The following is a 60,948-nucleotide window of genomic DNA, read 5'->3' as shown; positions in this document are numbered from 1 at the left end:
CCAATCTGCACAATAGGATGTGCAGTATCATCACCAGTCTCCACAAATCCTGGTTTTTCCATTTTCCTTGCATCCTGCATCCACTCTACATGACCTGTCATGTGGTTTGATGCACCTGAGTCAACATGCCACACATCATTTCGTTCTTCTGCACTTGTCACAAAATTGGTCATGTGCTACACCATAAATAGATGCTCATTTCTGTCATCACCCTGTCTACTAGAAGATGCATAATTGCCTTGCTACAATTTTCCATTCAATGTCATTCTGCTTTTTGTAGCAGTCCTTAGCCATATGACCCATTTTACCACAGTGGTAGCATTCAACATTGTTGTTTGCATTTTGGCCTCTCTGCCATCCACCACGGCCTCTTTGGCTCCCCCTGCCTCTAGAATTACCACGTCCTCCTGCATAGGACTGGTTTTCTTGAGTTTGCTGCATATTTTGATTTCTACCATGGCCTGTAGATCGGCCTCCTCTACCTCTGCCTCTACCTCTTCCAGCATTTGAGTAGAAAACAGTTTCTTTTAAAGTTTCTCCTGAAGAAGATGCACCCCCATTTCTCTCCTCTTCGGAAATTAGAAGAGCAAACAACTCTTCAAAATTAGGAAATTTTTCACAGACGGCGATGGATGTCCAGAACTGTGCATAATCCTTTCCTAGATCATTCAAGGTCACAGAAACTAGATCATCATCTTCCACGGGTGACCCAATGGAAGCAAGTGCATCTGCAATTTTCTTCACCTTCATGTGGTAGTCATTGATGCTCAAATTTTCTCTTTGCACATTGTGTAACTCCTGTTTGAGCTGCATTTTCCTGGCTTGCGTATTTGTGCTGTACATTTTTGCCAAAGTATCCCATGCCTCCTTTGGCGTACTTGCATCCTGAATATGCACAATCATAGAGTTCGAAATACTGATAGACAGCCAGTACATAACTTTTCTGGCTCTCTCATGCCATCCTTTAAATGCCTGCATTTCTTGTTGATTGGGAACATTAGGAAGAACTGGTTCTTCTTCATTTCCTATTATGAACTCCCAATAACCTTTTCCCATAAGGAAATTTATCATTCTAAACTTCCATGCCTGGAAGTTGTTCTTGTCAAGCTTTTCAGTGACAATCTATAAAAGAGAATCAAACGCCATTACAGAACACTGCAAAATATTCTATCACTACAAAAAAACACAGCTTTTGCCTCACACGGGCAGATCTGCAAAACTGACAAAAGTGGTATTTGACCACACAGTCACTTCCTAGTGACGATTTTGCATCAATAGGCAACAAGCATGATTCTGCAACTCCCAATATCTCTGCACACAGGCATATGATGCAATTTCTACGGCAACTTTTCACCGACTAACAGAGTAGTGGTCGCACAGCAAAAACAGGGCCTTTTTCTGAGTGCTTGCGAAGAACTTCTGCCTTCAAAATGGGCCTCGAAATGTCCTTGAATCAGAAAAATAAACTCACCAAGGGCTTTGCCCTTGCCCGCAGCATATACTGCGCTCTCGCCACACTGCGAAGGGCATCTCAATATGAGACAGTGCACTCTTGCACTTTTGGCTATCCTACCTATAGAGATTTGCTCCCAAACTTGAAATAGGAAAGCAACACTGGTCCTCTTACCAAGACACCGCGAACTTGGTTTGCTTTCTTGAGCTCCTTACCAGAACAAGGCTCTGATACCATGTGAGGATAGTGGGAGAGAGGGAAGGAGTCTCACTTGCGGCTTTCTCACATACACAATGGGCGAATACACACAGGTGGAGGCTGAAAATAGTTTTCCTCTTCTTAGTTGTGAAAGCCAAAAGAACTCTAGTACAAAGAAATAGAAGAACCCTATATGTGGGTCTCAAACCAAACTCAACTAACTAAGGTGGCATACTAACTGAGCCACGAACTAGAGTAGATAAGGATAGCTGTCATCTAGCTATTATTCATGGGCACTGTATCAACCGCATCTGTAGCTAATAAGTCAGTGACATAAATGCACAACGGTCACCCTGGCATATGACGAGTGGAGCTCGATATCTAAACAGAGACCTTCTTGTAACCCTCCTAAATTGTGGTGCCACGAAGGCCTAGTTGAAGGTTGAACTCGTGCATGCGTGCTCTCTCTCTCTCTCTCTCTCTCCCCCTCTCTCTCTTTCTACATCCATCCGCATCATCCCCCCCCTCTCAAAAGAAAACGCTAAATAAATGTTTCTCTTATTTTTTTTTAAATTGTGGTGCTGCAAAGGCCTAGTTAAGGGTTGAACTCATGCATGCATGCATGCTCTCTCTCTCTCTCTCTCTCTCTCTCTCTCTCTCTCTCTCTCTCTCTCTCTCTCTCTCTCTCTCTCACTCACACACACACATGCATGCACGCACGTGCACACACACACACACAAACACTTTTGTAATTAGTCTTTGAGGTGGAAAAATATATGTATGCACAAAGGTATCCAATGGAGTATGTCTTCTTATACTACTAAAAAATAATAGCTCGATTAAGTGTGCAAAGTGTGTGTGTGTGTGTGAGAGAGAGAGAGAGAGAGAGTGTGTGTGTGTGTGGGTGGGTGGGTGTCTCTCTCTCTCTCTCTCTCTCTCTCTCTCTCTCTCTCCCCCCTAAATTGTGGTGCTACAAAGGCCTAGTTGATGCTTGAATTCACACATGCATGCTCTCTCTCTCTCTCTCTCTCTCTCTCTCTCTCTCTCACACACACACACACACACACACACACATGCACACACACACAAACACCTATGCGTGCACGTGCGCGAGTACACACGCACTTTCTTACCACCAGGCAACATCGCAAACTATTTCTACAAATAGAGAGATTTTAAATAATGGCCACATGGTGACCACTCAACTGGGCCAGCTGCCTCGTTTGTCGCATGTCGTCGCCACATTCTCTGCTCGATGGCGTGTCGCCGCCATGTTCTCTGTCTTTGCTTGATGTGGCTAGCCGGCAGCATTTACTTCCCCCTCTCTTTCTTGTCCATGTGTCCTAGCTGCCACCCACCTCATGATGACTGGGCCTGCGCACCATGTGCGTCGTCCTTGTTGAATGGCCACACTATCTATCTCCCTAACTCGAGCTACTCTTTGCAACAACTGTGCCCATGCCACATCACAATCATGCCACGTCAACTGCAACTGTGCCCGTGCCACGTTGAGCCTGCCCATCCAGGCCAGTGTCCTCCATCTCTTGTTGCACTATTTGTGCTAGAGTCCCCATCGTCATCGATGGTTGCCATGTGGCATATCTGGTGGCTCTGCCGTGTTATAGGCTTATAGCCTAGCTTGCATGCTATAGCCCCAGCTTTCAATGCCTTCGCACGCCATAGGTATGTTGCCATCTAGGCAGAGCGCCCCTCTACCCCGTCACCACAGTGGGCCAGGTCATCTACCCAGTCAGGTTCTTCCACACTGCTAGTGCCACATGGCACAACTATTAGGTTGTCTCACCATGACAGTCTATCCCCACCTCCACAGTCACCATGTATTTCTGCCTCCATGTCCGTCTGGCACAATGTCCAATATGCCCCCTCTAGTTTGTCTCCAGTGTGTTGACAGCTACTGCCATGTGTCGATGGCCCTTTGCATCCATGCTAGGTGGCACTCCCTTGACCTACTCCTCTTCCTCCATCTCTCCGAGCCTCCCTCCTCCTCCCCCAAACCTGCCTCCTCCTCCCCCGAACCTCTAGAATGCATCACTAAGACTCCAAATTCATGCCACGTGGTAGGTCTGGGATTAGTTCCCGTAAGGAATATAAGAGATGTCAACCCCAACCGCTTTGATTGTAGCACGTGTTCACATCCTCGAGTTCTAGTTGTGTTTGCTAGTTTTTTTGGTCGTCTTTCTTGGTTTTGTCCGTCTCTTTATCAACCACAAGCATCTCCAATATCGACTTGCCTAACAAAGAACTCCAACCACATAAGAACAAAAAAACTTGTAGGAGAAGAAATAAGGCTTGCAAGTTTGGATTCCTAGGAACGTGCACCCACATAGAAAACATAGATAGTTCATGCCCTAGAAAGAGCATCAATCACCTCCTTCTTGAAGAAGAATTTGAAATGCATTGAACCTCTCCTTTAGGATCAAGCAACACTATAATTAGTCTTTGGTGCATTCTTGACAAAATTGATGCTCACAAAGGAAGAATACATTTGGGCTTTGCATGTTCTTCACAAGTAACCTTGCTCCTTTGTAGGCATCCTAAAGACATCTACACAAAAAATTTAAAACCAACCATGACAAAACTATGGGGAGCCAACACAGAATCCGATATGTCATGAACCCACATGGTGCAGTAGCATATTGCACATCGTATATGACAAAAAAGACATTTTCATAGGCAATCACCCAAGAAGTTGCATCTTGCATGGGGACTGGTGTAGTAGCAAACAAGCCGCGCTACGCCCCAAAGTAGGCAACACAATTTTTAAGACACATGTAAGCACACAACAAGCTATTTACTTGGCTTTGTTACTGCTTCTTACAAGCAGCTCAAGACACTTCACTTACATTAACACAAGCACTCTTGAGGAATGCACTTTGCTACTTAGAAGACATAACCAACTTGAAAGGATGGATCTGAATAGTGTGGACATTTTTTTCTTCGACAAAGTTAGCAACTACTATAAATGCAGCATGGATCTGCAACATCTAATCTTGACAACCTACATTTTTTATTATAGGATACTTAAGAATGGAGCAAAGAAAAGAAAGTGGGACAAGATAATCCGATTCACAATTACAATAGAGCAAGAGACACAAAAAACCATTATAGAGAGCTATGTTTGCTTCATTTGCCTTTCATTGGGAAAGAACATTGCTTGAGTGATGAGTTCCAAGCATGGCAAAACATGTACAATGATACAAAGGAAACAATCAAATGCAATAGGCAATAAACGAATCTCCTATGATCCACCATCGAACCAAGGAGATGCCACAAAACATCCACTTCTAGTGAGTCTAGTTAGCGCTGTGCAAACAACGGATATGACCTAGGCAAAGATCTTGATCTTGCTCTAAGCTATCACACCAAACAACTCAAAGTAATGCCTCACATGCAATTTTATTTTGCATTTGAGAAAATGAAACTCTCAACAACACATACTCCTGGAAGACATACTTCTACAAAAATGCACACACTCACAATTGAATGTCCTCAAGGGTAGATGAAATGCAGAGTGAATAGTTGTGCTACCCACAACATAGCCGGCACAACTATTCACTCTGCACTGCATCTACCCTTTGTGACATTCAATTTCACTTGCCTTGTAGTGGACAAGCTACAATAGCTATCATCTCTTTACAAAATCTTGCCAAACCCAACGAAAGGTTAAGTAGGAGGTACACCCTCTCTTTTGCTCTAAATTTGTGGAAATATTTACATGCTGTACGTTATGATTTCAATATCCTGTTCACAGAGCTATTTACACACTATCGTTTGAAATGTCTTTGCACCATGTTTTTGCCTCTTGCACTTTGCAGCCTCCCATCATTTCCAATATTAATTTAAAAACTTTCACAGTGTCTCCGATTTGCAACAAATAGGCATTCAAATTTTCTTGAAGGGTGTGACTACGTGCACATGAGCGATATATGTAGGTAAGTTGTGTGCATGTATGTATCTACATGCATGACATATGCTAATATCATAATTAAATATGTACTCAAAAAGAGAGCACATTAAATAAATGCATCTGAAGGACCTAGGATTAGGTTACTCACTTATATTCATATATTTCACTCATCGAACTTTCTTCCTTACCTTCCATGACATAAGCAATTGCATAAGTAAGGCCTCTACTCATAGAGTATTATGTTACAAAGATTTGGGTTACGGCCTTGTAAATGGAGCATCCTCCAAAAGATAACCAGAGAAAACATACTATACATCAAATTGCATACATTGCATGCTCCTTCTACATTAATTGAGAAGATTGTGAGCACACAAAATGGACTTAGATGCACCTAAAGAGGATGGTGACACCTTCTTGTAACATATATGCAAGTAAAATACAAATATTGGGAAGTGTGTGTGTGTGTGTGTGTGTTTAAGAGAGAGAGAGAGAGAGAGAGAGAGAGAGAGAGAGAGAGAGAGACTCTAACACACTTTAAATAAGTATCTCACTCACATATAAGAAATGATGCGTGCTAAATGGAGTCAACTAATACAAATATTCATGCATGCTAAATGGGATGCTTGACAATGAAAAAGGCAAAAAGAACCTATAACTTCCTATTGTAATTTCATAGAATGAATCTTTCACCTTTTTGCTTAAGATTTGCATCCATGGCTTGTTTCATCCATGAAACATATGTAGGTGTAAATGCTTTGTGGGGGTGAGTGAAGGAACATGGTGGAGAGAGAGAGAGAGAGAGTAGACTAGGGAGAGAGAAAGTGATACTCAAAGAGAGACATAATGAAATGGAAATGAAATGACTATAGCGATGAACCAAAATGAAAGTACTCGCATGTAGACCAAAGAGCTTGTAGCTTGATACTTGATTGATTTGACACTAGAAAAGTACAGCTTTTATATAAGAGCACACACATATATGAACACCTATGCCTATGGGATAGCTCCCAATATGACCCGTGGCATCCATAGGACACACTAGACTAGAACTCACACTAGGACACATTAGAACACACATTTTTGACTCACTTTGGCTTCATATTCAAACACCCCCCCATGAAGGCAAGGTGAGAGACTACTGGAATGGAACCAAGAACAAAACATGACAATGACAATCTAAGGTGAGGGACTATTGGAATGGAACCAAGAACAGAACATGACAATGACAGTCATCAAACTGTGCACCCTATGTAACTTAGAGGCTAAAGTCTGAGTGTGTTCAGAGGTTGATCCAAGCACTCTCATGGCTTGAGACTCAACATGCTCAAAGGCTCACATTATAGCATGGCTACATGACCAGCTTATAAGTCTAGGAATACATCAACATCCTGGAACTCGGCCAGGCCTAATAACGAGACCTATTAAAGCCAATACATGGCTCCCATGATACATCCCCTCTAAACCTATCAAAGCCAATACAGGGCTCCCACAGTACATCCTCTCCTGGCTTCAGGGGCTAAGAGAGACATGGAGCCACACACCAAAACAAAATAGGAAAATACATCTTTTTAGGAGGACTATCCAAGGCAGAGAACCTTTGACTCAACACACATGATTTATTTGCATTCATTTTGGGGGACAACCTAGGGTAGAGTACCCTTGACTCAAACAAGCAAGTAGTAAAGATGTATTTCATTCATTTTATGCATAGCAAGGCTAGAGAACCCATGTGCCCGAAGTAGCTACTGCACAAGAGTGTGCACATCCTGCTCGTCGATGATGTGTCAAAGATGCTCATGTTGAGGATGCCTCAAAAGATGTGTCGATGAAGACCATAGGAGCAGCTACCAAGGGAGATCACGTCATGACTCTCAATGTGACGATCAGCGAATGCGCAGAAGAGGCTCAAAAAAATGAGCGAAAATATTATGTAGGAGATGACGAGGAGTGAAAAGAGTATTCCCCACTATCAGAAGCCTCAAGTCAATGTACTGGAGTGTCAGTACAATCGCAATGACTTATGGGTAAGATCGAGAAGCTCAAATCATTGGTGGAGGTCTCTCCAGTCCAAATCTGAGCAAAAAATGCCAAAAAGTAGCGTAAAACTGCTCAGAATCGCCTTTTGACAAGTTGTATGGACTTTTGGCATTGTCGCGCATCTACTTGCAAAGGTTCGTACAAATGTATGGACAAAAAATCATGGAAAAATTTCCCCCCTCGAAATGGTGCGGGACAAGGTCGTTTATGTTTGGGCAATGCCAAAATGTCTAAAAACATCAAAATCGGACCTCAAAAGGTCAAAAAACAGTCGCTAGACTGCTTTAAAACAAGTTTTTGAGGGCGAGGAATGTCTGCCAATGCTGAGGGAGAGCCACGAACTGATGCAAGAGTGAGTTGATTTCACAAACGAGGACTAGGAGCAATCACTAGGACACCGGAGTACTTGATGGCGAGGAACCATGGCGAGGCTAAGGGAAGGGAGGCTCTACCTTAGAGGAGAGGGGAGCTTCTATTTGCGGGCTTCTCTCATCATCTAGATAGAGTAAGAAGAAGGGGAAGGTAGGAAGGGAGGCTTTGATACCATATGAAGGAACATGGTGGGGAGAGAGAGAGAGAGAGAGAGAGAGAGAGAGAGAGAGAGAGAGAGAGAGCATGGTCAGATTCTCTTTCTCTCTTTTCTATTATTCAATATTAAAGGCATACCCTTGTTCAAATTCCAAGCACCTTTGTCTAGGAGTGAGGGTACTTTGAGATAAGAAATACCTCAATGACCTATGGTCTGTCCTTACCTTAAAGTGGCTACCATACAAGTAGTGATGCCATTTCTTGATAGCATGTATGAGAGCAAGCATCTCCTTATCATGGGTTGGGAATATATACTCCTTATCACACCCTACCCAAGTACCTAAATATGGGACCAATCAAATGCATGAATGCAAAGTGACCCAGCAAATATGTAAAGAGAACGTTTGCAGTAGCCTTGGGTGTGGGCCTGTTAACATGAAAGAGTCTAAGAGATACAAGACAAGCCAACAAACTATAGGCCTAGTAGGTTATGTGAGAAGACCAACCAAACTCAAACTAACCCTAGACTAGCCCTTTGAATAGAGTTAACTGCCAGAAGCGTAAGGGTGAAAACAGAAGTCAAATCGGAGTAGTATTTGCCACCTAAACTGAAATTTTGACTTTTTCTTTTTGTTCTTTTAACGAAATTTTTAGTTAGACAAATAAAGAGTGGTTGACATACAATTTCACCATGTTGACATGGCATGCTGAGGTGGCAGCCCTAACATTTGGCATCTACACATGGCAGCCTATGGGGACATGTGGGCACCAATTGTCACTACAGGAACTCCAGCCCCCATTGGCCTACCGCTTGTCGCTACTGGAACACCAGCCCCTTAATCATGTGTTGATCTTTTCTTAATAATATTGTACATTTCAGTTTTTGTCTTGCAAATCCATGAGTAAAGCAATATTCTGCAATCTTATGCAAAGCAAGCTTTCCCTTCCCCTTAAGAGACTGAGAGGTTTCATTTGTATCAGAGCTTGGGATGGTGATCCCCAAATCTCTGTGCTCCCTTATTGAGATCAGCCCTCTTTCTCTTCTCATTGAGTCAACCAGCCATTGTGGCTAGTCGTGGTCCCCATCCGCCTCCCAGTGTCAATGAGTTGAGTAGTATAGCCCAACAGGTTCATGTTCATGAAGGTAACCATATTAATTTCCCATGAACCAGGGCCTCCACCCGAAGGAAGATGCTATGCAAACCTTCAAGATTCTGTAAGTTACAGTAAGTCACCTAGTGTCTCTCCATCAACAGGAAGAAAACGACATCGCAGCCCATCCCCTTTGCGGCATAAGAGGAAGAGACGACCAGCTGAGTCAAGAATCAAGCTTGGAGACAAGCTGTTCAAGCTCAACAAATACAAAGGCAAAGATCAGCTCGAAGTTTTGTTAAACATAGCTTCTACTAAGGCTGCTAACAGTGAGTAGTTTTAGGGAAACTATGAAACCGTATAGCAGAAATGGCAGCATAGGGAAGTCAAGGGAAAAGGATAGGTCACTCTTAGTGAAAGAGGGCATGGAATTTAGCAGCTCCCACATGGCCGGCTAGCTTGGAAGTTGGAGCCCTTCTTGAAGTTCTTGCATGTGTAGCCAATAGGTTGATGCTTAGAAAGTACCAACTTTCATAGAATGAATTAGTGTTGAATGCCCTAAAAGTACAGCTGAGGCCCCTTATATAGTTTTAGAAAAGTCAGCCAGCACCTAATTGCTTATGGGATATTACAACAAGGGTGTCACGTGGCAAGCCCTCATGAAAGACCTAATGTTACTACTAAATGTACAGAAAATTACTAAAGTAGCTACAATTAGTGGAACCCTTTATTGGCTAACATGGCCCATTATCTAGATGACTACTATCCTACTATTACAATCCCCTCCTACTTTTAAAAGATTTTGTCTGATACAAGTAATACATTGGCCATGTCGAGCCGTCCTCTGTAACCCTTTCCCCTTGATGTAGCAGTCGACCAAACCCTTATTTCTGAGAATTTTGTCTCTATAGCCCAATATCTTTTCTTGTATGTACTCTATTTACCCAGATTCATCCATAGGAGACAATTCTGCTGCAATCGGAATATCTGCTCCCACATGCTTTTTAAGCAAGGATGCATGGAATACATCATGAATCTGGGTGGAAGGAGGCCAGTCCAACTGATGGGCTAAATCACCAATCTTTTTTAGAGTTTCGTAAGGGCCGTAAAATATGTGAGCCATCTTGGTATTGGTGTTCCCTTTCAGTGAGGCATACCTATACGTGTGCAATCTGAGATATAACCACTTTCCCTCCTTAAATTCACCATGCCTTCTTTTCTGGTCAGCATACTCCTTCATTTGAGATAGTGCCCTGACAAGATTATCTTTGGCAAACTGTAAAATGGCTTTGATTCTGTCCACTTCATCTCATGCATGTTGATTAAGAAGGATTTTGTCTCGAATTGTAGAAGGTAACTGAACCTGACATCCTTACGAAGCCTCAAATGTAGAGTTATAACAGAATTCTGCCAGGCACAACCATGTATCTCAGGACTTCTGTGTTTCAAAGCAAAAGTGTTTCAAATACTCTTCCACCCACTTACTAACCCTTTCAGTTTGGCCATCTGATTGAGGATGGTATGCTGTGCTAGGTGCCAATTTTGTACCTATTGTGAGAAAGCTTCTTCCACGAATCACTCTTAACCACTCTTTAACTTTGCATCCCACTATCTCCTGCGGGAGACCAAGCTACCTGTGAATATGTTCTCCATGAATTGGTTGGCCACTTGTGAGGAGTTATAATTGGTTCAGGTAGGAATAAAGTGGCCTGTCTTGGTCATCCTATCCACAACCTCAAAAATGCTGTCCAGTAATGAAATTCATGTTGATGTGTGTCCAATTACCCTCAGGAATAGGTGAGGGGTGTAAGAGACCTGCGGGATGAATGTGTTCAGTTCTGTTTTGCTGACAATGCTCACAGCTCTTGACATAATTCACTACATCCTTCTTCAACCCTTTCCAATAAAGTCTTTTTCACCTTCTCATAAGTCTTTCCCAGCCCCTGCCATTTCTTAAAGGAGGAATGAGGAACCAAATAAACTCTGTCCAACTACCATATGAGTCTATTCTTCAAGACACACTATGGGTAATATGTGGGTCCTGAAGGGCCATAAAAATAGCAGCAGACTCAGGATGTTCCCAATACTCTTCTTGGACATCATGAATCCAATCCTTATAGATAGTGGAGACTGCATGGCATTGACATGACTACAAGCTAGATAGAGCATCAGCTACCAGATTCTCTTTCTCTCTTTTCTATTATTCAATATTAAAGTCATTCCCTTGTTCAAATTCCAAGCACCTTTGTCTAGGAGTGAGGGTACTCTGAGATAAGAAATACCTCAATGACCTATGGTCTGTCCTTACCTTAAAGTGGCTACCATACAAGTAGTGATGCCATTTCTTGATAGCATGTATGAGAGCAAGCATCTCCTTATCATGGGTTGGGAATATATACTCCTTATCACTCAATCTCCTGCTCTCATAAGCAATTACTCCATGGCCTGTCTCTATTAGAAACAGTCTTGAAAATTTTGGACATGCCAAGATTGGGGCTGTCTTAAGGGCTTTCTTGAGATCATTGAAGGCTGATTGAGCAAAAGGGTCCCATACAAAAGCTCCTTTCTTGAGCAAATCAGTAAGTGGAGCTGCTCTTTTGGCATAACGCTTGATGAGTCTTCTGTAAAATGATGTCAAACCAAGAAATACTCTTAACGGAGTGAGTGTTGAAGGGATTGGCCACTTGAATCACTTGTATTTTGGAAGGATCCAGTGAAATACCTTCAGGAGTGATAACGTGGCCTAGGTACACCACCTTTTGCACCATAAAAGAACACTTGTAGGGCTTGGCATAAAGTTAAGAACCTCCAATACTTTGGCTACATGCTGCAGATGCTCCTCTGTACTGCTGTCATCACCATCACCCTCCTTAATTGTTATTTGGTGGTGCCCTGGCTTGAGGTCTATCTTAGAGTAGTATTTAGATCCCTTCAGTTCATCCAACATCCACCCTAGGGATTGAGCTACCTATAGTGAATGCATAATCTGAAAGTAACATCTTTCTTTTTCTCTAACAAAACAAAGAGGCAAATGGAGATTGACTGTGGGTGATGAAGCCCTTATCCAACAACTCCTGAACCTGATTAGCAACCTCTTCTTTTTCTGCTTTTGATACTATAAGGAGCCTTCTTGATAGGTCTAGTTCCTTCCAACAAATAAATGGCATGATCTACTTCTGTCTTATGGGGAAGACCAGGAGGAGTTTCTCTGAATATGTCCCGATATTGCCGTAACAGTCCCAGCATGTCAACGTCTTCTACTTTGAAGTCCTTACCAAATTTCTGATTGCTTCCAGCCTCAAGATTTAAACCAAATATACTAACCTTTCTCTTGAGAAGCCTCGTGAATTGTTTGGCTGTTACCAACTGCAATTTCTGAGATTGAACACCAGATAAGTAAACTTCCTTGCCCATGTCTTCGAAACTCATTGTCATGTCCTGTGAATTCATAGTAAACTTACCTAGTCTTTTGAGCCAGTCGCAGCCAAGATGATATCAATAGGAACCAAGATCCAAAGAAAATAGATCCATGGTACAGGAATACTTCGAGGAAAGGTTAATGACAGCATCATTACAGTTTCTCTGGCTGATGGTGAAACTAGCATTAGCCACTTCAAACGTCAAGCTGCGAGGAAGATCATCCACTGCTAGCTTCAATGCATGGATAGACTTAGAATTTACAAAGCTGTGGGTGCTTCCACTATCCACCAAAACATGGGCATCTTTGCCCATTACTCGCCTTTTGATTCGGAAAGTGGTGGGACTACTTAACCCTTTAAAGCATTGGTAGATATTGTGTACAACTCTCGCCTGGTATCCCAGAAATCTCTTCATCACTCACAGCCCCATTACCCTTATCTTCCTTGCAGGGTTCACAATGCTCAAAGGAATTCTCAAGATGGTAGGAGCTTTGCCTACAAAGGAATTCTCAAGATGGTAGGAGCTTTGCCTACCCACTTCTGTGAATGGACTGTTTATGGAGAGCAAGGTAATAAATTCCAGGTCCTAGACCCATTCATAGCTATCAGCTCACATGGGTTGTAGGCTCTTGGATTGAACACATAATTCTCATCATCCACCTCATCATCCCGTAGAACCTCATGCCACAGTTATGAAACTCTTCTGCATTTTCTGTGGTGGACAATTTATCCTCAGATTCAAAGATCTCTATAATCATACTTAGTTTGCCTTGATTGATTTAGCTTTGCATGCCTTGTTTTGATCCACGCTCCATTTCTCTCCACATCTAAAACAGAGACCTTTCTTTCTCCTCTCATCCATTAGGGATTGAGATACGTGTCTGTGTGCCTCCTCCTTTTCCTTGTGAGGACGTGACAATTACCCTCCTGATGCCCTCCTTCCATTCCTCAGTTTGCATCTCAGTAAAATCTTCGTTAATGAAGATTGGGGTTCCTTTCGGGTTTGCTCCCTTCATGAGCATGTCTTGTCTTGTTTTGGCATGTTTAAACTAGATGATCAGTGGCTTGTCATATGTCTCATCCCTTCCCACTCTCCATGCATTCTCAATGTGAGTTTGATCCACCCCAACCTTGTCATGCATGGATCTCCTAGGGCTGACTGCATGCTCTCTTGCACTCACCATCTTGAGGTTGAGGGATTATTTTCACTGCCTGCTTTTCTCGTCAACAGTCTCTTGGATGACTCTCATTGATAGTCAGAGTGTTATGGCTGTAGCAAGGAGATCCGTTTTTTCATGCCCGTATGTGCCTGCCTCCGTTCAACTCAACATCACAGGGGCTTGGATGTCCCCCACTCATATTTATTCATTCCCTCACACAATAGTGGCTCATGTCTTTTGTAAAAGAGGAAGTTGCTAGTAAAGCTCCTTAAGAGATTGGGATTCTTCTTACTTGGTGTGCAGGTCATCATATTAGAGGAATCAAAATGCATTGTTTGTTTCAAAGTAGATTCAAGGATGCTGAGATGGAGTCTGATTATATCAATAATGGCCATCATATTATTTTGTCAAAAGATGTGCCTACCCTTTTTATTAGCCATTTTATCCTTGATAATCCGTCATAAGATGCGCTACTGCAAAATTATATGTCAATCATGCATGAAGGAAAAAGCTCATCATTTAGTCAAAGCATTAATATATTTAGTGTGGCAGTTAGATGAAGGATAGCTTTGAGGGGCTTTGGGGACAAGATCCAAGAACCCATAGGGTTGCCTATATACATATAGACGTTTTGGTTGTTTCAAAATAAACTAATATGATGTTTTGGTTAGTTTTAAAATAATCTAATTGTCGTGATAAGTAGCATCTCTTCCACCTTGTTCTCATCAACTTTTAAGATTTACTAATTCTTCTGGAAGCTCTTGTAACCTATTTGCATATAAAAGGGGTTTTTTAATTGACAAAATTGTAAATTTGAATTTTCCATAAAGGGAAAGTAATGTACTATCCATATCTAATTTGGGATCTAGCTATTACCCCTTGAACGCACACTGTATGCAGGCTTTTCTAGTGGTGCACCCCTTAGGGGCCCTTTGAGTGCATGCACGTTTTTGTATAGGCTCTTCTAGGGCCATATCAGCCCGTTGTAGGGTGGCATAGGTCTTTATAGAGTCATATAGTCCCATATAGGACCTTATGTTGATGGAAAGGAGGACAGTGTGGGGAGAGAGGTGAGTGCATGAGATTGTGGGAGAGTGAACGTCAACAATTTCTGACTATACGTTGCCTTGATAATGAGAAAAAGGGTGAATGTATACAAAACCCCTCGGGATTCCATATAGGGTTAGGCTCAAATCCTTGCTTGGAACACACACCGCACCACCACCACGCGCTTGCGCACACATACGTTTTCTTTACCAACCATAAGAGACAGTCAATCCATATATGTTGTAAAGCTGTATCACAGTCTTTTGTTGTCTCTGGGCTGCAGTAGACCCTTTTATTGCCTATTGCATATGTTTTTGTCTCTTTAGAAATGGTGCTCTCTTTTGTTTCCATGCCTCTGTATTGTTTGATAGAGTTTTGTAGGTGTGGTTACCGAATAAGCACCAGGTGTGCCAAAAGATGTTTGTGTCCTTACAGCCTAGACAGTGGTTGGACATTCATCAAACATTAGTGCTTTGCATTTTAGATTTTTATTTGACCTGTTCATCTCAGAATGAGCTTTGGCACAGCTTTTATCGCTGTATGTACATGGTAGGTTTCCTCCAGTTCCATACTCACAATCTCATTTTAGAAAAACTCTTCCTTATTAATGTAAGTGCACAAGCTGAATAGGAGTACTCTTCAATATGTGGATGTAAATTTCCTTCAGGATTTCCGACAGTTTGCTGAGCTGCGTAAAAAGCGAAAGCTTTTGGCAATATCAGCTTATGCTGCTGGAGGCATTCGTGGTTTTTCAAAAGAGGATTTTCAATGGGCTGCTTCTCAGGTAACCTTGTGTGACAGCTGAAGATATTGGATAACGCATAAAAGTTTTGTTATGTTATGAATGTCTCTTATCAATGTATATACTGCAATCTAACATGTAGTGCATGCTCAGGTCTGTCAAGTTTCTCTGTCAAATGCAGCAGTGGATGTTATCATTCATGTATTTGACAGTGATGGCGATGGAAAACTCAGTCTGAGTGAATTTTTAGGGGTGCAAGATTTGCGTGAAATAGGCCTTGAAGATCCTCTGCAGCCAGGCATAGTCCGTACAGTAAGATGTATATGGAACTGTGCGAAGAACAATTGCAACTCTGGATTATCATGGTGGATCTTCCATGATAAACCTTCATGTGATCTCTTCTGCAATGCATTCTTTCTATCTGGCCTAATCAAGTTCCATCAGGCTGTTCTCACAGAAAATGGTGGCCGTATGGCTGCACATGCTCTTGCAAGTTTCAAAGGGCAGTGTGTGTTGGAATGTGCAGCAATGGCCAAGTCATCGTGCAATCAAAGCATGAGCTCTGTTATGTAAGGTTTAGAAACACTAAAGTTTGATAAGGAGGAGATAGGGTTTCTTTTTATTTCGGTGCTTTGAAAATACTAATCTTGAGGTTTTAAAACTGTTCTACATATGCACGTTTGTGACTAACGTCTTTTAGATCACATCTAGGACATAGGGATTTTAGTCATGTAGAATTTTTACTTCGTCTACGAAGTCCTTTTATTAGTTCCCGAGTGTGCATGTGTGCATCTGGGTTATTGTGCAAGCACGTGTGCATGCATTGCAAGCTGTGTGTGTGTGTGTGTATGAGAGAGAGAGAGAGAGACAGAGACAGAGATAGAGACAGAGAGAGAGAGACAGAGAGAGAGAGAGAGAGAGAGAGAGAGAGAGAGAGAGAGAGAGATTACGATCTTCCAAAGGCCTCATGGTCCTATGACGTATAGGGACATCCAAAATTGATCCAAATACAAGCCATCGTGGGCTGGGGCAAGTGCAAGGGTGCATTAAGACCGTTGCCATATGTTGAGTGCTAACAAGAAAATCAAAATCAAAACCATAGCTGAAATTGCTGCAATGCGGTATGCTATGGTCTTGAAATCGAGCACCAAGTGTCTAGGGGAGATACAGAAGATCCTCCATTGGTGTGTCTCGTATTTGCGTACTCTCGTTGTGACGGGGGGCTTGGTCTTCGTGATCTTTGTCTCTGGAGGATCATATCAAGAGTGACTCCTCGGCTCGGGCAGTCTTCTTAGAATAGAGGCAGTGATGGGTTGGACCTTTTATCATGTGTGCTTTGGTCAGCCTTTGCATCACGCGTGGTGCCTCCACCCACCCACATTGTCTCTTCTCGTTGATCCATGGTGCCCTCATGTCAGCTATCTCCTGCTCTACCCCATTGTGTCCTCCAGTTGACTCGAAGGCATAGAAGCTTGTGATGTGTTGATGTGCTCGATCTATCTCCCGTGGCACTGTCACCTCCTACTATTTGATTTGTTGTAATAAGGTCTCTCGTGTCACATCATCTCCATCAAATAGAGGCCAACGCAGACTTGGTCATGGAAGTGGGTTAGTTGGGAGAGTGGTTAGAACCCGTGTCCCTCTTGAAAGAGACAGTGGCATCATCCTAGGAGGGACACGGGTTGTTAGTAAGCGAGGCAAGCACGTGCACACATGTACCCATGAACAGATATATATATATATATGGGGAGAGAGAGAGAGAGAGAGAGATTCCATCTACACACACACACACACACTCACACACACACACACACATATATATATATAGAGAGAGAGAGATGATATGATTCTATTAAAGTCCTCTTGAGGTCCTTCAAGATCTATGGAACTTATGATTAGTATCAACAAGTATTGATCTTTTACATCTGGGGAAATAGAATACTATAGATTGCTATAAAGTGGATACTTGTTGGACTAGTTTGTGTGCTAGTCCAAGTACTTTGTTTCGTGTTTCAAAACATCTTTTAGATAGATTCCTAGCTTTGTAGCTAGCTATTCCAATAGAGTTTTTAGGTTGTCTCGTTTGTCATCATATCTTTCTCTGAAGTGTACATAGACTCCACATCTTAGGAGTACATGGTGGTCATTTTTCACCTGTCCTAGTCTATCTTTGCTCTGCACTCTTATCATATGACCAACAAACTATGTTGCCAGGATGTGAGGATTTGCTTCTCTCATGATTATGATTTTGTAGTTGATATCTTTGCATCGGACATGGGTCCAATCGATATTGTCTTCGGTTGTGATTGGATGAAATCCTTGGGGGAGACTAGCATGGACTTGGATGCCTTGACACTCTTCTTTACACATAGGGGTAGATATGTGGTATTGCATGGCATGACAACCCTCTGGCTCTGTCTCTCCACGTCTCCTCTTCTTGATAATCCCTATGCCCTTATCATCTTATCCTCCATGTCTAGGGTCTGACGAGCGAGTAGGAGAGAGAGAGAGAGAGAGAGAGAAAGAGAGAGAGAGAAAGAATGAAAATTTATTAAAATCTTTGGAAGACCGATGGGTCTATGAGACTGTGAAAAGCTTGGTACAAATGAGTTGAGAGGGTGGAGCTACTAAACGAGCATCCACGCCAATGCAGAATGCAAAAAATGCAAATTGATAGTACTAAGTACATTATAGTTATGTCAATGGTCGGCTACATCAATCTCATCATCAGGACATCGGGGTGGATGAGGGAATGGAGGCATGAAATCGGCAATACAGTGTTGTCGGACAGGTGTGCACCTGTGACGTCTCCTGGTCATAGCTTTGTGCCTAACAAGGGCTATGATAACCCCAGTTAGTTGGGCTTCGACTCTGAACAAAGAGGGGATATCCTCAAGTGTAATTTGTGTGTCAACCCTCTGAGGTGTTGAGTCACTAGCTTTGGGTCATGATCATGTTGCGGCCTTGTATCGTGGGGATCCGTGCGATCTGGCTGGAAGAACTCCGTGATAGAGCTCTGAGAGGGATCTGCCAAGAAAGAAGTCTGCTCTTGTCTCCCTGGATTGAAGTAGCCTCTCGCAGTGCCTGGCTGCCTCATGAATGAAAGCCGCCAAGCATCTATGGTCTGGATAGGAGAGGAATCGAGACAAAACCCTAGAGCTATCTCTGAAGAGGCAATAGAAATGCTCTCGGATCTCATAGTAAACAACACACTTGAAGATAAGTGCTCCTCCATCTCAACCTCCTGTACACATAATGTGCATATGCGCCTCTCCCTGGGTAGGCCCTCTGCTCTGCTACTCTCGATATGAAGTCTATGCAAAGAGAATCGAAACTATCCAATAGAGATCCTCATTGAGTGGGGTAGGTGGATCTGTATGTATCCCAGTGGGTCAATGAAACCCTCCTTTGTGATATACAAGCAGTTATCCTTGTAGAAGCTGAGCTTCATTGGAAGCTTGCTTGGTTCGAGCCAGGTCCGGAATATGTGTAGTTGTAAGAGATCCTCACGAATGACCTGGTTGACCTCGTGTGACAAGAGGGGAGAAAATAAAGCGTCCATACTGTACTGGAGGGGAGGAATTCTATCCATGTGGAGCCCCAGTTTGTTCAAACCATCTCTGTGTGTGTGTGCATACTAGCATCTCTGGTCACCCCTTGCTAATAGTGCCATAGAGGAGGACAATGCTAGCGATGGTAGTTTGTTGCACCCAAAAGTGCAATCCCCGTACTCCCTGACTCGATATAGATATGTGATGACTTGAAATGCCCCATCTAGCTATAATGGGAATGGCCCAAACCGAGCCTGAATGATCTGGTGAGGAACGGATGGCTCACCATGAATCATCTGCAATAGCATGAGAACCTATAGCCACTCTATATCCGACAAATCTGGCCCCCATCAAGGGCTGCCATACATCCCCGCTAGGCAGACGAAGGAGTTAAAAAGCAGCCCCTTGGTACATGCATTCTAAAAGTGCGAGCGGAAGCACCGCCTCTCTAGTCTGGCCAATGAAGCGTATCCCTTGCCCAAGCAGGCTTGCGTCGTGGGTCTCATAATGAAGATGGGTCCGGAGAAGAAAACCCCAAGATTATGAAAACCCCATCAAACGTGAACTGCTCCTGTTGCATGACGGCTCGAGATGTATTGAAGATCATAACCTTTGTTTTACCAAGGTTGACCTTCAAATCATGAGACTCACAAAAAAATTGTAGTGTGTCGAGGTGTCTTTGGAGCCCCCCTCTGCTGAGGAAGACAAAAGTGCCTCATGATCTGCATACAACAATATCTGGATCAGCGTGCCAGCAAGAGAGCATCCATCCCCCCTGTATACGCATCACTATCTCGAGCTTGTCAATGTAGAGGCCAAACAGGGTAGGTAATAAAGGATACCCTTGTTTGAACCCAATAGTGCTCATGATCTTGTTTATCCAACCTGACCCTACCCGGACTCTGCATGAGACTCTCTCGTAAAGTGCCATGACAGCCCAAATGATCTCTTGGTCATAATCCAATCCTGTAGCCGTCACAGGAGGCGGGCTCTCAGAATAGTGTTAAATGCTTTGCGAAAATCCACAAAGCAACAGTAAACCCCCTCTACTTCCGTGCCCTCGCCTCCTCGTCGATGATACACCTAAGCATGACAATGTGATCCATGGTACCATGATCATGTCAGAAACTAGCCTGTCTTGTTGCTCTAAGTCCTCAACACTCTGCAAATTGACTGACCTCAGAATCAAGCACTGATGTATAAATCTTGGACATGACATGTCCAATCATAATGGTCCTATAATTCTCCGGGCTCATGGGATCCCTTGCCTTGTGGATGGGTGAAATAGTGTTAATGGTTCAAGTGCTTTTAAACCCCAAACAAACAGCTTGATTAAAGAGCTTTGCTAAGATTGGGGCTAGGAGGTAATCCCATATGCAATGAATTTAGTGCATACCCCCTCATGATCCTTTGCTCGTCGACCATTATGAAGTTTCATTGCGGCATCCTTCACTCCTCCCCTAGTGAAGAGTGTGCACGATGTGGGGCATGGCATATGTGAGAGGTTAGGAACTAGCTGATTTGGGATATCATATAGCGTGCATGCATAGTTATACCTAACCTGAGTGTCAGTGAGTGGTGAGGGGGACCGTCCCTTAGAGTTGTTACTAAACAAAATGTTCAGTATTTCCTCCTCGTTCTAATGAACGAATTCTAGTTTCTTTCTATGTACAATTGATGATACTTGCGTAGCGTCTCTAGTTCGTTCAGAAGATTGTTTATGGTTTTGAATCTGAGCTGACTGTGTAAAGCCTTACACTCATTATCGTACCAACTATTATAAGGTACGATCCTAGGTGGTGGTGATCAGGTGGAGCGAATGGTGTGAGGGAAGTCATGAAGGGCAGCCTCGTGTAGTGAGGTGATCAAGTGGTGGTGACCGAGTGGAGCGAGTGGTGTGAGGGAAGTCATGAAGGGCAGCCTCGTGTAGTGAGTGAGCGATCAGCACAGCCGGTCCTCTAATAGGGGTATGAAGTCAATATAAGTGAGAAGTATGTACAGACGGCCTGAGTATATAGGTGAGAGATCGTGGTCAAAGCATATGTCATGATAGGTGGAGTAAGGAATCTATGGGGTGGAAGGTGCTGTGCAACGGGGAGTGGAAATACTAAAGAATAGGTAGGTATGATTAGTTCCTGGAGGAAGAGGTGCTACAGTAAAATCAGTGATATGAGATGTGAAGGCAGGGGATCTCATGATGTAATCAACAACGCTAGAGCCCCCCCACGTGGAAAGCATGTGAGACCACCTGAGGCGGGGCCATCTATCAAGACCATTATAAATAATGAGTAGCCTGACTCGTCTACGACAAGTTGGAGTCCCGCTTTGCTGGGTCTCAAGGTGGGATCTTTAATTTCAAAAGATAAATTTTGAAGTTTGATGACCCCTTCCAACACTAGAACCGCTTGGCTTTCCTCACTCAGTGTAGGATTACTCCTTAGGGTATTGTTGTAATGCCTTCTTAGCTTTCCTAAAACCCCCTCTTTGCTTTCATACAAGGAATTTTGCAAGATTACATGTGTAATGCATTATATGCCAATGTAGTGCTAGATTGCAACACAATCAATCTTGGTTCATGGGATACATTAGTTTGAGTATAAATAAATAAGATTCATGAATTTGTTTGAATTAAACATGTTTGTATGCATATTCCCTCTCTGCTTTCATACATGGAATTTTGCAAGATTACGTGCATAATGCATTGTATACCAATGTAGTGCTAGATTGCAACACAATCAATCTTGGTTTATGGGATACATTAGTTTGAGTATAAAAAAATAAAATTCATTGAATTTGTTTGAATTAAACATGTTTATATGCATATCCCCTCTCTGCTTTCATACATAGAATTTTGCAAGATTACGTGCGTAATACATTGTATGCCAATGTAGTGCTAGATTGCAACACAATCAATCTTGGTTTCTTAGATACATTAGTTTGAGTATAAATAAATAGAATTCATGAATTTTTTTGAATTAAATGTGTTTGAGTATAAATAAATAGAATTCATGAATTTGTTTGAGTATAAATGTATATGTGCATGCTTCAATAAACACAACAAAAGAAGATTTACTTAAAAATAGCATACCTAACAAAATATATGCTCTAGAAAAGAGTACTACAAAATCTTACAAATTCATATATCTAGATATAGAGTGTCTATATCAGCTCCCCTAAGCAAACAGCCTACGTCTATGTCCTACCCCATGCACCACCACACGCGTGTGGCATCATCAATGGACGCCACCAACAAGTCTTCGTCTAGGTCTTTGTGCTTCTTTCTAAAATATCTTTTCTTGCACATTAGTTGTACTAGTTCATAAATCTTCAAAGAATTAATGTGAGTCATTCTTTATACCTAGTAGTGCTTCCACAAGGATTCGTTCATATGATATATAGAATAACTATGTGTTGTGGAGAAAAAATGTATGCTTTCTGCATTGTTTTTTTTCAGTATAGTTGGTGTACCTTAACAATACACTATAAAGAGTTTGCAAACTACTTTAAGAGAAACAACCATTACAACTAGCATTCCATTCTTGTTATGGGTTTCTCTTTGTTGCAATTTGCATCTTACATACTAATTTGTGGTTTCTTGTGCCAGCTATGGAGACAATAAACCCAAAGTACCATTGTCACTTAGGAAGTGGTTCTATAGATGATACCTTGCAAAGAGTTTTCTTACTTTCCATACAAAGAGAGTGGTTTGGAAGACACCAGCTTGGTGTCACCTTTTTAAGAAACCAACAACACATTTGGGAGAGTGCCAGTGTAACACTGTAGTGCCATTTGCTAGATGTTTACACATGTTGCAACCAAGGTGTAGACAATCCATTGGTGTGTCTCATAATCTAGTACTCTATATTTATTAGTGGCAAAAGTTTGATATCTGCACTATTCACCTAGTACAAGGACATTACTATTTTGAGGTGATGAGGAGCCACGTGTTCTCCAATGGGACCATATATTAATGCCATAATGATTATGTACATATTTGTACTATTAAATGGATAGACGTTCATTATACATACATATATAGGTTGGGGCACACCTTTCTTGGTAAATTGCTAGAATCTCCTGACATATTTCTCGCCTAGTTAAAAACTATGATTTTTCAATGGTGTGGCATTGATACTAGTTGTCTCCTTTTTTAGATTCAATGCAATATAGCAATGTTTATGGCTTTGCATTTTACTATCATGATGTGTATAATTTAATATTTTGTATGTTTATGCTTTCATACTATGTTCAAGGAATTATGACGGCCTGGTTCTTGTATTGAACAAGCCTTATGTTATGAATTAAATGCTAAAAATAGTAAAATGAATGCAAGAAGATGTTACTTTTGAATTTGATAACAAATTACATGTGCAAAAAGGGTCTCAAATAGTGAAGCTTCTATCTGCTTGACCCTTGTGGAGCATGGGCCAATGGCTCTTTCCTTGCTAGTATCTTCTTCTTAGTCCAAATCATTTAAAAGGAATCCTCATCAAGAATACCTTGACAACCATGTATTAGCATCACTCTTAGTAGCCCCACTTCATTTGTATAAGTGCTAGGGTTAATAGTGGTAGATTAGGGGCATTGTGAAAGCAATAAGTAGATGTGGGTAAGTTGATGTGCTAAGAGCATTGGATGGTTGGTGGGTCGATGCCTTGGTCATGGCTATTACTATTATTTTTTGATGTTAAACTCTGGACCAATGAAAGTGATACTTTTGTTCTTCTCTTGAACAATGTGAGCAGGTAGGTACCAATGGATTAAGCTTATGCCTTAGTGTTCAAAAATTTGTAACATGTTCATACTTAAGTATAAATTAATATAATTAATGGATTTTTCATCTTGAATAGAGGTAGTTTGTCACCTAGTTTGTCATCTGATCATTTTGATCCAAGGTGGTGGTAATGTGGTCCAAGTTGCTCCTTGAAGTAAACCAACTTTTGAAGATAGGGATGTGAATACAAAGATGCCGATGGATCTAGTTGATGTTGATGGATCTAGGAAGGAATATCTAGATCACGATATGGGAGAAGAAGGTGGAGATAATGACACCAGAATAGAAGAAGGTGGAGATCACGACATGTGGAAAAGAGGCACGGATCATGAATCATCTTATTGAAGAGAATGAGGAGGATCAAGTCTTAGGTAGTATAGACCCTTATGATATAGGTGAGTTGGGAATAGAACTAGAGATAGATTTATTTGGCGGTGCAAATGCTACTAATTGATTTGTCTGCTATGGAGAGGGATTCGTATCCTTGGCACTTTCACTTCTATATTACTTACATTATGTCAATTCATATATTAAGTTCATTTTGAATGTATGAGTATTTTGATCCTGCCTTAGTGGAGATGTTCTTAAATTTTAAATGGTCAAAATGATAAAACTTGCATGGCAACAAGATTTTGGGTCATATTGCAAAATAGTTTCTATAATTTTGTCTAGAATGCCAACGTAGGGTATGTAGGTCAAGATAGACGTTGGTATATATGCCAATACACCCATTGATTGCAACCGATGCCTATAAAAACCTACATACCAATGCCTATACTAACACATTTTGTGCCTGAAAGATATATCAACAATGTGCTAGTTGTAATACAAAAATTATTCTAAGGTACACAAAGCATCTGGGAATAAGCATCAAAAATTGACCCTGTAGAGTACTATTCCCTTGGCGATGACAAGGGAGAGTTATAGAGAGGGCCTTCATTTTGAACTATAAGGCTAGAGACCTTCATTTTGGAATACAAGACTAGAGACTATGTACTTGCAAAAGAATTAGAAATTTCAGATGCTTTTAATTGTGCATGTTCCTTGGCATTTACCCTTTACCCTTTAGGAGTGTAGTTAAAATGAGGTGCCAAGATCATAAGTAGAAAGAAATGGGGGAGCATCAAATTGAGCTTCTTATATATTGTAATGAGTTGCAGCCATGAAAAACATAAGAATACTTTATTTCCTACTCATGAGGATGAATATAAATTGCTATGGTTAGACTATTTATATGGATGAAACTGCTAAGATTAGGAATGAAAAGAAGGTAGGGAAAGGTCCACATAGTGAATGTGTGTTCGAGGGGTTTCAAGGGGGTTTTAAGTGAGAAATAGAGAGGTAACACTACGTTTTAGTCTCCACTCAAATCCTTAGAAAATAACCACTCTTTCCAATGGGGTATACATGTAGCTAATTGCTAGATAGATTGATCAATCGAGCATTACCGGCCCACCAAGTGAAACTTGTGGTTTCTTGATCGCGGTCACCTAGAGATAGAGTTTTCTTAAAGAGCACTTCCATGGGGAGGGCCTCCTTGGGGAATACAAGGACAAATTAAAGACCCATCCCACTAGGGTTATGAGAAACCGCAAAAAGCGATGGCTGATTCCAAAGAAGAAGGAGCTTATACAAGGAACAATTTTGTGACATAATTACCCGAGTGGTTCATGTGATGTTATGGTTACCCTTGATGGGCAATCCACGTGATGATTCAGGTAGTTTGCAAGGATATTCCTACTAAATAATATGTGGCCACATCGTAATACATCGGAATGGATAATAAGCTCTAATATAAAACACACCCCGACTACAGTCATCATCCAAAGCAAGTTCAATCAAGCCTAGAGCATACATCTAGCATGGAGGTTTAATCAACTTAGGGGGTTTTAATTAAATGTACATATTAATTTAGATTAGGGGGTTTAGCTTAGATTAATGTTTTAATTAAATCACCAATCAAATTTTTCGGTGAAAGATCTAAATTCCCTAACTTTTGCTGACCGAATTTCTGAATCTCAAGATGAATGAAACACAAAATTACAAACCTAGTGCAACAAATCCCGTGCAAATCCGATGTTTAGATTAGGAGATATAAAATTTAAGAATTTAGTAGAGCATAAGTTATAAATTTTAGATTTAGGATTAGGAGCTATATAATGCTAGATTAATTAATTAATTGAATAGATGCAAGGTTAGGAACACTCTAGTAATAAACGTCGGTGGTTCAAGCCCACATAGGAGCAGATAGTACAATGCCAAGTGGCCGTTTGTCATAGGTCGTAGAACTTGCTTTTCCTTTCAAGACCTTTTGCCTTTCCTTTGGGCAAGCATAATGATTCATTTTAAAATAAAAAATCAAAAAATAAAAGTATCCGTATCATATTAAAAGGTGGGGGGGGGGGAGGCCCTGAAAGAAACCCCTACAAAAGGTGGCCAAACAAATGGGCAAGGCCCTAGGCCTACACTCATGGAGTAGAGGGAGAGCTATATGCAGATCTACTTCCAGTGCCAAGCTAAGTCACCCAAGCATTGGCTTTCTAGAGGAACCAAGTAACCTTGTATAACCTGGCATAATGATTCATATTGTTAGCACTGGCTCTCCTAGAGACAGTGCTTAAGGATTGAAGTTGGCCCAAGTTTTGTGATTATTCAAAATTTTGAGGGAATTTTTAAAATACCTAAGCTCTACTTTTGGATGGGTAAGTTAAGCTAAACTCCACTTTTGGGTGAGGGAACTCCCGTTTTAGCACTTTACTGTTTCTATTGCATACAGTTCGTGCTTTCTCGTTACTGTGGTGTAATTGGAAGTCTTTTATTCTGTTCTTGTGCTCCCATCTATGGCATCGCCTGTGCTTTACCAAAAATGAAAGGAAAAATATATTTTTCAGAGTTTCAGAGAAAGACTCTCTGCTGAGTAGGAGAACGGATAGCCATCTTTCTTCCCTTTCATCAAAATATTGAATATGGTCCAGATGTTCTTATCAGTTTCCGTATGTGAATCCCCATCCTCAACGTGTAGGATCTTCGTGCTGAGCACTGTGAATATAGAATGACTTGAAGATGAGAAATTGTTTGGAAGTTCCGCATGGAAGAGACCTTACTGTTTCAGAACACGTAGTTTAGGTGGTTTGTGCCTGATCTTGCCTTCTTGAAGCTGTGGCTTTCCTCCTTTTAACAAGCAGCCTTGGTCAGGCCATTCGCTAAAACTCCCCTGAAAAAATACAGCCAAATCGAATGGCGATACAAATCTTACAGTGTGCAGATCGCTATTTCTCTCTCCCGCCCTGCTGAGTCGCTCCTTCTTTTTTCACTGCTACAGCTTCTTCCTCTTCATCATCCTACATTCCTTTGCATTACAGCTTTAGCAACTTAGTGTTCTGTAAAGGCCTTAAGAGGATTGTGTGCACTGGCTCTTACAATCAAGGGAGCAGTTCATGTTCTTGATGCAGGAATGCCATTAGAGTTGGAACCCTCCTCTCTTCATTCCCTCCACCCACAAATCTGGGGGAGGCTGCCTTTAGAGTTGCTAGATGAAACCATCTCCAAGCTGCCCTTCATCTCTCTTGTGAGGTTTGGGTTTGTCCACAAAAGATGGAGAGAACTTCCTTCAAGAGAGTTTCGAAAATGTCATGCCAAGGCCCCCTCCTTTTTGTGTAGAGAGAAAAGTACCGATAACTTTATCCTCATCGATGGTTCGGCAAAGTGGCATAGAAAACAAATCAGGTTCCTTCCCTCCCGTGTCCGTATTCTGGCATCGGGAGGAGGGTTATTGCTTTGTTGTGATTGGGATGATTTGCGATGCAATGGGCTTTATGTTTGCAATCCGATCAAAGAATGGAGGAAAATTGAGCGATGGAAAGAATGTAGAACACCATTGGCTCCGAACCCCAATAACTCCCAGTGTATTTGGACAGTTTCATCTTCATTGGATGGCCTAGAAAGGGCTTGAAGGATTGCAGACACAAAGTCAGCTACACTGATGCCACCACCATGCCTTGAATCTTTCATAGAGCTTAAAAGGGAATCGATGATGTCTAGCAGGGCTTCGGCATTTGCAATTTGTTCTCTCGGTCTGTGCCATGGAAAATTCCCAAAGCCTCGATTGTGAATTGAGGTCATGATGGTAGTTTTGTTTTGTTTGCTATCCCCACAAACAAGAGCTCGATGATAGAGAGGTCACCGTTTCCATTCTAGATAGCTCGCTCTTTCCTGTGGCGTAATTGGAAGTCTTTTATTCTGTTCATTTTGAAATTGTTGCCTTGTAAGGGATCTTGTTTGATGATACATGTGTTTTGTAGCTGTTCTTGTTGGAGGGGATCGTAAACTCCTTCTTTATGCATCTGTATCACGGCTTTTGTAGGTTTTGATGCATGATGAGCGGATATATTGTTTCATACATGCACTGCTTGTGCCGTTAGATTTCCATTTTCTTTTGTGATATCATAGGTCTCTTTTTTAATTTTTGCCTGTGTGACCATGCCATGCGCATTGCTTTGGGAGAAGACAGATGCAAGTTCAAGATCTTTAAAGTTATGCTTTGTTCTGATCAGATAGAAAAGAGCATGTTGTTCTTGATTGTAAAGGAGAGTGGACATTGGCATTTACAAAAGAGAGATGGTAGTTAAGGGCTTATACTCATAAAATGGAAACTGATAGCGCTAGTCCACTCAACGAAGCATCCAATACTACATGTATGTTTTTCCTTTTAAGCTTGGTCTTATTAAGGGCCTTGTTATTCTATTTGCTTGTATTGCAGGAATGGTGTATGGAAAATGGATGAAGAGTCAGTCAAACAAAACTCCCTTTTTCTCATCGGAAGCGTTAGTGCAGGTTTCTACATGATCCTAGGGATCACTATGATTGTTCTTTATATGGTTTCTTTGGAACCAGGAGAACAATTATGAGTTTTGGTTTCTTTTCTCTTTTGTTTGCAACATGCTACTATGCATTTTGTACCCCAGACTAAAGACCTGGAAAATTAATTTTTAAAGTTGCTCTCTACAAGGGGTCCTATGGATGAATGTGTATGGAACTCGGATCAATTTCTGCACATGCAGCTGGCGGTGTTGGCTGTATATAGTGGAGATGATCTGCTCGCAGTGTACCACTACTTCCAGAGTTTGGCAGTCGAGAACCCCTTCAGAACAGCAAAGGAAAATCTGACTATCATTATTGAAAAGGTGCTCTGTACTCTTTGCCTTGGATTTTAGATTCCAATCATCATCTAAAATTATTTGTGTTCTCAAGATTGATGTATAAGATCTCACACTTTGAAGTGGCTAACTTGTCATTGACCTCTTGGGATTGAGGCAACATTGCAGTCATCAAAGTTAAAACCTCGCAAGGCTGCACAAGCGGCCAAAATTATGGGTACTAGAACTTGCGAAGAGGAATGGTAATCAAGAGCTATTGGATGACTTGATATATAGCTTTTTCATTTGTTTTGTGCCACTAAATGGTCTATTGTTTACCAGGACAAGGTGTGATAACAAAAATATGAATTTGTATTATTGGATATGTGCTAACCTTATAAAGGTATAAATTGTGATCGGAAAGTGAATGGCATGGTTGCAATTTAAAAAAAGAAAGAACTATATTCAAAAGTTTTGGCATGACTGCTAAAATGAAAACTATTAGATTACATTCAGCAGTGAGCTGATTCTGTGAGTACTAGTTTATGCTAGATTATTTGAAGGATTACAAAAAGTGAATTTCAATGTCATGACATCTCATTAAACCTTTATTCGCTGAAAGTTTAAAGGGAATAAATAACTCAATGTGATGTCCATGCAATGCCTCTGACGTATTTACTCTGATTTTGGCCATTGCGAGTAAATGCTACTTAAGTTAGGGTTCCAACTTAAGGGAGGATTGGTAAGAGAAGGCCCAATCAATCCTCACCTATATCATAAGAGAGATAATGTAAGGTGCAAACTTTGCATGGGTAACTTAGGATACATGAAATCCAATGCAAATCATACTCTCTACGTCCACGACTTTGAGGGTACTATAATTTATTCCATATATTCCTACGGGTTTTATTCATGATTCAAATTTACAATTTCGTGTGATTTCAGTGTCTGGAGATTCCCATTTAGTGTCATTGAAAGGCTGGTCAGATAAACAAGATAAGTGAAAAGTATTCTCGTTAGACCTCCAAGGCCTTGAAGTGAATGTTATAAATTGAAATTGTCCTTTGCACTTTGCAAAAACACTTTCTTTTTGGAGCAAGGCATGCTTCTATACATTCGATTTCTTTTATGAGAACTTTGTGGAATGTTTTCATTATACTCTGCTTTTGTGCATCCCACCTATTCTTTTTTATTAAATGGTTCATTAGTGATTCTGCGCTAGTCCTATCTGCTTTGGGGAATTCCCAAAAGGGTTTGCTCAGATGGCACATGGGATTTGATCATTATTGTATATGTATGGTTGGTCAGTGAATGTGCCTGTTCTCACTACAAGGCATAGGCTCTTTTCTGACGAAAATACCGATGTTTTTTACACTAATATTCTTTTGACGGGCGCAAAGGTTGTTATTTATGTCGTTATAAGTGTCGGAAAAGAATGGTTGCTATATAAGCATCGCTATATAGCAACACTGATAAACGTTGCTATATAGCGACACTGGTAAACATCGCTATATAGCGATGATTAACAAAACTAAAACAAAAACATTAGTTGGGCTAAACAGGGCCACAACATGCTCTGTTTTGTTCCACTAATGTTTTTTTAATAGTAATTACAAAAAAAAGCTTTTTATTATAAAATTTTCCTTGCGAAAAGGGTGATACAAAATTGTTGAAATGAACTGATCGAGCAACAGAAGCATATACATGTCGAAGATATACAACATTATTTGTTATAAAATTACCCTTTCGAAAAGAGTGATATAAAATCGCTCAAACGAGCTGATATAGAAGAGGATATACATGGCGAAGTATATGCAAACTACTACTACTACTACTACTACTACTACCTTCCATGGTGGCCATTACTGCTTTGTCCTTTTTATTTGTTATTATCTCTCTAGCAATTGTGATTTGATAGGACAGGTCCTTGATTGGGTAAGGAGGACTCATGGTAGTGGCAGAGTCTGAGCGAGTGGTGTTTGTGTGAGCAATTCCGAAGCGAGGAGTAGCAATGGGAGTAGAAGAGGGCAAGGGACTTGATTGGTACTGGGTCTCAGGACCAAGTGGAGACCTGTAGGGATGTGAGTGTGTTGACTCATCTACATCTCCCAAGTCAACAAAACATAAGTGACCCCTCCTACTCTTCCTTTCCTTATGATTGGCACGCCCAGGTGATGACCCCTCTGTCGAAGGGGCACGAGGGGACAGTTGGGTAGTAGGTCCAGCCGTCGGTGTAGGAGAGGGAATTGCTGAGGTCCTCTGGGATAGTAGAGAGAAGAATCTCGCTACCTCTTTATCGGTCATTTGTGCCACAAACTCGTCGAGACTCCCGACAAAGCCATGGGTTGCTAGCAAAGGAGTTCCCCGAGGGATAATCATAGTGCTATGTCCGAGAGGAGTCTAGTCACAGGGGTAGGCCCCTGAGGTGTCACTTGAGGGGAATCAAAGTCCTTTGGCGAATAGAGAGCATGATGTCTCCTCCTACGAGGGTTTCTGTACTCGTCGGACGTGCGATGCAATCCCATGTCTAATGTAGATACAAACATGAAAACAAAAAACAAAATCAAGACAATACATTGGAGAGGAACCTTCTCTTGGTATGAAAAGGCTATCTCTTTCACGAGCTTCCTTATTGGGGTCAGTTACAAATCAATCATCTCTTAGATCCCATGCATATCTTCAAGAATGTGGGGGCTACTATTTAGGCACACTTGGTTGGTTCCAAAGACTCGAGAGGAGTGCGAGAAGACTTGTGTGCTATGAATAGGATGTCTCATTTGTGGCCCCCTCCCCGATTCTTTCTCGACCATTACGTGCCATTCCTTGAACTTACTAAAAGCCTCATCTTTAGTCTTCAGGAAGTATATCCATATCCTTCTACTGTAGTCGTCGATCAACATCATGAAGTAGTAGGAACCACCCAAAGCTTCTGTCTCCATCTTTCCACAGAGCTCCGTGCGAAAGCTCTAGAGGAGCCTTTGCCCTGCTGGCCTCTTTAGGAAAGGGATGCCGATGTTGCTTGCCCATCATGCAAGCTTCACATACATCGGGCAGATCTAAAATTTCTATTTGGTTTTGCAATCATTCCACATTTATGCATCTCCTTCAAAGAACTAAGGTTTAGATGACCAAACCTCTCATGCCATAGCTTAGTGTTCTTCACATCGGCTTGAGCACTGAAAGCTGAGAGTTCATAGATGTTGTTGCATCGTGTACCTTTACCAACGAGACCTTCCCTTGAAGATCCAGAATTTGTGCACCATTCTTATCGAATTGAACTTTGAGGTCCCAATCCGTGATCGTAGAAACAGACAACAAGTTCCTCTTGATATCTAGCACATAAAGAACATCGAACAACTGTTTTACAACTCCATCTGACTTGAGAGCAATCGTACCTTTTCCTTTTGCTAGACATTTTGCATCATTGCCGACTGCTACCAAGATGTCATTCCCTACTGGCTATAGAGAGGTATACCAATCCTTCCGACTAGTCATGTGGCATGATGCACCACTGCCAATAATCCAAGGTTCATCCACAGGTACATGAACTGCCTCCGTGCAAATCTCCTCAATTGCTACGAACAGCTCTATTGGTACTACCTGCGTGCTGTTGCTGAACTCTTTCTTTACTCTGTTCTTCTCATATCTGCAATCTTCTTTCGGCACTCATTTTGCTTGTGCCCTGCCTTGTTGCAATAGAAGCACTTGATCTTCTTCTTTCTCTTTTTATCATCAGAAGAAGATGGGTTACCAGAGTCCTTACCCTTACCTTTCTTTGATCCAGCATAGAAAGCTAAATTTTCTCCAGTCCTCGTCTTTTGATGCATTTCCTCCTCCCAAAGCATCGTGCTGAAATCCTCAAAGCTGAGGGGTGGATTTATGTTCTGCGTATTTAGCACCGTAACAAGACCGTCATACTTTGGTGGGAGAATCTGTATGCACCTTTGTGCTAGATTCTCACTGGTGATGGTGATGCCAATCGCAGTCATCTGATCGTGCAGATTCTTCACCCTGGTGATGAACTTCTCTGCCACTTTAGACTCAGATAATTTTTTGCTCGCGAGTTGAGTCTCCAAATTCTAAATCCGTGTCTGATTCGTGGTCTCATACTGATTTTTCAAGACCGTCCATGCCTCCTCCATTGTGGTGACATGTTGAATTAACACCATAATGGAATCACTCATACTGCAGACAATATAACATAGTGCATCTGCATTTCTTCTTGTCCACGCGAGAATCTCATCCACAGTTGGTACTATCTGTTGTCCTGCATTGGCTGGATCCGGTCTCGCAACCGCCCAAACGTCCACCCCAGTAGCAAAGTCCCAAAGCTCATATGCGCTTAGGATTGTCTTCATCTTGAACTTCCAGAGTGGATAGTTAGAGCCGTCCAACTTTCCACTTTCGCCGAACGTTGGGATTCGCAGTCTTGCAGGCTGGGCCATCTCTCACAATCTGCTCACAAACAGAAACACACTACCAAATCTTCTTGCTAGAGTTTAGGCTCTGATACCATGTAAGAAAACAATACAACGTCTGTGCTCAATAGAAAACAGGATCTCGTACGTAAGAGAGAAAACAGATAGTATGGAGAATCAAAAATTTGATTACTGTAGAACTAATACAATAAATGGCGCTGCCTCCCAGCCGTGCGCTCCTGTGAAAGAAGCTTTGATGGCGAGCTAGAAACAGTAGAGGACGCAGGCTAGATGCTAAGGAATTAGGGTTGTTGTAGCCAGTGATGAAATGGGCTTTACGGGCTCGCTCTTATATAGCCACTAGTCGTAGTCGGCTGGACCCAATTGGGTGACCGACCTAATCTGCCCAAAACAGTCGACTGGGGTTCGGTCTTGAAATAGGCCACCGACCATACGATAGAGCTGGTGCGTAAAATAGAGCAACTAACCTACGGTCACCGTTTGGCCTAGAGCCATCCGGGATCATATGAGACTCCAAACGGGCCCCGCAACCCGAGAGTGGGCTACCCCAAAAAATGCTTCGTCTACCCTCAATGCGGTCAGTCATTCACCCTCCAAGCCTGAATCTAGTCACTTGCCTTCAAATATGATGGTGGTGGATCAAGTCGACCTCCACGTGCGAGATGGTCCAGTGGAAGGTATCGAGCATGACCTTCATAAACATTTTTTCTCATATGTTTGGAGTGTCATGCAAGCGATTTCAAACCCGGTACACAAATAGGACAAGCATGATACCCACTTGTAACAAGTCCTGCACGCGTTCATGAATGTGTTAGTATAAGACATGCTTGCAAAAGAGAGTCATAAAAGCATAATCCTATATTATACATGTAGAGACACAACCACGTACCTACGCACTCTCCATATCCTAGGTAGTCATGCATGGTCCACATCAAGATACCCCTGACCAAAATATCATTGGTACGTCTAGGAGCTCTGGAAATATCAAAGACCCGCACTCCTCTCCATAATATCTGTAACTTCTCTATCAAAGGCACCATGTACACGTCCATATTTTTTGCCTTGTACTTCCCTGGCACAAGTAGTGCAAGCATAAGGTGTCCCTTTTTTATTGTTAGCCATGGTGGGATATTGTAATTCACCATGACTATGGGCCATGTCGACCAAGATGTTGAGCATAACTCGAAAAAATTCACGCCGTCCATGGCGAGCCCAAGATGTAAGTTGCATGGCTCCCTCGCAAAGTTTGGCCACTGATTGTCTATGTGCTTCCAAGCTGCACAATCTGCAGGAATCCTCAATGTGTCATCAGTGGACCGATGAGATGCATGCCATGTCATCAACTCCGCTATGGATTTGCATCGGCACATGTGCTATATTCTTGCAATGATGGGAAAGTGTCTCAAGACCTTTATCGGTATCTGATCACCCTGTAAGTCATCTCTATATCGTTGTTCTTCATATTTCAGACAACTAGGCAAATCTCCATGCTCACGACGAAAGAGAATATAATCATTACGGCAAGCATGGATGGTATCATAATCCATACCCACCATTGTTAGCATCTTCTTTGCTTCATCTCTTGATGCAGGCATGGTATTTGGTATAGGCAACATCTTCTGGAGCAACCTATCACAATTCAAACATACATAGGCTTCGAATAATAATGATTCGGTACACTAATCCATACATGATGATTCTCAAAACAAATAATATTCAAATAATAAGTCAAATTAATGCAAGAGCTAACCTCATTAAGGTCGAGACACTTGTATCCGACCACCCATACTTTACTTGCAGATTCAAGATTGAGAGACAAGCACATAGTTTAGACATCCTAGCACCCTCGTACAACTGTGTTGATTGCAACTCTCGCATTTTGACCTCAAACTCTGACATCACGTGTACATGGGATGCAGTGTCCCTAAAAATAGAATCCATCATGTTGACCATACCCTCGTCATCATTTGGGAGACTATAGTCTTGCTCAAAGTATGAAGGTATATGCGTACCGTCGTCAGCCTCCTCATCTTGTTTTAAGATTTTGTGTAAATATAAGATCTTGTCTCAAGGTTTCGTATCATAATGGTATCCAATATTAACCACGAACTTAAATAGCTTTGACTTACTGATAATCCATCAACACGTGCAACACCAACGGTGGGTACTGGTTCGGGCTTCTCCCCATACATCCGCAAGTGGCGCATGATAATACGACATTGATGTCATACTTCTCGCTTGCAATGAGTGCAATGATAATATCTCTTCGTAAGCCACTTTGTGCTCTCGGGTGTTGGTGCATCATCTGATGAGCTTCCACTCAACCCTTCCATCTGCACACTTATAAAATCACAACATAAGTTGTAAGGAAATATATTAACAGTAATAAAATAGCATCTATGAGCTTCTTTTTTAACTTTAAACAATAAGTGTCCTAATGCATCGCTATATAGCGACATTTTGCTTTGTTCCATGGCTATATAGCGACGATTTGCTCTGTTCCATCGCTATATAGAGACGCTTTTAAATATAAGCATCGCTATATAGCGACTGACCAGCATCGCCATATAGCGACGCTTTCTTTAGCAATCTCTATTATGAGAAAAGAAATCTCTCCTCCCACCTATATCCGATGACCTCACTTTCCTCCTCTCTATTCTCCACTCCTCACCACTACTCACCCCTCTCCTAACACTTGTGCTCCCTCTCCACCCTTCTCCCTCTTTGCTTGTGTGAAAAGAAGTTTTTCAAGAAGGTCAGTCTCTTTGAGCAATGTAGGTTTGTTTTTTGTGAGATTTCATTTTGTGAGTGTTGAAGCATGTTTCTCCTTGTATTGCTAGCGCTATGTGCTAGCTTTCATGCTTGATTTTCAAGGGTTATAAAAAATGAGATTTTGTGAAAAACAGAAGACTCACCTCTTCTAGTCTTTTTTGTATTTCTCTTCCTCCTCCTTCTCCTTGTCTCCTCAATCCAATCCCTTTGAGAAGTTACTTCTTTAAACTCCTCCTATGACAATTCAAACATACATAGGCTTCGATCAATGATAATTCAGTATACACTATCCAAATGATGATTCTCAAAACAAACATGATGATTCTCAAAACAAACAATATCCAAATAATGAGTCAAATTAATGCAAGAGCTAACCTCATTAAGGCCGAGACACTTGTATCCGACCACCCATACTTTACTTGTAGATTCAAGATTAAGAGACAAGCATGTAGTTTAGACATCCTAGCACTCTCGTACAATTGTGTTGATTGCAACTCTCGCATTTTGACCTCAGACTCTGACATCATGTGTACATGGGATGTAGTGCCCCTAAAAATAGAATCCATCATGTCGACCATACCCTCGTCATCATCCGAGAGACTATAGTCTTGCTCAAAGTGTGAAGGTATATGCGTACCCTCATCACCCTTCTCATCCTATTTTAAGATTTCGTGTAAATATAAGATCTTGTATTTCCTGGTATCCAATAAGACTGCAAACTTAAATAGCTTTTACTTACCGATAGTCCATCAACACGTGCAACGTCAACGATGGGTACTGGTTCGGGCTCCTCCCCATACATCTGCAAGTGGTGCATGATAATACGATGTTGATGTTGTACTTCTCGCTTGCAATGAGTGCAATGATAGTATAACCTCTCCATAAGTCACTTTGTGCTCCCGGGCGTTGGCGCATCATTGGACGAGCTTCCACTCGTCCCTTCCATCTACACTTATAAAATCACAACATAAGTTGCAAGAAAATATATTAATAGTTATAAAATAGCATCTATGAGCTTCCCTTCAACTTAGAATAAAAAGTGTCTTAAAGCATCGCTATATAGCGACGTTTTGCTCTGTTCCATCGCTATATAGTGACACTTTTAATTAAAAACGTCGCTATATAGCGACAAAAAAGCGTCGCTATATAGCGACGCTATGGGTTAAAATTAAAACCCGACGCGATGCGCGGCGCTTTCTTTAGTACTCTCTAATCTTTCAAGTAAGCAAGGCAATCTCTCCTCCCACCTATTTCCGATGACCTCCCACCTATTTCCGACAACCTCCCACTCTATTCTCCACTCCTTACCCTTCTCCTAGCTCTTGTGCTCCCTCTCCACCCTTCTCCCTCTTTGGTTTCTTGAAAGGATGTTTTTTAAGAGGTGAGTCTGTTTCAACAATGTGTTTGTTAGCTTTAGTTTTGTGAGTGCTTCTCCTTGTATTGCTAAACCTGTAAACTAGTTTTCATGCTTGTTTTCAAAGGATTGAAACAAAAAACGAGATTTCAAGAAAGAAAGAAGAGTCACCTCTAGTATTTTTTGTATTTCTCTTCCTTCTCTTTCTGCTTGTCTCCTCAATCTCCTCCTTTCAAGAAGTTACTTTTGTAATCTCCTCCTTCCTCTAACATCTTATTTGAAAAATGCTATGTTTCCTCTCTTTTGTAGGGCCAGTCCATAACACTGAGTAGGACATACTATTTCAGGTAAGTGCATCCTCTTTTTTCCATTTGTTATTTTTGTTATTTGCATTGGCCTGTAGCTAGCGCCTTAAGCGCTAGCTGCAGTGATGGGCGTAGGAACCCTCTCTTCCCCTCTCTTTTCTCTTCTTTCCCTCTTCTCTCCTCTTCTTTCCCTCCTTTCCTTCTTCTCTCCTTCAATCTCTTTCCTCCTCTTTTTCCCTCTTTCCTTTCCCTCTTATTCTCTCTTTCTTTCCCTCTTCTTCTCTCTTTTCCCGTTCTCTTATGCTCATGCATAAGCATAAGCATGAGCATATGTCTCCTTCTCTTATGCTCATGCTTATGCTTATGCTTATGCTTATGCTTATGCTTCTCTTTTTTCCTCTTTACTTTCCCTCTTCGTCTCTCTTTCTCTCCCTCTTTCCTCTTTTCCAATCTCTCTTTCCTTTCCCTCTTTGTCTCTCTTCTCCTCTTTTCCCCCTCTTTTCCCTCTTTCATGCTCATGTTCTTATGCTCATGCATAAGCATAAGCATGAGCATATGTCTTCGTCTCTTATGCTCATGCTTATGCTTATGCATAAGAGTCGCATAAGCATAAGCATGAGCATATGTCTCCATCTCTTATGCTCATGCTTATGCTTATGCATAAGACTCTTATGCATTAGCATAAGCATGAGCATAAGAGACTTATGCATAAGCATAAGCATGAGCATAAGAGACGGAGACATATGCTCATGCTTATGCTTATGCTTATGCATGAGCATAAGAGAAGTAGACATATGCTCATGCATAGGCATGAGCATATGTCTCTTTTTTCCTCTTTACTTTCCCTCTTCTTCTCTCTTTCTTTCCCTCTTTCCTATTTTCCAATCTCTCTTTTCTTTCCCTCTTCTTCTCTTTTCTTCTCTTTTCCCCCTCTTTTCTCCTCTTTCATGCTCACGTTCTTATGCTCATGCATAAGCATAAGCATGAGCATATGTTTCTTTTCCCCCTCTTTTCCCTCTTTCATGCTCATGTTCTTATGCTCATGCATAAGCACAAGCATGAGCATAAGAGAAGGAGACATATGCTCATGCTTATGCTTATGCATGAGCATAAGAGAAGTAGACATATGCTCATCTTTCCTTTCCCTCTTCTTCTCTCTTTCCCCCTTCTCTTATGCTCATGCATATGCTTATGCATGAGCATAAGAGAAGTAGACATATGCTCATCTTTCCTTTCCCCCTTCTCTTATGCTCATGCATATGCATAAGCATGAGCATATGTTATGCATAAGCATAAGCATGAGCATAAGAGAAGGAGACATATGCTCATGCTTATGCTTATGCATGAGCATAAGAGAAGTAGACATATGCTCATGCATAAGCATGAGCATATGTCTCTTTTTCCCTCTTCTTCTCTCTTTTTTTCCTCTTTCTCCTCTCCCTCTTATGCTTATGCTTATGCTTATGCATAAGACTCCTCTTATGTGTACGTCTCTTATGCTTATGCTTATGCTTATGCATAAGACTTCTCTTATGCATAAGCATAAGAGAAGAAGACATATGCTCATGCTTATGCTTATGCATGGGCATAAGAGAAGTAGACATATGTCTCTTTTTCCCTCTTCTTCTCTCTTTTTTCCCTCTTTCTTCTTTCCCTCTTCTTCTCTCTTCTCCTCTTTTCCCGTCTCTTTTCCCTCTTTCATGCTCATATTCTTATGCTCATGCATAAGCATAAGCATGAGCATAAGATAAGAAGAGCTCATGCTTATGCTTAAGCATGAGCATAAGAGAAGTAGACATATGCTCCTTTTTGCCCTCCTCTTTTCCCTCTTCTCCTCTTTTCCGTCCTCTTCTTCCTCTTTTCCCTCCTCTTCTCCTCTTTTCCCTTCTCTTTTCCTCTTCTTCCTCTTTTCTTCTTCCTCTTCTTTCTCTCTTCTTCCTCTTCTGTCCCTCTTCTTCCTCTTCTTTCCCTCTTTCCTTTCCCTCTTCTTTCTCTTCTAGTCCACTTTCTCTTTTCCCTCTTCTTCCTCTTCTTTTCCTCTTCCCTTTCCCTCTTCTTCCTCGTCTCCTCCACTTTCTCTTTTCCCTCTTCTCTCCCTCTTCTTCCTCTTCCTCTTCCTCTTCCTCTTCTTCCTCTTCCTCTTCCTCTTCTTCCTCTTCTCTCCCTCTTTGCTATGCCCTTGCCTATGCTTATGTTTGTTTTTTGTTTTTTGTTTTCGTGTTTGTGTCTATGTTAGACATGGGATCACGTCGCACATCCGACGAGTACAGACAGCCTCGTAGGAGGAGAGCTCACGATCTATATGCTCCAGAGGACTTTGATTCCTCTCAGGCGACTACCCTGAGGACTACCCCTGGTCCGACTCCTCTCAGACCTAGCATTGCGACTGGTCCGACTCCTCTCAGACGTAGCTCTGCGACTACCCCTCGGGGAACTCTTTTGCTAGCCGCACATGGCTTTGTCGGGAGTCCTGACGAGTTTGTAGCGCAGATGAGCGATGAGGAGGCAGCGAGATTCTTCTCTCTGCTATCTTAGAGGACCTCAGCAATTCTCTCCCCTACACCGACGACTAGACGTACTGCCCAGCCGTTCCCTCGTGCCCCTTTGATTGAGGGGTCATCACCTGCACGTGCCTCTTATAAGGGAAGGAAGAGTAGGAAGGGCAGCTTATGTTGTGCTGACTCGGGAGATGTAGATGAGTCAGCACACTCACATTCCTACAGGTCTCCACTTAGTCCGGACACACTATATCAGTTAGGTCCCTTGCCCTCTCCTACTCCCACTGCTACTCCTCGCTCCGGAAGCGCTCACATAGCTTTCACTCCTTCTAACTCTGCTACCATCAGTCCTCCTTACTCATCAGGGGATCTCTCTGGGAAATTTTGTTATAAAAAACTTTTTTTTGTAATTACAAAAAAAAAAGAAGGATTAGTGGGGCTAAACAAGGCCATAGCAAGCCCTGTTTAGCCCCACTGATCCTTTTTTTTAGTTCTATTAATCGTCGCTATATAGCGACGTTTATCAGTGTCACTATATAACAACGATTAATAGTGTCGCTATATAGTGACGTTTATCATCGTTGCTATATAGCGACGGTTCTTTTCCGATGCTTTTAGTGACTTTAATAACGACGTTTGCACCCATGAAATTTTTTTTTAAAATGTAAAAAGCGTCGATATTTTCGTCGAAAAAGGGCCTATGCCTTGTAGTGATATAACTGCTGGTCTAGGAGATATTATTTATAAAACCTTCATTATTTTGGTTATTTTCTATTCTCTTTACTAAGCTATGCACGGCTTTTAGAAGGACATCAAAGTGATTCATTTAAAACTATAAAGGTAGCCCTGTTGACATATTTTTCCTCGTTTAAAGAAAAAAAAGATGAGCATGGCACTCAAAACAACCCCAAATAAATCAATTGATAACATCTTGCAAAAACAGAACTTAAGCCGTGTCATGCATTATGGTTACACACCAAGTGATTGTTTATTTGACACAGTCGCATACCTATTGAAAAACGGGATCACCTCTGAACAACTACAGACTATAACAATCCAAAATTTTGTTTCGAACTTGCACAACAATGACTAGCATGCAATAAACTATTTTAACACATATTTGGATTTGAGCTTCATACGTGAACAATATGGAGTTAAAATGCATGATGAATACCTTACACAAATGAGTGTTCCAATATCATGTGGTGCTCTTTGGGGAGAATCTAGATTTGTCATTGCATGGCTTTCAAAGTTCCTTTAAAGACCAATTCAAGTGTGGATCGGAAACATATGTATGCAGTGTAGCAATGAAAACATATCGACCTCATTATGGATCTTGTATGATGACAGTCCTATATACCCTTATTGCTTTGGGTCAAATGTTGAACCGATAACTCAATCTAATGGAGAGGTTATAATTCTTGCCAGCAACTGTAAACCTAGATCTCACACCTAGTGTTGAAAATCAATAGTCAATTGACGCTATACTACGTTATCAACACAACCCTAGTGATTGTTTATTCGATACAATAAAACTGTACTTAGTTGATACTATTGGACTCTAATACTATCGATGTTGCTTGCTTCTTGTTTTTCTGGAAATATCTATAGATATAATAAGGAGTCATCCTAAATTCTTACACATTTGTCTCTTTTGATGCATGTTCTCAATGCAAATAAATTTTGAAATCAATAGTAGAGATGCCACATGGGATGCAAGATTCATTTGGTTGTAGTTCATGACACAATATAATTTAGATTGCAACCAAGGATGAGTTATGAGCTCTTGTGAGTATAGTCTTATTCATGTATTCGTTGAACAAATCATTGCATATCACCAAGGTAATAATAAAACACTATCCTTGATGTTTGCAAGGAGGATCGGATCTTTATGGACCCTATGTCGTTGTCTCATGTTTACATTTTTTTAAATTCTTTTTTTTTCTCTTTATGATATTTTCATTAAACGGTCGGATCAAAGTTTTAGTTTAAAATTGTACTTATGTGCTCCATAATAAAAAAAAGCTATGAGTGACAATATGCGGGTCTCTCAAGGTTACGGAGAGGCTATCGGCTTAGAAGTAACGTTGCATTTTTCAGCTACAGTCACTGAACAAATTGTCCTTAAATTTCTTTCCATAGAGTCTCATAAGCGAGCGCTTTTGAGCATACATGCCGCTCTTGTTTTAGAGAGAGAAACAATCCAAGATACGTGAATTATCTGCGCGCACATAACAGATTACAAATAACAGATTGTTTTAGAGGAAGAGACGGCCACAAAAGCTGGCCAACGTTTCGATCAGGCTTTAAGCGTGTTTGTGGCAACAAGAGCAAGTAAGAGGAAGAGGATGAAGACGAAGGCGAGGTCGATGAGAGGGCGGAGGCTGAAAAGCCACAAGCCGGGGAAGGTTCTGCGGCAGACGTCGAGGAGAGTTGTGCGATAATGAGCGGGCAAGAGGAGCTCAAAGAGGCGCTCGAAGACGCAGCAGAGAAAGGCGCCCACGCCCACGATGGCTCCCATCACGCGCCTCTCGCTGCCCGCTGGAAGCAGCACAGCCACCCCTGCAGCTCCAAACGCTCCCATCACGCATCCCACGGACATTGATAGTAGCGTGCTTGCAATGGCTGCTCCAGATCTCACCTTGTCCACTGCTTGCTGGATCTCTTCGTTCCGCACTGCCATCGCTCCCAGCGCCCCTGCTATCACCATTCCCATCGCCCGGAAGAATCCCGTGGTGTTGAACCACCAGAACCACCCCACCGCCCCGTGCCTCTTCACCGCTGCATCGCCGTTGTCTGTGTACCCCAGCGGTCGTTGCAACCAGCCTGCGAACGCCACCCCTGCCATCAGTGCCGCCCCTACCAAGTTCGTGTTGGCCGAATCCAGATACATTTGCCTGTCCTCGAACAATTCCTTCCTCACGTCGGCTCTCTCCACCGTCAGCTTCTTCAGTCGCCTCAATCGATCAGTGCATCCATGATCCTCAGCGTCACGTCGTTCCGCCGCCTTCATGAGACGCTCTAGCTCGGGCAACTGCACGCTCCGAAACTCTGCGCCCAGCTTGATCCTGTCATCCTGAATTATCTGCTCGCTCAGCTCCATGAGAGACTTGATAATCTGATCGCTAATTAATAGTGGTCGACCAAGTAGGTGCTTGCTCAGGTCTATCAGACGCTCTATTACGCCAAATCTTCCCCTCCAAGCGTGTCCCACGGCCCACTTCAGGAGAACGCCGCTCAGTCGTTGGGTAATCCCGTGTTCCACCAGCCGCTGTAGAAATTCCAAGAACCCAGGTTCTCCTATGTTGCGATCAAGATAGTCTAGCTGCACTACCGTATCCGCCAATTGGCCTTGCCGTCCCACCTTCGGATGTTGAAGAATCAGCGTAGCGGCATGGTACCAGGACTTCTTCACGGCGTATTCCAGTGCATTGACACCAACAGCGTTCTCCTCGTTGACAGCCACTTGAGCGGCCAAATGTAGTGCTGTGAATCCATCGGTAGACCACTGATCGATGCTACTTAAGAGTAGCTTGGCCGCACTTGTGTGCCCTTTGAAAGCAGCCAAATGCAAGGCAGAGCACCCAGATTCTAGAGAAGGGACATCAATTACGTCAAGTAGGAGCGCCATCGACTCGGCGTGCCCACCTCTAGCAGCTAAGTGTAAGGGCGTGCTCGTTCCCTTCCGCTCGATAACTAGCTTGTTGTCGTGCAAGAATCCCACTATTTCCTTCACCACCTCGGAGTGTCCTCCGTTGGCAGCAAGTTGTAACGGCGTGGGGACAGTGATGTCCGTTTTTGCTAATCCACCGCCGAAGAAAAACTCATCCCTGATTTGATCGACGAAATGAATATAAGGACCGCTATGCGGCTGAAGTGAGCCTTTCACCTGTTCAGAAAGACTCGGTAAAAAGACTGGACGATTTATGATCTGCTGATCAGGGCCGCCTGAAGAAGCTAGCTTGAAGATACGCTCAAGATGACTAGAATCGCTAGCGGCATCCTCCAAAATGACACGCTGTGCTTGCTTGAGAGCTTCACGAGAGACGGCTGAGCTAATAGAGTAGGATGCAAGAGAGGTGTCAAGAGACTGAAGAAAAGCGCGCTTCGTCTCCAGCTCCTGAAAGGAAGCAGCCTAGTTTTTTATGATCTCATCGCGCTTGGCTTCATCCAGAAGCTTCTCATGCGCATCGTGCATTTTCTGCAAAACCACCCTAATAGGGAGCTGATAAGTGTCGTCCGTGAGGGCACGGACGATGCTGCGACAAACCTGGGGATCGTCCACGACACGCGTTGCCTTCTCGAGGGGTGTAGGCAGAAGAGTGCAGTGTAAAAGGGCAAGTGCCACATCTACGTAGCCATTAGCAGCAGCTATGTGGAGAGGAGTGTAACCAAATCGATTCCGATCAGCGCGAGACACAGCTCCTTGAAGTAGCTGGCTCTTCACTTGCAGGAGGTCACCACTTCTTGCAGCACGGTGCAGTGGAGTTTCGCCTATCTTCATTCGCATCGCCATTACTACGCAGCGGCAACACTCAGAGGAAGTTGTCGTGCGCCCAAATAACAAGTGATGCACATGATCAGAAGATTGGGTATGATATTGCAGACAGTAGCTATTATCTCTTCGGCCTTTTTCTTTTCTCCCAGGTACACGTGATCATCGACCAAGTTTTGAATCTCTGCAAAGAATTCTTGATCATCAGAATATCGAAACATGATCTAAGAAAAAAAGCCCCTCCGTAATCTCCACTTGCACACGCCTAATTGGATGCAGTCATTCTAGCTTACCTGTAAATCACTCTGTGGCTGTGACGAAGAGCGAACGCCCAGTGTTTTAGCCAAAAGTGAAGGTAGGACTCAGAATTAGCTGAATCAACTGAAGAAGCAGACATACGCCATAAGGGCGCCTGTGGCAAAGAGAGAAAGAAACCTTAATCATGTTTGGAGGAACGGGGCTCCTAGTCCGACCGACGCCATACTGATCGATTTCCTTCTTAAGATTGGTATCAAGGACTTAATGTGGACAGGAAACCTTAATCATGTTTGGAGGAACGGGACTCCCAGACTGACTGACGCCATACTGATCGATTTCCTTCTTAAGATTGGTATCAAGGACTTAATGTGTACCTGTCCACAGAACAAAATGTATTAGCTGCAGGCTGCATCCTGCGACCGATATAAGACCTTAGAAGTTGCATCTGAGCGCATTGGAAACATTGATGGACTGTGACTCTGTAAACTTACACACTCTTCCATTATGCAAGGTGCAGAAAGAATACAATTATCGGCTCAGAATGCAACGCGCACCTTTAAAGAGAATCATTCACGTCCCGAATCAACAGTTTCGCTTCGAAGAAATGAGCAAAAGCCTTGGGGGCAAGTGTCTGATGATACGTCTCGATTCCTTCGAGAAGGCAAGAGGTAATTAGAACAAAGCATTCTCCTTGAAATACAAAATGAGATACAGAAGAGGCATTCCCTTCTTGTCCATATGCTCTACACACACAGAAGCATGCAAAGCAAGAAACCCGTATAAGAAGAGAAGCCCCTTTCTTCCTGAAAAGAATTGTGATGATGAAGTAGCCCTGCTCCGAGGCATCGAATCTGTATAGAGCAGATTTAATCCGTACTTTTTGTACGTTTGCGTGAAAATGAAGTTTGTATCAAAGAAGATAACAAATGAAGTTTGTATTAAAGAAGATAACAATAAATTTTAAAATTACAACTAAACTTGCATATGCACTAGCTGAGATTTTAAAATTTGTTATCTTCTTGAATAGAGAGTTCATAACTAAGGTAGTTAGTTAGGGAGCACTAGTTAAGGCTCTTAACCAAGTGTCCACATTAGTGGGCATCCCCATTAGCATTTTTAGAATGGTTAAGTTAAAGGACTTTTAAGAAGAGAAAGAAGTTGGAATGTGAAAATTTGATGGTTAACTTAAGGGTGCCCAGTGGGAATGGTACTTAAAAGCAAGATTCTTGTTAAGAAAATTTCATGGTTAAGATCAACTTGGAACTATACAACATGGGTACTCGCTTGAAAGGTCTTAAAAGAAGAATCCATTATGACCTTAACTTTAAAGAACTAACTTTGGATCGATGAGATAAGCCATTTTGTATAAAGAATATTCTGAAAGTTTTATTTAAGACCACTCAGTACATAACATAATGGGAATGCAATTTCCATTTTAAGGTTAACTTTAACTTAACAGAACTAGTTATGTTAAGCTCACTAACATAACCTACTGCTAGACTAACACAACAACACAAAGCAACTATAGACGCGGTTAATAAACGCACAAAATAGCGAACGCATCTATAGGCGTTACTTGAATAGAGAAATTACGGGCGCGTCTAATAGCACGTCTAACAGGTCGATTATTTGCATGTGTATTGACACGTCTATTAGCGCGTCTACACTGAGAAAATATAGGCCCGTCTAATACTGCGTCTGCCAGAGCATCTATTTGCACGTGTATTAGCACGTTTACACTGAGAATTAGACGCGTATTTAGACGCAAAACAGAGAATACAGAAAGTGAGATTTTGTTGTACATCACTGCTTTCCAAACATTGCCAATGATTATCAAAGCACATAATTTTAACAAAAACATCAATGCTTTTTTGCAAGTCCACATATACAAGAATTAAGTGAGGTAAGGAGAATGAGACAATATGTAAAATAGTTTTGCCAATATCAATGATGGGCTACGGTTCAATCTCATCCTCAATGAGATCAACCCTTGCCAAACTATCTACTTCAAAATCCAAACAAGTGTTTAGATCTACAAATACATTCAACCCACTACTACTTGTGCTACTCATGTGCTCATCGAAATCAGCATCACCAATGGTAGGCTCGTCCTCAAAGGTAATGGCCTCAATATCTGTATCTCCTATCTCATGATCATCCTCCTCTCTCGTATCACGGTCATCATCACCTCCATGGCCATGATCATCCTCCATACGCTCCATATTAGTAAATATACTATACATCACTTTGGAACATGGCATAATAGGTATGACATGCCACCATCTATTATTATCCACCATTGGTTGATAGACAACCTAATTCAAACACAAATACAATCATGTTATTTTCCTTGCATTGAAGGTATCAAATATTTAAAAGCGAGTATTTTTATATGTGTGCACAGTACCTGTTCACATTGTTACGGTAGTACTAGTCTGTCCTTTCTACTTTGCCAAAACTTTGTGGAGTCAATAGGTACAAAGCCACTTGCATGGCATTTGATTGTTGCATTAGGGCCTCTTTCCACCACGTCCTTAAACCACTTTACTTCTAAAACATACACAAAGAACCATTGAAAGTCAAGCTTAATAATATCTTGGATTATGCCACAATAATCATCCATGGCTCCATTGGCTCCCTCAAAGCTAGCAATGACGCCGCAATCTTGTGTGTTTCTCTTATCATCAATCCGTTGTGTTCGAAAATGCTTGCACTCACACCATATAGCATTGAACATAGTGCACTACACCAAGAAAAAATCAATTAAATAAGCAATCTAAATTATTGAAAGCTCCTAACTTATGCATAATATTCTATATACCGACCTTGCTCATGCATCCCCTAGCATACTCCCATTCTTCCATTGTGATATGCATCCCCTCGTCTTTCTCTACTTTCTCCATTTTGTCAAGTAGCCAATCCACATGAATATCCTTTAGAAGTGCTCTTAGATATTGAGGGTGTGGCACACCAGATCCGTGGTGTGTACGAAAGAGGGTCCTTTCTTCTTGTCTTCTTGCCTTTGCATCCTCGTATCTTGTCACCCATCTTGTCATCACATCACTATTAAGCACGCAATAGAGGTTGATATTATTAAGCAACTCCATGTCTATTGTTGCGTCCTTTCCCTTGAGGCACAATAGAGGTCATCGTTAGGTCTTCATCATCTCTCCATAGTCGTGGGAGAGAGCTATCCACATCAATAAGAAACTCAAAAATATATACAAGTGACTCTTATAACAACACAAAGCAACTATGAACGCACTTGGTAGATGCGCAAAATAGCGGGCGCGTCTATAGGTGTTGCTTGAGTAAAGGAATTACATGCGCATCTAATAGTGCGTCTAATAGGTCGTCTATTTGTGCATGTATTAACACGTCTATTTGCGCGTTTAAACTGAGAAAATATGGGCCCATCTAACATTGCATTTATCAGTGCGTTTATTTGTGCATGTATTAACACGTCTATTTGCACGTCTAAACCAAGAAAATACTAGCCCCTTTAACATTGCGTTTATCAGCGCGTGTATTGGCACGTTTATTTGCGCATTTACAATGGGAATTAGATGCACATTTAGACGCAAACCAGAGAATATAGAAAGTGAGATTTTGGTGTATATCATTGCTTTCCAAACATTGCCCATGATTACCAAAGCACATAATTTTAACAAAAACATCAATGCTTTTTTGCAAGCCCACATATACAAGAATTAAGTGAGGTGAGGAGAATGAGACAATATGTAAAATAGTTTTGCCAACATCAATGATGGGCTACGGTTCAATCTCATCCTCAATGAGATCAACCCTTGCCAAACTATCTACTTCAAAATCCAAACAAGTGTTTAGATCTTCAAATACATTCAACCCACTACTACTTGTGCTACTTATATGCTCATTGAAATCAGCATCACCAATGGTAGGCTCGTCCTCACGGGTAATGGCCTCAATATCTGTATCTCCTATCTCATGATCATCCTTATCTCTCGTATCACGGTCATCATCATGTCCATGGCCATGATCATCCTCCATATGCTCCATATTAGTAAATGTACTATACATCACTTTGGAACGTGGCATAATAGGTATGACATGCCACCATCTATTATTATCCACCATTGGTTGATAGACAACCTAATTCAAACACAAATACAATCATGTTATTTTTCTTGCATCAAATATTTAAAAGCGAGTATTTTTATATGTGTGCACAGTACCTGTTCACATTGTTGCGATAGTACTAGTGTGTCCTTCCTACTTTGTGGAGTCAATAGTTACAAAGCCACTTGCATGGCATTTGATTGTTGCATTAGGACCTCTTTCCACCACGTCCTTAAACCACTTTACATCCAAAACATACACAAAGAAGCGTCAAAAGTCAAGCTTAATAATATCTTGGATTATTCCACAATAATCATCCATGGCTCCATTGGCTCTCTCAAAGCTAGCAATGATGCCACAATCTTGTGTGTTTCTCTTATCATCAATCCGTTGTGTTTGAAATCGCTTGCCCTCACACCATATAGCATTGAACATAGTGCACTATACTAAGAAAAAATCAATTAAATAAGCAATCTAAATTATTGAAAGCTCCTAACTTATGCATAACATTCTATATACCGACCTTGCTCACACATCCCCTAGCATACTCCCATTCTTCCATTGTGATATGCATCCCCTCATTTTTCTCCGCTTTCTCCATTTCATCAAGTAGCCAATCCACATGAATATCCTTTGGAAGTGCTCTTAGATACTGAGGGTATGGCACATGAGATCCGTGGTGTGTACGAAAGAGGGCCCTTTCTTCTTGTCTTCTTGCCTTTGCATCCTCGTATCTTGTCACCCATCTTTTCATCACATCACTATTAAGCACGCAATAGAGGTTGATACTATTACGCAACTTCGTGTCTATTACTTTGTTGCATCCTTTCCCTTGAGGCACAATAGAGGTCATCCTTAGGTCTTCATCATCTCTTCATAGTCGTGGGAGAGAGCTATCCACATCAACAAGAAACTCAGAGATATATATAAGTGACTCTTGTACCAACCAACCCTCGGCCATGCTACCTTCGGGTCTTGCATTTTGTCTCACGAAGCCCTTCAAGGTCTTCATGAAGTGCTCGAGGAAGAACAACCATCGTGCATATATAGTACTGCATATAGCAATCTCATCAACTATAAGATGTAGTTGGCTTGTGAGAATAGAATGTGAAAATGTCTTCTCCACTAAACAAACCACCTCCATTGACATAACTCGAGCATTCTTAAGCGTGGTGGGATCTATTTCCTTTGAGCTCACATACCTAGAAATGAAAAAGTATAGCATATTAGCAATATGCATTTAAACTTGCATGGAGCATTGATATGCATCATATTTTGTATCATGTAAAGTACCTCACAAGCTCACCCATCTTGTAAATACAATCTTTCACGTCCTTTGATGCATTACGTGAAATGCTAGTAGGTAGTATGAACTGAACCCACGAGGAGGTGGTTGATTAGTTGCTTATAATTATTCACTCACAAATTTGAAAGGAAAAAGATATTATGCACATAAAATACTTACTTGGAGCATCTTGTGCCAATCATGAGATTTCAAGCCATATAATTGCTCTACACCTCTTTTCTTGCTCTTTGTAAAGGCTCCCTTCAAACACCTCATGCATCCAGTGGGAGTACGAATTGTAGTAATAGTGCGCTTCACCGTCGCCATCTCTAGCTTTGATAACATCCATGGTGCACGAGGTAAAAGAACATGCCCATTTGGTCTCTCTTGTGGCCAAGCTTCACGTATTGTCCCTGTGGTACATAGATCCTCCCTTATGCTTACGAAATCTCGTGTCCCATTCAAATGCTCCCAAATGGTAGATGCCACATTCTTGAAGATATGCATGGGATCAAGCAGGTGATTGATCTTGAGGTGGGACCAATATGGTAAACGATAAAAGATGGAGTATCTAAACAAAAGTTGGTGTTAGCGGAAAATCTTTCGTTCCAGCCAATATAGCACACAATAGTTACAAATCCTTACCGGCTCATGCCAAGTGGTGGAGGAGTCGTGGAACCATCGCAAATTCTCATCCAATCTCCTGCAGTGAGTGATTGTGGGAGGACTTCAATCCAAGGGGCAACATATCTAGGATGATCAGGTGGGAGAAATCGATGGTGATTCTCATAGATGACCTTATTCAATGCATCTGCCCGTGAGGCAACTAGCGAAGGACCACAAACAGGACATGCATGGTAACCCGATGTAGTGAGACCTAAACACAATAGATGCAATTAAGAGTTAAAGATGGGTTTAGGGTGCCACATCCTTTGCCTATTCATAATTAGACGTGCAATGCTTACCTGAACACTCGCCATAGCTTGGGAAGTCATGCATCATCCACATCAAGACTGCTTTGCAGTTGAAGTCTCGTGACGAGGGAGGCCTGCTCACATCATGCACCTCGATACCTCTCTAAAGTATCTCTAGCTCATCAATCAAAGGCTCCAAATAAACATCAGGATTTTTGACTTTATGTTTCCCTAGAATTAGAAGAGACAGCATAACATGTCCTTTCTTAATAGCCATAGAGGGTGGAAGATTATAATTCACCAATATCACTAGCCGTACACTATAAGAGGTGCTTTTGAGACCAAATGGGTTCACACCGTTCATACCCAATCCAAGTCTCAAGCTCCTAGGTTCTTCCTTGAAGCTTGGCCATGTGTCTTCAATATGCTTCCATGCAAGAGAGTCCGTGGGAGTTCTCCACTTGCCATCGGTTGATCGATGGGAGGAATGCCATGACATGAGCTCTGCAATAGATTTGCACTTGAACATATGTTGGATGCGAGGGATTATGGGAAAATGTCGCAGAACCTTACGAGGCACGTCTAAAGTTTTGAGATCTGCTCTATATCTAGCCTCTCCACAAGTAGGACACTCTCTTGCATCCTTATGTAGTCCACGAAACAAAACGCAATCGTTGACACATGCATGGATGCGCTTGTAATGTTATCCTCCAAGAGAGGTCACATGTTGCCTTGCCATATCTCTTGAGGTCGATAATTTATTCTCCCTAGAAGCATTTTACACAATAGCCTGCACGTGAAGACCATAAATGAGGAAAAGCATTCGAGTAATTGACCCACTAGCATAATTCACCATGTTTGCAAAATAGACTTTAAAGCTTACTTGAGTAATGCATTCAAACTTTCATTGCTCCATCCATAGATGGCTTGCAAGTTTAGTAACTCAAGGGAGGCATGTAGAATAGAGAATGTGCACCCCTCAAACAGTGGAGTCGATGCTACAGTAAAAAGATCATCCTGCTCCATGCTATCATCCCTCCCTTGATGGACATATAAATCCCGCACCATATCATCAAACACCTCCTTCTCCATGGCTTTATGAGGTAATGGTGGAGGGCTACTATCACCATCACTCCATGCATCCGTAACAGTACCTCCTGAAGATCCCACCTCATATCGCTGACGCTTTGCCTCCTCACGGCGAGCATAGGGCAACATATGCGGGTGCGGCACTGCATCTTGTATCAAATTAAAACGAGATCATAACTCAAACATATGAACACCCATAGGTATCTCAATCAACCTTAACTTACAAACCCTTACCATGTTTACGGTCGCATCCCATTCTCCATACTTTGAGATGTGATTGAGTGTAATCCTGTGTGCATGATACATGTTTCCTCGACATCGATAACACATACATTTGATTTTTTGCTCCAACCACATTTCGCGATGGTGGATACGGAGGGATTCATCCTCACTGGAGCTACTTGTTGAAGATGAAGACATCCTATAAACAAACAACCCAAAAAAATTTGCTTTTCTTCAAATATTTGATTTTAAACTCTGTGGCACGTCTAAAACCGCATCTATTTTTTTTTTGATGTGCATCTACAAGCACATTTAAAACCGCGTCTGTCTATTCCATGGTGTGCATCTATAAGCGCGTCTAAAACCGCATCTGATCTGTGTAATTAGACGTGCAAATAGACGCGCAAATAGATGCACCTATAGATGTGGCTTTTAAACTTGCTTTTAGTGTGCTCGCTTTGCTTTTGTTCACATTACTTATACTTCGTGTGGCTTGCTTGCTTCGTTATTAGTAGATCCACAGTTTTGACGCTTAAGAGGAAGGCACCCACACTTACTTCTAGGCTTACACTTAAGAGGAAGGCACCCACACTTACTTCCAAGCTTAAAGGAGAAGAGGGCGAACAAGGAAGAGAAGCAACTTTGAAAAAGGAGAAGAACTTTCCATACCTCTATCCAAGGTAAGTCCTTTTGCAGTTGATCTTTTTTGGAAGTTTGCTCTCTTTGGATTTGTACTTTCTCGTATCCAGAAAACGCATAATTTGGGTATCAGTGTTACGTTTGTGTGTCGGGTACAATGTCCTTTTCTACTTTTTAGAAAAGTCCGTCTGTCGGAGCGTGTCTATAGGCACATCTCAGAGCGCGCCTACAGACGCGTCTAGACACCCGTCTAGCCTGTTTGCAGACACAGGCAGTCGCGTCTATAGACACGATGTTATACGCAAAAATAGACGTGCTAATCAAACATGTCTATAGATGCGCTCCGATAGTAATCCTCTCTTCCCTTCCCCTCTCTTCTCAGCTCATCAGTAATTGTCTTTTTTTATTTTTTCCAGTTCATCATGTGGCCAGGAAGTGCTTCGGGCTCACCTGATCCCCAGGATTCTATTTTTAGGGCCTTATATAACCTTTTAGGGCACCCTCCTAGTCTTGCGAAGTTATACGAGTATATGACAGGTACTCTAAACACCCCCCAGGAGTCAGCACTATAGACTCCAAACCACCCCACACCAGTTGAGATCACCCCAGCGGAGTCAATACAGCCCAGTCGGCTACACAGTGCAGGCTTATCTCCCATGCCATCTTATGCCCCTTCCCCCATGCCATCTTATGCCCCTTCTACCATGCCGTCTTATGCCCCTTCCCCCATTCCATCAAGAGGTCCTTTTGTCTCACAGAGCCGTTGGCATACTCCTGTACAGTCGAGACTCGGTTCTCCAGCTACGAGTGGTCAGCGTAGTCCCATGCAGTCTCCAGCTACAAGTGGCCAGCGTAATAGCTTAACACGACATGGTAGCAGGTGTAGTAGTAGGGAGAGCGGTGGGGGATGCATGGCACAGTGCTTTGGGAGGAGTGGCAGTGGGGACGATGATGATTCAGATGATTTAGACGTGCCTCCGGGTGATGGTACGACATTCTTAGATGACATCACTCAGATAGGAGGCATATTGATGGATGCGCGGGGGAAGGACATCATGGCCTTCATGCACTCTGTAATTGCTAACAATTACAGAGATGGCTTTATCCACTTCAAAGGCCCGCCAAAGAGGTTGGCTGATGAGACCCTCGCTGTTGTTCGCTCTAGGTATCCTAACCCCCCCAATCGCCAGTTCATAGATAAATGGGCCAAGTCAAAGATTGTTATGATACTTGGCAATAAAAGATCTTCGCTTAAGAGGCAGGCACTAGTAGAGCTTGTCAGGCCGAGGGAGGTCAACCACCAAGGGGCCCGCCCCACACCACTCACAAGCATGAGTGGAAGAAAGCAATGAAGTCAGCGAGGGAGCACCCCAGTCTGCAGCACGTGGAGGCACGAAGCATCCAGATGGAGCAATATGGAAGTGTGCATTTTGGAGCAGGGGGTGTTGAATCATGGGAGGCCCAATTTGTAAGTATCGATCTCAAATTATATTGCTTATGTAGTTTATTAGGAGGTTGTTTCTTTGTACTAATCCCTCCGCAAATTGTGTCATCTTGTAGCTTGAGATCGTGGGAAGATACCCTACTCCTGTCAAGGCAGCCTACCACTGCCACCATCGCAGAGGAGATACATGGAGGCATTTCTATGATGACAGGTTGATTATTGAGGAGCAGTATATCTGGGCTACTGGAGCGGCCCCCAAGGTATTTGAAAGTAATTAAATAATGTCAATATTATAAGTAAAGATTTGATTTTTCATACATTGATATATGTTGTCCCTTGTTTACAGGCCCGTGCACAAGATGACAAGGAAGAAGACGAGGAAGGAGGTGTAGAAGGGAGCATAGAAGGGAGCGCAGAAGGGAGCATGGAAGGCAGCATGGATTAGTCGTAGAAGTAGTGCTAGCTACTCTTTTTTGGACTTAAAGCCACTGGCTTGGCTTCGTGCCTCTTGTATATACACTCCTCTTATTTTTTGTACTTGAAGCCACATGACGTGGCTTAGCTTCCTTATTTTTTGTACTTGAAGCCACATGACGTGACTTAGCTTCGTGCTATATGTACATACAAGCACTTTTTGAGCTTTCAATTTTATTGTGTTTTGGAGTTGTAATGTTTTATTTGGAATTGTAATTAAAATGCAGTTGGCTGTAAGAATTGAATTACACAATGTGGAAATGGGATTCTTGTAACTATATAGCATACACAACATACACAACATTCTGTAAATTTAAAAAAAAATATTATAAAGCACGTCTATCAGTGCATCTATAAATGCGTCTATATACGCGTCTGTCTATTCGGCAAGCGTCTATTTTTGCATCTATAAATGCGTTAAGTAGAGCATTTATTTAAGCATCTAAATGCACGTGTCTTTTCTATATAGACACGCTGTTAGACATGGGTCTCCAGATGCGTAAATAGACACGCTCGTAAGTTTTTTATTTAGTTCAGTAAACGCATTTGTGTGCACGTCTATGGGTGCTTTGTCTTGTTGTATCTTATACCAACCAACCCTCGGCCATGCTACCTTTAGGTCTTGCATTTTGTCTCACAAAGCCCTTCAAGGTCTACATGAAGCGCTCAAGGAAGAACAACAATCGTGCATGTATAGTATCGCATATAGCAATCTCATCCACCAAATGCACTATAAGATGTAGTTGGCTTGTGAGAATAGAACGTGAAAATGTCTCCTCCATTAAACAAACCACCTCCACTGACATAACTCGAGCATTCTCAAGCGTGGTGGGATCTATTTCCTTTGAGCTCACATACCTAGAAATGAAGAAGTACACCATATTAGCAATATGAACACCTTGCATGGAGCATTGATACGCATCATATTTTGTATAATGCAAAGTACCCCACAAGGTCGCCCATCTTGTAAATACAATCCTTCACGTCCTTCGATGCACTACGAGAAATGCTAGTAGGTAGTATGAACTGAACCCACGAGGAGGTGGTTGATTAGTTGCTTATAATTATTCACTCACAAATTTGAAAGTAAAAATATATTATGCACATAAAATACTTACTTGGAGCATCTTGTGCCAATCATGAGATTTCAAGCCATATAATTGCTCTATACCTCTTTTCTTGCTCTGTGTAAAGGGCCCCTTCAAACACCTCATGCATCTAGTGGGAGTACGAATTGTAGTAATAGCACGCTTCATAGCCGCCATCTCCAGCTTTGATAACTTCCACGGTGCAGGAGGTAAAAAAACATGCCCATTCGGTCTCTCTTGTGGCCAAGCTTCATGCATCCTCCCTGTGGTACGTAGATCCTCCCTTATGCCTACAGAATCTCGTGTCCCATTCAAATGCTCCCAAGTGGTAGATGCCACATTCTTGAAGATATGCATGGGATCAAGCAGGTGATTGATCTTGAGGTGGGACCAATATGGTAAATGATAAAAGATGGAGTATCTAAACAAAAGCTGGTATTAGCGAGCAATCTTTATTTCCAGCCAATATAGCACACAATAGTTACAAACCCTTACCGACTCATGCCAAGTGGTGGAGGAGTCGTTTTGTAATCTAATCCTCCAAGAGAGGTCACATGTTGCCTTGCCATATCTCTTGAGGTCGGTAATTTATTCTCCCTTGGAAGCATTTTACACAATAGCCTGCACATGAAAACCATAAATGAGGAAAAGCATTCAAGTAATTGACCCACTAGCATAATTCACCATGTTTGCAAAATAGACTTTAAAGGTTACTTGAGTAATGCATTCAAACTTGCATTGCTCCATCCATAGATGGTTTGCAAGTTTAGTAACTCAAGGGAGGCATGTAGAACAAAGAATGTGCACCCCTTAAACACTTTGGTCGATGCTGTGGTAAAAAGATAGTCCTGCTCCATGCTATCATCCCTCCCTTTGGATTGATGGACATATAGATCCTGCACCATATCATCAAACACCTCCTCCTCCATGGCTTCATGAGGTAATGGTGGAGGGCTACTATCACTATCACTCCATGCATTCGTAACGGTCTCTCCTAAAGATCGCACCTCATATCGCCAATGCTTCGCCTCCTTACGACGAGCATAGGGCAACATATGCGGGTGTGGCACTGCATCTTTTATCAAATTAAAACGGGATCATATCTCAAACATATGAACATCCATAGGTATCTCAATCAACCTTAACTCTTTAACACTTACCATGTTTACAGTCGCATCCCATTTTCCATACTTTGAGATGTGATTGAGTATAATCCTGTGTGCACGATACATTTTTGCTCGACATCGTTCACACATACATTTGATTTTTTGCTCCAACAACATTTTGCGATGGTGGATACAGAGGGATTCATCCTCATTGGAGCTACTTGTTGAAAATGAAGACATCCTACAAACAATAACCCAAAAAATTTGCTTTTCTTCAAATATTTAATCTTAAAACTCTGTGGTGCATCTAAAACCGGGTCTGTCTATTCTATGGTGTGCGTCTATAGGTGCATCTAAAACCATGTCTACCTTGTGTATTTAGATGTGCAATTACACGCATATTTAGATGCGTGTATAGACACACCATTAGATGCGCTTATAGATGCGGCTTTCAAATCTACTTTTAGCGCGGTTGCTTTGCTTTTCTTCACATAAGTTTTGCATAGCTTGCTTGCTTTGCTATTAACAGATCCACAGTCTGACACTTATCTCCAGGCACCCACACTTACTTCTAGGCTTACAGAATCATCTCCAAGCACACAGGAGAAGAGGGTGAACAAGGAAGAGAAGCAACTTTGAAGATGGACAAGAAGCTTCCATACCTCTATCCAAGGTAAGTCTCTTTACGATTGATCTTCTTTGAAAGTTGCTCTCTTTGGATTCATCCTTTGTCGTATCCAAGAAATGAATGATTTTGGTATCAGTGTTACGCTTTTGTGTTGGGCGCATGTCCTTTTTGACTTTTTAGAATAGTCCGTCTGTCAGAGCGCATCTATGGATGCGTCTCAGAGCGCGTCTAAAATCGCATCTACAGGCGCATCTATAGATGCCTCTACTCTGTTTTCAGAAATAGATAGCCACGTCTATAAACACGCTGTTATATGCAAAAATAGATGCACTGCTCAGACGCGTCTACAGATGCGCTTTGACAGTTTAACCCTTCCCTTCCCTTCCCTTCTCTTCTCTTTCCTTCCCTTCCCTTCTCTTCTCTTCCCTTCCCTTTCCTTTCCTTTCTCTTTCCTCTTCACTTTCCCTTTCCCTTTCCACTTCCACTTCCAAGAAAAGGATTTGCCTCTCTTTTTCTATATTTGCCTCTCTTTTCTTCTCTCTTTTATCCTCTCTTTCCCTCTCTTTTCGTGGTAATTTTTCTCTCTCTTTTTCTCTTCTTTTTCTCTTCTTTTTCTCTTCTCAGCTCATCAATAATCTTCCTTTTTTCTTTTTTCTAGTTCATCATGTGGCTAGGAAGCTCTTTAGGCTCACCTGATCTTCGGGAGACCATCTTTCAGGGGTTATATAACCAGTCCTGGGGAGTTATATGGTTATATGACAGGTACTCTAAACACCCCCCAGGAGTTGGTACTATAGACTCCAAACCACCCCAACCCCACACTAGCTGAGATTACCCCAGTAGAGTCAGCATAGCCCAGCCTACTACATAATCGAGCCCCTTCCCCCATGCCGTCTTATGCCCCTTCCCCCATGCCGTCAGGAGATCCTTTTGTCTCGCAAAGCCGTCGGCGTACTCCTATGCAGTCGAGACTCGGTTCTCCAGCTATGAGTGGTCCACGTAGTCCCGTATAGTCTCCAGCTACGAGTGGCCAGCATACTAGCTCGACACGATCCGGTAGCAGGCGTAGTAGTAGGGAGAGCGGTGGGGGATGCATGGCACAATGCTTTGGGAGGGGTGGTGGTGGGGATGAGGATGATTCAAATGATTTAGACGTGCCTCCGGGTGATGGTACGATCTTTTATGACATCACTCAGATAGGAGGCATCTGGATGGATGCACGGGGAAAGGACATCATGGCCTCCATGCGCTCTGTAATTGCTAACAATTATAGAGATTGCTTTATCCACTACAAAGACCAGCCAAAGAGGTTGGCTGATGAGACCCTCGCTGCTATTCACTCTAGGTATCCTAACCCCCCCAATCTTCAGTTCACAGATAAATGGGCCAAGTCAAAGATTGTTGTTACGATACTTGGCAATAAAAGATCTTCGCTTAAGAGGCAGGCTTAAGAGGCAGGCACTAGCGGAGCTTGCCAGGCTCGAGGGAGGTCAACCACCAAGGGGCCCACCCCACACTACTCACAAGCGTGAGTGGAAGAAAGCAATGAATTCAGCGAGGGAGGAACGCAGTTTGTAGCACGTGGAGGCATGAAGGATCCAAATGGAGCAATATGGAAGCATGCATTTTGGAGGAGGGGGTGTTGAATCATGAGAGGCCCAATTTGTAAGTATCGATCTCAAATTATATTGTTTATTTAGTTTATTAGGAGGTTGTTTCTTTGTACTAACCCCTCCGCAAATTGCATCATCTTGCAGCTTGATATCATGGGCAGATACCCTACTCCTGTCGAGACAGCCTACCACTGCCACCATCGTAGAGGAGATACATGGAAGCACTTTTATAATGAGGGGTTGATTACTAAGGAGTAGTATATCCGAGCTACCGAAGCATCCCTTGAGGTATTTGAAAGTAATTAAATAATGTCAATATTATAAGTAAATATTTGATTTTTCATACATTGATATATGTTGTCCCTTGTTTATAGGCCCCTGCACAAGAAGACGAGAAAAAGACGAGAAAGGAGGCAAAGAAGGGAGCGTAGAAGGGAGTGAGGACGTGGAGAACTTAGATTAGTCGTAGAAGTAGTGCTAGCTACTCTTTTTTGTACTTAAAGCCACTAGCTTGGCTTCGTGCCTCTTGTATGTACAGTCCTCTTATTTTTGGTACTTGAAGCCACAAGACGTGGCTTAGCTTTGTGCTATATGTACATACAAGCACTTTTTGGGATTTCAATTTTCTTGTGCAACGTTCTATCAATCAATGCCTTGTGAACTAAACGCTTTGGAGTTGTAATGTTTTATTTGGAATTGTAATTGTTGGCTATAGACGTGGTTGCAAGAGTGCTAATTAAAATGCGGTTGACTGTAAGAATTGAATTACACAATGTGGAAATGGGATTCCTGTAACTACATAACATATACAACATACACAACATTCTATAAATTTAGAAAATATTATGTAGCACATCTATCAAACCGTCTATAAACATGTCTATATACGCGTCTATCTATTCAAGGAGCATCTATTTATGCGTCTATAAAAGCGTCTATAAGACCGTTTATAAATGCATCTATACATGCATTTAATGATGCATCTGTTTTTAAAATTTTCCAGCAGAGCATCTATTTATGCATCTATATGTGCATCTATATGTGCGTCTGTCTGCTATATAGATGCGCCGTTAGATGTGGGTCTCTAGACGTGCAAATAGACGTGCAAATAGACACGCCCATAAGTTTTTTTAAAAGTTCAGTAAACGTGTTTGTGTGCACAT

At 42.0% G+C, this 60,948-nt stretch overlaps 2 protein-coding genes across 3 annotated transcripts; both read left to right on the top strand.

Moving 5' to 3' along the window:
- Nucleotides 1-15,122: 15,122 nt before the first annotated feature.
- On the top strand, nucleotides 15,123-16,177 carry LOC147903871 (uncharacterized). The gene is made up of 3 exons (XM_087372353.1): nucleotides 15,123-15,411; nucleotides 15,530-15,646; nucleotides 15,758-16,177. The coding sequence occupies exons 1-3, from the start codon at nucleotides 15,280-15,282 to the stop codon at nucleotides 16,175-16,177; spliced, it is 669 nt and encodes a 222-aa protein (XP_087228479.1). The 5' UTR covers nucleotides 15,123-15,279.
- A 10,524-nt stretch (nucleotides 16,178-26,701) lies between these two features.
- Nucleotides 26,702-29,349, top strand: LOC147903870 (nonsense-mediated mRNA decay factor SMG7-like). Of its 2 annotated transcripts, none has more exons than XM_087372853.1 (3): nucleotides 26,702-26,922; nucleotides 28,990-29,112; nucleotides 29,254-29,349. In XM_087372853.1, exons 1-3 carry the CDS (start codon nucleotides 26,896-26,898, stop codon nucleotides 29,329-29,331), a joined length of 228 nt encoding a protein of 75 aa, XP_087228979.1. In that variant the 5' UTR covers nucleotides 26,702-26,895; the 3' UTR covers nucleotides 29,332-29,349. The 2 variants fall into 2 exon arrangements, with proteins under 2 accessions (XP_087228979.1, XP_087228978.1); XM_087372852.1 differs by having other exon boundaries at nucleotides 26,702-28,762.
- Nucleotides 29,350-60,948: the final 31,599 nt, after the last annotated feature.

This window comes from Dipteris shenzhenensis, chromosome 3, assembly GCF_047967505.1.
Source record: "Dipteris shenzhenensis isolate YYH24624 ecotype China chromosome 3, Dip_SZ_1.0, whole genome shotgun sequence".
Lineage (NCBI taxonomy): Eukaryota > Viridiplantae > Streptophyta > Polypodiopsida > Gleicheniales > Dipteridaceae > Dipteris > Dipteris shenzhenensis.
The sequence above is the reverse complement of the archived record's forward strand: the minus strand, read 5'-3'. Positions and strand labels throughout refer to the sequence as shown.

Coding starts and splice junctions, on each gene's coding strand:
- LOC147903870 (XM_087372852.1), top strand. CDS start 28,622: ATGTATGTTTTTCCTTTTAAGCTTGGTCTTATTAAGGGCCTTGTTATT. Junction 28,763..28,989: donor CATCGGAAGCGTTAGTGCAG/GTTTCTACATGA, acceptor CTGCACATGCAG/CTGGCGGTGTTGGCTGTATA. Junction 29,113..29,253: donor TGACTATCATTATTGAAAAG/GTGCTCTGTACT, acceptor GCAACATTGCAG/TCATCAAAGTTAAAACCTCG.
- LOC147903871 (XM_087372353.1), top strand. CDS start 15,280: ATGTTTGTGTCCTTACAGCCTAGACAGTGGTTGGACATTCATCAAACA. Junction 15,412..15,529: donor TTTATCGCTGTATGTACATG/GTAGGTTTCCTC, acceptor AATTTCCTTCAG/GATTTCCGACAGTTTGCTGA. Junction 15,647..15,757: donor TTCAATGGGCTGCTTCTCAG/GTAACCTTGTGT, acceptor GTGCATGCTCAG/GTCTGTCAAGTTTCTCTGTC.